At 50.2% G+C, this 67,636-nt stretch overlaps 5 protein-coding genes across 15 annotated transcripts in view; 2 read left to right on the top strand and 3 right to left on the bottom strand.

Moving 5' to 3' along the window:
* Positions 1–5,820, top strand: part of Rabep2 (rabaptin, RAB GTPase binding effector protein 2) — a 16,838-nt gene extending 11,018 nt beyond the window's left edge. The window contains exons 8-13 of the mRNA XM_032892675.1: positions 2,199–2,354; positions 3,746–3,923; positions 4,040–4,051; positions 4,145–4,200; positions 4,445–4,561; positions 5,237–5,820. Of these exons, the coding sequence (XP_032748566.1) occupies positions 2,199–2,354; positions 3,746–3,923; positions 4,040–4,051; positions 4,145–4,200; positions 4,445–4,561; positions 5,237–5,338 (621 nt within the window). The 3' untranslated portion in view covers positions 5,339–5,820. The remainder of the gene's footprint in view (positions 1–2,198; positions 2,355–3,745; positions 3,924–4,039; positions 4,052–4,144; positions 4,201–4,444; positions 4,562–5,236) is intronic.
* Atp2a1 (ATPase sarcoplasmic/endoplasmic reticulum Ca2+ transporting 1) lies at positions 5,775–23,913 on the bottom strand. 2 transcript variants are annotated; one of them, XM_032892674.1, is made up of 23 exons: positions 23,619–23,913; positions 23,302–23,319; positions 22,882–22,964; positions 21,396–21,500; positions 20,220–20,358; positions 18,532–18,612; positions 17,737–17,822; positions 17,300–17,597; positions 16,758–16,924; positions 13,907–13,995; positions 13,576–13,678; positions 13,204–13,335; positions 10,473–10,598; positions 10,152–10,370; positions 8,464–8,799; positions 8,093–8,313; positions 7,793–7,995; positions 7,519–7,604; positions 7,299–7,432; positions 7,037–7,154; positions 6,766–6,883; positions 6,444–6,485; positions 5,777–6,042 (listed from the first exon to the last, which is right to left on the bottom strand). In XM_032892674.1, the coding sequence occupies exons 1-22, from the start codon at positions 23,734–23,736 to the stop codon at positions 6,481–6,483; spliced, it is 2,985 nt and encodes a 994-aa protein (XP_032748565.1). In that variant the 5' UTR covers positions 23,737–23,913; the 3' UTR covers positions 5,777–6,042; positions 6,444–6,480. The 2 variants fall into 2 exon arrangements, with proteins under 2 accessions (XP_032748564.1, XP_032748565.1); XM_032892673.1 differs by lacking the exon at positions 6,444–6,485 and having other exon boundaries at positions 5,775–6,042; positions 23,619–23,736.
* A 3,786-nt stretch (positions 23,914–27,699) lies between these two features.
* On the bottom strand, positions 27,700–36,186 carry Sh2b1 (SH2B adaptor protein 1). 6 transcript variants are annotated; one of them, XM_032892671.1, is made up of 10 exons: positions 35,350–35,882; positions 32,824–33,845; positions 32,461–32,562; positions 32,167–32,258; positions 31,885–32,060; positions 29,837–30,040; positions 29,472–29,683; positions 29,119–29,340; positions 28,656–28,755; positions 28,080–28,479 (listed from the first exon to the last, which is right to left on the bottom strand). In XM_032892671.1, coding segments are annotated over exons 2-10 (2,049 nt in total). In that variant the 5' UTR covers positions 33,763–33,845; positions 35,350–35,882; the 3' UTR covers positions 28,080–28,477. The 6 variants fall into 6 exon arrangements, with proteins under 6 accessions (XP_032748560.1, XP_032748561.1, XP_032748558.1 ...); XM_032892672.1 differs by having other exon boundaries at positions 29,172–29,340; positions 35,350–35,881; XM_032892669.1 differs by lacking the exons at positions 28,656–28,755; positions 35,350–35,882 and adding an exon at positions 35,925–36,186 and having other exon boundaries at positions 27,700–28,479; positions 29,172–29,340.
* Positions 36,187–51,111: 14,925 nt separating this feature from the next.
* On the top strand, positions 51,112–54,769 carry Tufm (Tu translation elongation factor, mitochondrial). Of its 2 annotated transcripts, none has more exons than XM_032892661.1 (10): positions 51,112–51,500; positions 51,606–51,800; positions 52,270–52,436; positions 52,665–52,769; positions 52,853–53,017; positions 53,182–53,314; positions 53,398–53,418; positions 53,614–53,765; positions 53,872–53,991; positions 54,421–54,769. In XM_032892661.1, exons 1-10 carry the CDS (start codon positions 51,458–51,460, stop codon positions 54,592–54,594), a joined length of 1,275 nt encoding a protein of 424 aa, XP_032748552.1. In that variant the 5' UTR covers positions 51,112–51,457; the 3' UTR covers positions 54,595–54,769. The 2 variants fall into 2 exon arrangements, with proteins under 2 accessions (XP_032748552.1, XP_032748551.1); XM_032892660.1 differs by having other exon boundaries at positions 53,398–53,502.
* A 925-nt stretch (positions 54,770–55,694) lies between these two features.
* Positions 55,695–67,313, bottom strand: Atxn2l (ataxin 2 like). 4 transcript variants are annotated; one of them, XM_032892664.1, is made up of 23 exons: positions 66,707–67,313; positions 65,238–65,274; positions 65,070–65,126; positions 64,916–64,987; positions 64,530–64,680; positions 63,940–64,064; positions 62,924–63,015; positions 62,090–62,290; positions 61,486–61,661; positions 61,242–61,352; positions 60,451–60,660; positions 60,303–60,374; positions 60,005–60,075; positions 59,543–59,838; positions 59,376–59,445; positions 58,772–58,918; positions 58,600–58,672; positions 58,316–58,506; positions 57,719–57,848; positions 57,505–57,626; positions 57,118–57,330; positions 56,792–56,981; positions 55,695–56,194 (listed from the first exon to the last, which is right to left on the bottom strand). In XM_032892664.1, the coding sequence occupies exons 1-23, from the start codon at positions 66,997–66,999 to the stop codon at positions 56,145–56,147; spliced, it is 3,150 nt and encodes a 1,049-aa protein (XP_032748555.1). In that variant the 5' UTR covers positions 67,000–67,313; the 3' UTR covers positions 55,695–56,144. The 4 variants fall into 4 exon arrangements, with proteins under 4 accessions (XP_032748555.1, XP_032748554.1, XP_032748556.1 ...); XM_032892663.1 differs by having other exon boundaries at positions 55,695–56,588; positions 56,738–56,981; positions 60,451–60,642; XM_032892665.1 differs by having other exon boundaries at positions 60,451–60,642.
* Between the last annotated feature and the right edge of the window lie 323 nt (positions 67,314–67,636).

Genomic DNA, 67,636 nt, shown 5'->3' with positions numbered 1-67,636 from the left:
GGTGGCCTCATCAGAGCTGTGCAATCTGAATTAACCCCACAACCTTGAAGTGTGCTCCCACCTCTATGAACTGAGCTAATGGAATCTAGTCTGCAGAGTCAGAAGAACTGAAAGCAAAAAGACACTGAGAAACCCCACTCAGAAGTGTGTGAGGGCCCTGTGGTCAGATGACCTGATTTTAAACAGACATCCAAAAGCGCAAGGCCCTGGGTTCAGTCCCCAGCTCCGAAAAAAAGAAAAAAGAAAAAAAAGAGAGAGAGAGACGTCAGAGATCTGGAAATCCATATATTGTCTAAAGTTTTAAAGTTGGTGATTACTTTTTAGCATTTAAAAAAGCATGTTTCAGGGGCTAGAAGGCTGGCTCAGGTGGAGAGCACTTGCCACCAATCCTGATGACCTGAATTTGATCTCCAGGACCCATGTGGAAGGAGAGAACTGACTTGGCAGGTTGTCCTCTGATCTCCACACATCATGCTTGTGTGTGCACACGTGTGCATTTAAAGTCACATATGAGCCCAGTAGGCAGGAGTTTGAGATGGGAGAATCATGAGTGTGAGGTTAGCCTGGACTATAAAGCAAGGTGATACATTAGACAGTACACACACACACACACACACACACACACACACACACACATATACACACACACACACACACACACACAAACACACACACACACCATAGTGCATGGGTACCCACATACATAAACACACGATGTAATAAAAAGTATATTTAAAAACACATTGGGCTGGAGAGATGGCTCAATGGTTAAGAGCACTGACTGCTCTTCCAGAGGACCTGAGTTCAAATCCCAGCAACCACGTGGTAGCTCACAACCATCTGTAATGGGATCTGATGCCCTCTTCTGGTGTGTCTGAAGACAGCAACAATCAACTTATATATAATAAATAAATCTTTTAAAAAAAAAAGTTAAAAAAAAAGAATGGTGACCATTTAAAAAAAAGGGGGGGGGTGAGCTGGAGAGACAGCTCAGCAGTTAAGAGCACTGACTGTTCTTCCAGAGGTCCAGAGTTCAATTCCCAGCAACCACATGGTGGCTCACAACCATCTGTAATGGAATCTGAGGCCCTCTTCTCACATGCAGCCTAAGTCCGTTTCCCAGGGAGTACTTTGGTGGTGACTCACATCTCCCTGTAACTCCAGTTTCAGGATATCCAGTGCCCTCTTGTGGCTTCCTCAGGCACCAGGACACATGTGGTGCACATATGACATGCAGGCAAACGTTCATGCTCATACTCGTGAATTAAAAAAAATATTTTTTAATTTAAAAAATTAAAAGAAGTTTAAAGTCATCCTCGACTACCCAGCGCGTTTCAGGCCTGGGCTTAAAAAACAAAAACAAAAGATGTGTTACTGCCAAGGATAGCATGTACCTGTCCCAGCACTCAGACAGAAGGCTGAGATCGGAGAATCACCAGGCCAACCAGGGCCACACAGTGAGCCTCTGTCTCAAAGCAGGGGATGGAGGTGGGGGTGGGAAGGTGGAGGAGTGCAGCTGGAGAGATGGCCTCGGACCTAAAAGCACTGGCTGCTCTTTTCACAGGACCCAGGTTTCGTTCTCAGCACCCATGTGGCAGCTAGCAACCGTCTGTAACTACAGTTCTAAGATCTGACATCCCCCTCTTGCCTCCATGAGCACCAGACACACACACACACACACACACACACACACACACACACACACACACACTCTCTCTCTCTCTCTCTCTCTCTCTCTCTCTCTCACACACACACACACACACACACACACACAGGCAAACACTCATGAACACAAAACAAGTCTTTAAAAAAACATGCCATCTAAATGCAATACCCACAGGGAGCTAAAGCAGCCAGTGTGTCCCCAGGGACAGAATCCAAACAGCTTAGAGCCAGAAAGGGCAATAAAGAGTTCCTTCTTGAACCAGTCGGTGATGGTACACACCCTAATCCCAGCATTCAGAAGAGGCAGGTGGCTCTCTGAGTTTGAGGCCAGCCTGCTCTACATAGTGAGTTTCAGGATAGCCAGGGCTACACAAAGAAACCCCACCTCAGAACAAGCTGTTTTTCTTCTCTCAGCAGGTCAGAAGGCCAGGGCTCTCTAGATGTCAGTCTAGCTAACCATGGGACTTTGGGGTTAACCTCTGGGACTAGAGACACCCATTGCCTAATCGCCTTGTGCTTTGGACTGCTCCCAGGCAGAACTGGCCACTTCTCACAAGTGCCTGAGCCAAGAGGTTAAAAGACTGAATGAAGAAAATCGAGGACTCCGGGCTGAGCAGCTGCCATCCTCCGCCCTCCAGGGCTCAGAGGAGCGGGAGGACCAGGACGAGGCCCTGCCAAGCTCCATACAGGTAGATCACACTAAAAGCCTAGTGTCAACAGCCTGTAGCTGTCTCCTCTCCAAGGAGACCTGAGGACCGACCCTGGCTCTCTTGTGTTGACTGTATCTAAGACTAACTTTGTCATCTGACGACTAGAGCCACACTGTCTTCCCAGGATCGGCATGAAGAGAAAGAATTAAAAAGTGCTGGCCAAAGTGAAGGGGACAGTGGTTATGTTTGCCATTTTTCTCCTATACCCCTTGCCACCCATACTGTCACCTCTGCTGGGGTTACCCACCGTTCAACGCATGCTGGACAAGCACTGTACACTTGAACCATATTTTGAGCCCTTGGGTTTTTTGAGGCAGGGTCTCTCTCTGTGACAGGCTGGCCTCCTGAGTGTGGGATCACAGGTAGGGCCTACTCACCACATAGCTGTTTGCTGTTTCTCAGTGACATTAGGTCCTGAAGATTGAGTTCCTCAGAGTCTTTGAACCTGTTCTCCATGATGGGTTCTGTTGTTTTACTGTATGAATAATTTGTAAACTAGGAGGTCACCTGGTTCCTCTTCTACCCTGAGGGTTATTGCCGACAGCCACTCCAGTGTGTCCGTGTCTTCGATTGCTCACTTTCCTGTTCTTGTTTGGTTGGTTTGCTGAGGATCTCCTATAGTCCAAGCAGCTTGGAAATGCCCTGTAAAGCCCGGGATACCTTAAACGTCTGATTTCCCTGCTTCCATCTCAGGAGTGCTGGGATCGCAGCCCACATTACCATCTTTCCTCGGGTTTTTGTTTGTTTGTTTGTTTATGGGTTGGTTTTTTTGGTTTTTTGTTTTGGGTTTTTTTTTGCTCATTTGTTTATTTGCTTGTTTTTAAGACAAGAGTTTTCTCTGTGTAGCCCTGGGTGTCCTGGAACTTACTCTAGACCAGACTTGCCTTGAAATCAGATTTCCAATTGCCACTGAACCCTGAATGCTGGGACTGAAAGTGTGCGCCACCACTGCCTGGCACTGTCCTCAGTTTTTACATAGTGCTAGAGATCAAACCTGGGGCCTTATGCCTGCTAGGCAAGCACTCTATCAACTGAGCCACATCCCCAGTCCTCCCTACCCCTTATTGGAGTTTTCATTACATACATAATGGAGACTTTAACTTGAGTTCTTTGGAAGCTTATAAGTATTCTGGAACTTTCTACACTGTTCATGAAAGTTCTCTATATTATGTGGTAGTCATAGTCTCCCAATCCTTCATCCCCCGCCTACCCTGGTAAATCCACAGCTTGCTTTCCTCTCTGGCTGTGGTATTTGGTTTCTTCATGTTTTAACTCCCTTCTCCCTCCCCGTTTCCACACTCTCCACCTGGCCAGTGGTTCCTGCCTTCCTCTTCTGCCCTGCACCCAGCAGGTCCCTGTGTCTCTTGCAGGAGCTACACCAGCTGGTGCGGCACACCCAGCAGCAGGCTCGGGCCAGGCAGCAGGCACAGGAGCATGAGGCTGAGCGCCTGCGCATTGAAATTGTGAAGCTGCGGGAGGCACTAGACGAGGAGACAGCAGCCAAGGCCAGTCTGGAGGGACAGCTGAGGGTGCAGCGAGAAGAGACAGGTAAGGGAAGACGATCAAGCTGCCACAGGGCCTCCTGGATCAGGGAGGGGCAGCAGGCGGAGGCACAGTGGAGACTTGGTCTTGACCTCTCTCTCTCTCTCTCTCACTCCCTACAGATGTGCTGGAGGGTGAGTAGGGGTCAGTGCCTTGTGGAGGGTCACCACAGTGGGCTTGGACCATGCGGGCCTGACTTCTAGTCTCCTTGCACCTTGACTTCCCAGCCTCCCTGTGCAGCCTGAGAATAGAGACAGAGCGGGTCCAACAAGAGCATCACAAGGTGAGTGGCTCCCGGTGGCCTGGCTTGAGTAATACAGTGTGGTGATAGCTCCCCTCACACCCTTGTTGTCTCCCTCAGACCAGGTGGCAGGAAACCCTGCAGCAGCCACCTGGCTGGAGCCAGAGGAGGCCAGAGTCTGGTGGTATTGAAGGGACACCGATGTGGGTCACGTTGTGGCTATGGCCACCCACCCTCTCATCTAGCCTAAGATGAGTCAGGCCCGCTCCACATCTTGTCCTTGCAGGCCCAGCTCACAGATCTCCTCTCTGAACAGAGAGCCAAGGCACTACGGCTGCAGGCTGAGCTGGAGACCAGTGAACAAGTGCAGAGGGACTTCGTACGGCTGTCCCAGGCCCTACAGGTATGACCCGGCCTTTCCTACCTAGCTGGTACAGCTCTGTTGTCCTGGGTCTCACAAGGACAGTCCCTGGGGTCTGGAGAAATGGCTCGGTGGTTAAAGAGCACTGACCGCTCTTCCAGAGGTCCTGAGTTCAGTTCCCAGCAATCACATGGTGGCTCACAACCATCTGTAATGGGATCTAATGCCCTCTTCTGGTGTCTGAAGACAGCAGCAGTGCACTTATATACATAAAATAAATAAATCTTTATTTAAAAAAAAAAAAGGGGGGTTGGGGATTTAGCTCAGTGGTAGAGCACTTGCCTAGCAAGCACAAGGCCCTGGGTTGGTCCCCAGCTCGAAAAAAAAAAAGAAAAAAAAAAAAGACAGTCCCTAATTAGGATGGGTCTTTTTTCTAGGTCTGGCATGGTCTCTACCCCAACCCCTGAGACCAACCCCTGAGATATTCCTCAAAAACACAGATTCTCTCGCATACCCTGCTGTGTGACAGATTCATGCTATCAGCCACAGCAATGGCCAGTAACACTCAGACTTCAAGCCTAGCTCCTGGGACTCAGTCCTTCCCTTGACCCCATCTAAACACAGATTGCCTCTGTGGAGCTGACTGGAGGGGCTGGCCGGTTGGGCAGAGACTGTTTCCTCCACGGGGCTTTCCATATCTCCCACCCAACCACACAGGTACGCCTGGAGCAGATCCGCCAAGCAGACACTCTGGAGCAAGTACGCAGCATTCTGGATGAGGCACCCCTCAGGGACATTAAGGACATTAAGGACTCGTGAGGGGCCGGGCGAGAGGCCTCCCTGCTGGGGAAGCTGCCCCATTCTCTACCAGAACTGTGAGGTGTGGACTGCAGGTCTCAGAATGGAGTCCGTCAGCTGCAAACCTGGACGGTGGTGTCCCGGGCCACTACTTCCACCCAGGGTGGCTGGCCCTGCCCTCAGGGATGATACCTGGGAGAGGGTCCTAGCCTCCTCCCAGAACCAAAGCTTTCAGGCTGCCATGCTCCCTCATGGATCCAGTTCTCCCACCCCGTCACCTCGGGCCAGCAGCCAGTCCCACTCTCTGGCGTACCCAGCTTATGGCTAGAAGCTGTTGGATTCAGTGGGCTCCTCGCACAGAGGCCCTGGGACACACAGCTGCTTTCTGGACTGTATGACACTAAGGTTTTTGTCCATAGGCACCTGAAATAGGCCCCAAGACATAAGGAAGCAAGGCCAGACTTTTCTGTCATTTATTTTCAATAAATAAGCAGTCAGCTAGTCAGTTGCCTTGTCTCTGTAAGCCCCGTGATGTCGGGAAGGGGATTTACAAGGTTCAGAGGGAGAGCAGGTTGCTGAAGGGGACGAGGGTGGGGAACTTTATTTATAAACAGAATCGAGGGGAAGAAGGCTCTGTGCTTCAGCTTTGACTGAAGACGCCTTGCCATTAGGGTGGGGAAGACAGGGCACAAGGGCTGGTTACTTCCTTCTTTCGTCTTCTGGATCTGGAAGAAGAAAGGCAGGGGATGGAGCAGGTGGGCACAGGAGGGAGAGCTGCATCTCCGTGTGCATCTCCCGCACACTCACCTGGAGGGGCCTGTGGGCCCCTTCCCTACTCACCTGTGGTGTGCCAGACCCCAACCCTCCCCCAGCCACCGCAGCCCTAGCAGCAGAGACAGCCAGCGCGACGCAGCGCAGCGCAGCCCAGCAGACTGGACGGCCAGGACACAGCCTCACAGCTGCCAGTGCCCACAGTAACGGCATGGCCCTCATGTGGAAGCGGGCAGTGGCAGCAGCAGCAGTGGCTCCAGGGAGAGCTGCGAGCGCAAGTGACCACAGGGGTGTGCATGGGCTGGTGGGCGAGCGGCAGGGTACAGCAGCTGGGGCAGGGTGGGTAGGGAAATACCTGTGACACGGTTCAAAGACATGGAGGAGGGGGGTGGTTATCCTATGGCCAGAGAGGACAGAGAGAGGCCGTTATCAAGAGGGAAGGAGGCCCTCGGAGCCATAGAGCTGAACGGGTTAGGGGGAAGATCCCACCAGTCATGGCTGGAGTGGGGACAGGGCTTGGGCTGCCCTCCCTGGGGACACTGGTCCCACCAGGGCCAAAAAGAACTTACCTACCTACAAAGGAAGAGGGGGATGACTGGTGGCGCGTGCATGTTCGCGGCGCAGAGGGTAGGGGCTCTGCTCAGGATTGGGTACAAGGAAAAAGGGATGTCCCTTACCCTCCAGATAGTTCCGAGCAATGAACTTGAGAAGCTCATCTAGCCCGATGACTGGAAGTGAGATCTTGAGGACCATGAGCCACTGGGTCAAGTCCAGGGCCCGGAGCTTGAAGATCATCTGGGAAGGGGACACAGCAGGCATCATGAATGACAAGTGCTTCCTCAGGAGGAAAGGGGGACCAGGGTGGCACGAAATACCACACCCTGTGAGCACCCTATGGAAGCATGCTCTGCATGGGCTCCCTGGGGTGGAGGAGGAGTGATAGCTCACCGGCAGGGGGTCAACATAGAGGATGAGGAAGTGGAGGGACATGGACAGGCAGATGGAACCGAGAAGCCAGATGTTCACCCAGGGCGGCATCCGCAGTAGGGACTGGTTCTCAGACAGGCTATGACAAAGGCCAGGCAGATAAAGGGATGGGGAGACAAGAGAAAGATGTGGTAAGGCAGAGTGGAAGGAGGAGAGAGGTAGGGAGAACAAGAAAACGATTCTAGAAGGCAGATCAGAGCCCACCCAAGTGGACAGGACCTACCTGTTGAGGGCGTTGCACATCTCAATGGTCACCAACACAGACAAGGCCATGGTCATGGGCTCGGGGGCCTCAAAGACCTCGCAGTCCAGGCCATCAAATTCAGGGTTATGCTCAGTGCACTGCATGAAATGAGTCTACAAAGGAAGAGACAGAAGCCTGAGGTCCACAGAAGCCTTCAACATTGCCCTCCCAGGACCCACCTCCCCATCCTCCTCCCTACCAGTTGATGGTAGCTGACATGAGGCCCATCCTCTGCATACAAGAACCACCAGGCAGCTGCTCCCACAGTGGCTGCACCCACGTAGCCTGTGGTGGGAAGAAGAGAGGAGCTGGAGTCAGGAATGAGGAGTGGAGTATCAGGAGGGCCTCATATAGTTGGAGACAGCTGGCTAAGGAAGAGGCCCCTTTGGACAACTTGAATTGGGAAAAGCTGGTATCAGGGATGAGGTCAGTCCCAAGGACTGGGAAAGGTGGTTGAGTCCCTTCTTGCTCACCCCCAATTGCCATGTAGCGGAAAAAGAGCCAGCCACTGATAAGAGGCTCCTTGGGACTCCTGGGGGGACGGTCCATGATGTCCAGGTCAGGTGGGTTGAACCCCAGGGCAGTAGCAGGGAGCCCATCAGTCACCAAGTTCACCCATAGCAGCTGCACAGGGATCAAGGCCTCAGGCAGCCCCAAGGCTGCTGTCAAGAAGATACTGCCAGAGGAAGGAGGTCATATATTAATTTGTTTCAAGTCCCATGATCACCCCCCTCAGCCCTGTTTTTTTCTGGATGCCTGCCCTGGCTGCTCACCAAACCACCTCGCCCACATTGGAGGAAATGAGGTAGCGAATGAACTGCTTCATGTTGTTGTAGATGGCACGGCCTTCCTCCACGGCAGCCACAATGGTGGAGAAGTTATCATCAGCCAGTACCATCTCGGAGGCAGTCTTAGCCACAGCAGTACCAGATCCCATGGCAATGCCAATCTCGGCCTTCTTCAGAGCAGGGGCATCATTGACACCATCCCCTGTCTGAAGACGGAAGGAGAAAGTGAGCAAGTCCAGATTCTAGATGCCTTATATTTCCCCTCTCCAGATTCCATGCAGAAAGAGCCCATCCCCTCTGGGCATGCATGAGGACACTCAGAGCCTTGACCCAGGCAGCCCTCTGAGACTTCTCACCATGGCTGTGATCTCATCATAGGACTGCAGGTACTCCACAATCTTGGACTTATGTGAGGGCTCCACACGAGCAAAGCAGCAGGCGCGTCTGCAGGCTTCCCGCTGCTCAGCCAGGGGCAGATCATCAAACTCACGGCCAGTGTAGGCACGGTCTGCCACTTCCTCATTCTCCGAAAAGATGCCAATTCGTCGGCAGATGGCGATGGCGGTACCCTTGTTGTCCCCAGTGATCATGATCACTCGGATCCCGGCATCACGACACAGCTGGATAGAGCCTGTGACCTCCTTACGGGGTGGGTCCAACATGCCCACCACACCAACAAACGTCAGGTCCATCTGGAAAGAGAGTGATGGGGACAGGTCAGGAAGGAATTTGGGACAGACAGGAGGAAGTTCAGAGGAAGATGGCCAGTAATGTTGGTGAAGCTGGGGCCTGCTGCCTTGGGACCTGGTTTTTGGAAAACAGCAGGATCTTGGAAGCACAGGGCCAGGAAATACTTTTCATTCCTTATAATGCCTGCATATACTGGCAATGCCAAGGCCTGCTCAGTCAGAAAGACTGAGCATACCTTTGATCCTAGCACTTAGGAGGCAATAGGCAGGTGGATCTCTGTGAATTCAAGGCCAGCCTGGTCTACAAAGCAAGTTCCCAGGGCTGTTACACTGAGGAAACCCTATCTCACAAAAACAAAAACAAAAAACCAAAAAATCCCTCTTGTTCTCTCTTGCTCTCTTTCTTTTCCCTCCCCCCACTCCCCATTCCCTTCCTCCCTTCTCTCCATGTGCATATGGCCGGCCTCTACTCCTCTACTCCCCCACCCCGTGTGTGTGTGTGTGTGTGTGTGTGTGTGTGTGTGTGTGTGTGTGTGTGTGTGTATGTGTCTTTGCCCCAACTACCCTCTTAACTCCCTCCCAATGCCCTGCATAAACTCTATTCTATACTAAAAAATAAAATAGGTACATAGATACAGACAGATAAACTGACTGACTGATTTTTTTTAAAAAGGCTGGAGCTGGGTGTGGTTCTGGCACTCAGGAGGTAAAGAAAAGTTCATGAGTTCGAGCTCAGGCCCAGCCCTGGCTACCTTATAAAACCCTGTCTCAACAACAACCGCAACCAAGAAAGAAAAGGAAAGGAAAAGCTACATGTTAGTGAGGTAGTTTGTGTCTCCTAGCAGAGCCCTCCCTGGTTTGTCACTGTGAGCACACCCTGTTACCTGGCAGACCACAATCTCCCTCTATAAATGCTGGCAGAGCTCTGGGGCTGTTCAGAGTCCACAGCAGGAAGTGCATCAGTTGCCTCAAAACAAGTTCAGACACTGCACTGGGTGACGATGATTCCCTTCTGGTGCTCAGCGTCACCAGTCCAACTGGGGCAGAGCACACCTGCCTGCACTGGGTTCCAGCCCCCAGCCCCATGGGCAGCACTGGACTAAATGATCCTGTCTTCTTTTCTTGCCTTTTGTTTTCGTGGTAGTTTTTGAAACGGGGTCTTGCTTGTGAAGTTGGCCTATCTCAGCCTATTGGGCTAGATGTTCCATGAAACTGTCTTAATGCCTGGTGATTTGGGGATCCATAGGACACAGCCATTAGTTTGACCCACTAGGGAATGAGAATCCTAGCAGCAGGCAAGAGGGAGCCATCGGGAAAACACAAGCCCTTGGACAAAAAGCCCTTTACTGGCTCACCTCATACTCCATGAACTTGGCTGAGTCATCCAGAACCATTTCCTCCCGTTTGGGGGGTGTGTCCCGGGTGGCCAGTGCCAGGCACCGTAGGGTATCCCGACCAGTACCCCACTCCTTGATCACCGACATGATCTTCTCCTTCACAGGGCCTGTCAGTGGCACACGGGTTGTACCAACACGCACATAGTTACAGCGGTCGATGACGCCCTCAGGGGCACCCTAGAAAACCAGAAGAGCATTCAGAGATCCTTGCCTGCCTTCCAGGGTTCGGAGAGCAGGCATAGGAAAGGGTCCTAGTGTTAGAGAGAAAAGGCTCCTGACCTTGACAAACATCTTGTTGCCTACGGCAGCCCGTGAAGACTTGGCTGGGGAACAGTAGACAGACATAGACTTCCTGTCTCGGGAAAATTCCAGGGTGAATTCCTTCTTCATTAGTTGGCGGATCACCTGGGAGGCAGAGACCAGATCACTTTAAAACAGCCCCAAAGCATCCATGGCAGGGTAAACTCCATGCTGAGGCTGGGCCTAAAGCAAAGTCTGCTACAGACAGGCAAACGTAGAAGTCCTGGACTGGAGCCTACCATTTTTGAAGGTGGGCTGTTTGACTTTCATTTTTGTAGTGCTGAGGCTAGACCTCATGGCTCATCCATGCCAGGCAGGTGCACTACCTCTGAGCCACACCCAAAAATCAAGTGTCCAGTTTAAAGCACATCAGAAACAGAGTGGCCTTGCACGTTGCTGCCCAACAGAACATTCAGTGAGCAAAGAAATGTACAATCTGCTCCGTCGGATATGGTGGCAGTGGGAAATGTGGCCAGTGTGGCCGAGACTCTTGAAACAGGGTCTCCAGGTTGGCATTGAACTAACTTACCATAATTCTCCTGCCTCTGCTTCCCAAGCACCTCTGTTTAATTTGAATTTAAACGACACATGAATTACTAGACAGTGTAGGCTTAGTAGTACCAAGCACATAGTGAAAAACAAGTGAGAGCCAAGGCCCAGCACGGCCCAGCATGACTTACACCTATAAAGCCAGCACCTGCATACTAAAGCTACAGTAGTGATGTGAGTTCAAGACCAATCCGGCCTGTGCAGCCCAGCTTTATCTCAAAACAAAACAAAGTGAAAGAAAATAATGACAGCCTTTATTTACCAACTATATTGCAGATGGGACTAAGGCTCTTGCTCAGTAGTAAAGTGCCAACCTAGCATGTGAGAGGCTTGGGGGCTCAGGCCCAGTATCACATACAGATAGATATATAGATACATAGATGATACATAGATACATAGATAGATACATAGACAATACATAGATGATACATACATAGATACATAGATGATACATAGATGATACATGGATACATAGATGATACATACATAGATACATAGATACATAGATGATACATGGGTGATACATAGATGATACATAGATACATAGATGATACATAGATACATAGATGACACAGGTGATACATAGATGATACATAGATACATATATATAGATAGATACATAGATGATACAAAGATAGATACATAGATACATAAATGATACATAGATACATAGATGATGCATAGATACATAGATGATACATAGATAGATACATAGATACATAGATGATACATAGATAGATACAAAGATGATAGATGATTAGATAGATAGATAGATAGATAGATAGATAGATAGATATACAAACCCTCCACAGAATCAACTAGAAATAACAAGAGCCAAGGAGGTAGCAATGAAAACATTTGCCTATCAGGCATGAAGCCTAATCCTTAACACTGAAAAAAAAAATAGTTTCACTCTTTTGTGATATTAAAGCAGACATGGCTTAGTGGAAAAAGCATTTGGGACACAACCTGATGACTATGAAAGCCTGAGTTGGATTCTAGAACCACAGTGAAAGACAAGAAACAATTCCCAAAAGTTCTCCGACCTCCACATACGCACCACAGTACCTGAGCTCCGCGCTACATATCGTAACCCTCACTGCACACAAATGCAGAACAATAAGCAAAGCAGTGTGTATGTCTCACACATACAAGGGAACTTTTAAATTAATTTAAAAAATGATTTTTGTAAAGGAAAGAAATAAGGCTGGAGATATGGTTCAGTGGTTGAGAGCACTGGCTGCTCTTCCAAAGGACCCCCTCATGGCAGCTCACATCTGTCTGTAACTCCAGTTCATGGTATTTGACACACTCACACAGACATATATGGAGACAGAACACCAATGCAAATAAAATTTAAAAAGAAAAAAGAAAGAAAAGGCAGTGGTGGTGGATGCCTTTAATCCCAGCACTCAGGAGAGGAAGGCTGCCAAATCTCTGAGGTCATGGCCAACCTGATCTACAGAGTGAGTTTCAGGACAGCCAGGCTTCACAGAGAAAACCTTGTCTTGAAAAACCAAAAGGCAAAAAAAAAAAAAAAAAAAAAAGAAGAAGAAAAAAAATATTTGCCTAGCACATGTAAGTTTCTGGCTTCCATCTCCCAGGACCAATGATGAAATGGAGAGATAGAGGGAAGCCAACCATGCAGGTACATACTGTTAATGCCAACTCTTAAAGACTGAGGCAGGAGGATGTCAAGAAAGAGAGGTAGCATTATATTCACAAGACCAGCAAGTGGTCACAGCAAAAGTGCAGTGAGTGAAAGCACTGACCCTTCCCCTGGAGAGGACCTCACTACCCTGTGGGATAGATGGCTGCACAGCCCAGAGCACACACCAAGACCCGAGAGTGGACGAAGACCAAGGTACCATGGCTAAACTTAGGGCCAGCCCAGCAAGTGGCACCATGGCTTCTGTCCAGCTCTGTCCAATCTTGGGTCACAACAGGAGGAAGTGACATCCCAGGGTATTTAACCAGACAGCACTAGCTATATTAATATGGGGAAAGGGTATTTTAACAGAGCTCAGCCTAGATTGGAAAAGCAGTGGGTGAAGCCATTGGGGCCCTACCTAGTTGGGGTCCCAGCACAGACACAAGATTTTATCTGTCTGGGTCAGCATGACTCTTGGGGCTAGGCCTATGGAGGGGTGTCCCAACTCACCGAGTTGCAGGCATTAGCCCGCTCCACTTTGGAGAGGCTTCTCACTTCCGTGTTGAACACATTCATCTTCTCCACCAAGGTGGTGAGGGCTGTCTCGGTGGCCTCGCCCACCTTCTCATAGACACCTTTGGTCTGAAACGGAAGAGGAGAAAGAGGAAGTATGCGCCTGGATTCCCTGTCCCCTGTCCTCAACCAACACACACATCTTTGTCTGGATGAAACAAGAAGAAGCCAGCCACCCACTCCCTTCTTGCATTTACATTTGCTTCCTAAGACGCCTTCCTCTGGATTGCCCAGGAAGGAAGCACGGACTCTGAGCAGTAGGAATAGAAGGGGTAAGCCTTTGGGGGGTGGGATGGGGTGGAAGGTTACCTCATTAAAGTCCAAGGAGGAGTCATTGCAGAGGGCACAGATGGTAGCAAGCTCCACCAGCCCGTCATACTGCCCTGCTCGGACTGGCTTATCATTCTTCAAACTGGCAGCAAGGTAGAGAGGAAGGCAGGAGAGAAACAATGGAGAACAGAGCATGAGATGCAGAGAGAAGCAGACGGGCATCCAGAAGGAGAGGTGGAGGATGAGGTGAGAGAGACCAAGCTTGGAAAAGTAAGGAGAGAAGGAAGGGGAAACTAATAGATCGTTCCGTGGGAGAGACATTGGGGTGGGGGTATGCACACAGTACTAAGGAAACTCCTGGATGACTTACACTTCTCCCTCAGGAGCATAAGTAGAGCCAGTGATGGAGAACTCGTTCAGTGAGCAGATATCCCCGTCCACCTTGTCAATGATGAACATCTACAGGGGAGAGGGACCACACAGATATTCCACATCCCCACCCCTGAGCATAGGCACCCCTAAGTCCAGACTAAGCAACTCTCCAAGCATTTCCCCCCAATTCCCTTCTCCTTGACCTCTCTGTACTGTTCCCTGTCACTTCTTGTATTGCAATAATTCTTCATGCTCTTCATCAGCTGCCTTTAAAAAAACGCTACTGAACTGGCTGGTGGTGGTGCAAGGCTTTAGTCCCAGCTCTTGGGAGACAAAGGTAGGTGGACCTCTGAGTCTAGACCAGCTTGGTCTACAGAGCTAGATCTAGGACATTGAGGGATGCATGGAGAAACATTGTCTCAACAAAATAAAACAACACCACAGTTCCTGGGGCTATGCTAGACCTTCCTCAGGTCAGTCCACAGATGTGCTTAACTGGTGTGGTGGGACTGGGGCCGAGTGCACCTGGGAGCAGCAGCTCAATTTACTGCTCTCGCCACCATCGACACGGGGTCAGGACTTCCTGCAGGAAGAGCTAAAAGTGCAGGTTCTTTTGCTATGACATTGTGCCTTAACTTATTTTTATAGGAGGACAAGAGCCACGTCCCCCAAGCCTGTGTCTGGCCATGAAGCCTGTGTGTTAGAGAAGTGGAGGACATGATGTTCAGGCTAGCAACTCCTTCCGCCCACACTGTCCACTTCACCTCCATCCCACTAGAAACTCTTTGGTCTTCACCTCTTAAATATTTTAACTACTTCCTTATTTTTGTTCATTTACTTTTTGAAACAGGGTCTCTCAACTTACAAGGCTGGCCTTAAACTCCTGGCAATTCTCCTGTGTCAGGTATGATTACTTATACCAGGCATTCATTCATTCATTCATTCGTCCATTCATTTCTGTAATGCTGGGGTTAGAACAAAGGATCTCGTGCATACTAGGCTAGCACTCTACCACTGAACTAAAGCCCCAGCCCTACAGAAAAGCCATTTTATTCCACAGAACTCTGTTTAGGGCAGGGAAAGAGGCATCGATGGACAACACCTAAAAGAGCCCTTGAAGCCCAACATAGTAGCATAGGCCAGCAATCCCAGCTCTTGAGAAATGGAGGCAAGAGAATCAGGAGTTCAATGCCAGCCTCATCCTGGGCTGCATACTACCTTATCATGGGAAGACAGGGAAAGAGGGAGGGAGGATATTCTTGTATGACAAAAAAAAAAGTCAAATTTCTCTCTTTTTTTCCCCTGATGTGTATCATTTCCTTCCCACATGGTGAAAGAAGAGAATGAAGAGAATGGATGCACACACACTCACTCTTAAATAAATAAATAAATAAATAAATAAATAAATAAATAAATAAATAAATACATAAGCAAGCCCAGGCAGTGGTGGCGCACACCTTTAATCCCATCACTTGGGAGTTAAAGGCAGGCAGATCTCTAAGTTCAAGGCTAACCTGGTCTACAGAGTGAGTTCCAGGACAGTCAGGGCTACACAGACAAGCCCTGTCTAGAAAAACAAAAAATAAAGAAAAAACAAGTGAACAAAAAAAATAATAATAAAATAAAATAAATAAAGGTTTTTAAATTTTTTAAAGAAATGCTGTTCAGAACTAGCATGGTCAGACTTGCTGACCCTGTCGTGCGGTGGCCACCGGGGGTAGGGGATGTGCTGGCTGCACAGACAGAAGTTACAAGAAGTTAGAGCCACACATACTTGGGCTTGGAACTCAATTCTGCTGCCCCCCCCACCGAGACAAAAAAAAATCTCACTGTTGCTAAGCAACATTACATTGAACTCATCAATGTAAGTGATCCATGTACCCCAATCTCCCAGATACATGAGGCAAGTTCTGGCTGACCTTTAAATATGCATGCAAGGCAGGCCACAGGCACAATGCTCCTGCTTCACCTCCTGAGAACAGGAATTCCAGGCATGCAATGTGTGGCTCTGCTATTTATAAACTTGATATCTTTTGGTGGACCCCTAAATCTCCCTAAACCTCAGTTTACCTTCCTGAAACTAAGGTTAAAGAGAATATCCCTGAATGGGCTGGTGTGAAGATCAGAGAGACACTTGGCCGAGGGACCATGCTGTGGTGCTTGGGTTTTTTTTTTGGGGGGGGGTTGTTTGTTTGTTTGTTTGTATCAGCCTGACACAAATCAGAGTCACCTGGGAAGAGGAGACTCAACTGAGGAATTGTCTCCATCGGATTGGCCTATAGGGACATTAATGACTGATGTGAAAGGGCTCAGACCACTGTGGGCAGGGCCTCCCCAGGCAGGGTTCCTGGGGTGTATTAAGGACGCAGGCTAAGCAAGCCAGTAAGCCCTGCTCCCTGCCCCTCCACAGTATCTGCTTCGAGCTCTTAGTTTGAGCTCCTGCCTCGACTTTCCTCAATGATAGACCATAAGCTATAAGAAATAAACCCTCTCCTCCCAAAGCTGCTTTAGTCATGGTGTTTATCATAGCCACAAAGAGCAAGTCAGTGGACATCGTTCCTCCATGGTTCCTGTCTCTGCTCCTACCCGAGTTTCTGCCCTGACTTCCCTAAATGACGGTCTGTGATGGGGACTTGTGAGCCAAATAAACCCTCAACTCCCCCAAGTTGGTTTCAGAGTTTTACAAAAGGAACAGAAGACAAACTAATACAGCTCTTCCCCTGATCAAAGGGTGGCACTTAATCTACCCTCTGACATCTCCCGGGTCATGCTAAGAAGCCCATCTTGAGAGGGCACATGTGACCCCCAGGAAGGCTCCAATCTGTCATACGGCCTATGCTTCTCCTGACCTTGCAAACTGACATCTGGTTGGTGGTGAGGGTCCCTGTTTTGTCAGAACAGATGACGGAGGTACAGCCCAGGGTCTCCACAGAGGGCAAACTCCTCACGATGGCGTTCTTCTTTGCCATCCGGCGGGTACCCAAGGCCAAGCAGGTGGTGATGACAGCAGGAAGCCCTATGGGGACAGAGATATCGTGAGTGAACAAAGCAGGAGGAGCAAGGCCTACTATGGCTGCTACGTAACAGCCACCAGAGCTACCAGGTCTTTTTTTTTTTTTTTTTTTTTTTTTTTTTATTTGTTATATGTGGATACACTGTCACTGTATTCAGACACTCCAGAAGAGGGCATTAGATCCCATTACAGATGGCTGTGAGCCACCATGTGGTTGCTGAGAATTGAACTCAGAACCTCTGGAAGAGCAGTGTTCTTAACCGCTGAGCCATCTCTCCAACCGCTATCAAGTTTTTGTTCATGGGCCCCATCATAGTTATTTTACCTGGAAATACTCTTTGTGGTGAAATAGCAGATGAACAAGGAATGACTGCTTACCTTCTGGGATGGCTGCCACAGCCAAGGCTACAGCAATCTTGAAGTAGTAAATGGCCCCCCGGAACCAGGAGCCCCCATGGACAGGGTCGTTGAAGTGACCAATGTTGATAAGCCAGACAGCCACACAGATGAGAGAGATGACCTTGGACAGCTGTTCCCCAAACTCATCAAGCTTCTGCTGAAGCGGGGTCTTGTCCTGCTCAGTGGCAGCCATTTGGTCTCGGATCTTGCCAATCTCAGTACTCACACCAGTGGTGGCCACGATGCCTACGGCCTTGCCGGCTGCAATGTTGGTACCCTGGGAAGGGAAGATAAGGAAGGGTTAAGTCAGGCAAAAGATGGTCCCCATTGCCACAGGTTAGGAGCCTCATTTCCTCTTCCTCTGACATGCCTCCCTCCTACACCCAGGTCCTCTGGCCGAGTATATGACTGCTTACCGAGAAGAGCATGTTCTTCTTGTCCTGGTTGACGGCTCGGGGATCAGGGACAGGGTCTGTGTGCTTGATGACAGATACAGACTCTCCTGTGGAGAAAGGGTCAAAGAGTTTTCGGGTGTTGTTGTGTGCCTCTCCTTAGCATCCTGACCCCTCCCAATCAGCAAGCAAGCTCTCCAGGAGAGGTCTTGCCTCTGGAGGAAGGTGCTTGGGACAAGTAGGAAGTCCATTGCTGTTAGAGTTAAAAGACACTGAGCAAGCCCAGCGCACTGTGGAATTTTGATAACTTGACTTCCATTTGCTCCCCATGGCCTGGTGGGAACCAAATAAGCAGTGTGTGTGGAGTATCTGTCTACTACATAGCACGTTCCTGGGAAACAGAAGTCCTTACTACCGTTGTGCTCTCCCCACCAAGGACGAGGGCTCAGATCCTCTCGCTGTGGGCTCAGTTTGCACTGTTTTCCTCCCAGAGTTTAAAGTGTATCCAAAGTCCACACTGTATCCCAGAATCCCTCATTCGAGGGCTTTTCTCTAGGACATTGGAGAAGATAAGGCAATTTGTGGCAGGGTTGCATTCCTAGGTCAGTATACAAGGTGTAGGGCAAAGGCTACATGGAGTGTAGTCAAACCTCCTCTCCCCATGCCCCTGTGACAGAATGAAGCCCACGCCACATTGATAATGCTACCATAGAACCAGAAAGCAGTCCTACTGCAGGGTGCCCTCTTTCATCCAACCAAGATCTGTTCTCTGTCTACCTAGCTCCTCCCTCATTATGCTCTCCCACCAAGCCAGCCTACCTGTCAGGATGGACTGGTCGACTCGGAGGGTGGTGGATTTGATGGAGAGGATTCGGATGTCTGCAGGGACTTTGTCCCCAACTGGAGAGAGAGGAGTGAGTTCAGCTGGGAGCAGAGCCTACTTTCACCACAATCTCTGTCTCCTCCCCATCATCCACCCTTTCGTTTCTACAGCAAGCATCCAGCCCTGCCTTCCACAGGCCTCCAGCCCAAGATTTCCCATCCTGCTCTACCCCTGCCCTAGATGATACTATCCCATGGTCCGCCATTAAACGCCTGTCTCCCCACCATCTGTGAGCCTGTGAAGGAAGCCCCAGAATTCCTGTTGTGTCGTGTGTGCTCACTAAATGTAATCTCATTAGCCAAAAGGGCCATTAGGGACAAGTCAGCTCAAACTGGGAAAGAGAAGCCAGAGAAAGGTAAAGAAGGAAACACAATGATGAGGGTAACTCAGAGGATCAGAGAGTGAGGCTGAGAAAATCCAGGCCAAGTGAGGATGAGCGGTGCCTGAAGCTGCAGAGCGCACAGAGGGAGGGGCGAGTGGAGGTAGCATTCCTGACAGCAATGCAGGGCTTCACAGACAGGGACTGGGAAGCCAGACTCTGAAAGCCCCACCTTGGGAGGTGCTTGAGGAGGACACTCTGACAGATTAGAGACCTTTTGGGGGACACGCACCCCTCCTCGGGTCTCTGCCTAAAGCCACCTTAGTCCCATGGGTGGAATTGGGGCAAAGTTCACTTGCTTTCCTTTCTCTTGGTTTCTAAGGTCCCTCCTCCAGTGCCAAAGGAAGCAGGAGGAAGGGGGAGGTCAGCAATGGAGTCAGACGGACACACTCGTCACTGAAGCCCAGGTGGTATTTATAGACATTCATGGCACTGACCCCAAACTGTCACCACAGCAGAACTGCCCTGTAATGGAGCTGAGGGGTCTTCAGCCCACCAGCTTTCCACCCTCTGCTTCTCCTGGTGTTGACATGGTATAGAAGGTGACACAGCATGAGGGACAGAAGCTTAGAAATACACATTCACTAAGCTAGGGACCAAGAGAGGTGGAAAGTCCTACTCAGGGCAAATATAAAAAGCGCTGAGGGGGGCAGAATCCTAGTAATCTTAGCTACCCAGCCTCACCCCTCCCTGAGCGGCATTAAGTGTCCCTGAGGGGGCAGGGCCCTCCTTGAGCGCCCTCCTCATAGGTCCCGTGCTCCTAGCCCGGAGAGAACTAGGAGTTACCCTTACATGGTGGTTGGGGTAGTCATCCACCCCCACCCCCACCTCACTCCCTTCTACTCTCATTCCTTCCCCTTTGAGAGGCCTCAAGGACACCAGGGGTCAAGACTGAAAGCTGACCACTGGTGGGTGGAAGGAGAGGAGAGCCAGGCCCGGGAAGGGGTGGAGATGGGGACATTGGCAGGGACTGGCTTCCACCTGTTGCTTGCAAGTGTTGGTTGAGGGGAGGGGGGACAGGGGTCTGTCTGCTGCCTTAGGGAAAGGACTAGCTGTTCCTATTGAGACTCTAGTGGGGAGGGGTGCTGTGGCCTGCGTGTCCTGGAGTGACCCCTGAGGAGTCTGGGAAGGAGAAGCAAAGCACCATCCTCATAGACAGCAAGAGCAGGGCTGACAGGTCCTCTGACAGGGCTGACAGGTCCCCTGACAGGTCTGCCTTTCTGGGCCATCCATACCAGCACTCACCAGCCACCTCCACAATGTCCCCAGGGACGATGTCCCGAGCCTTGATCCTTTGCACTGACTTTCGGTCAGCCCGATAGACCTTCCCCATCTCGGGTTCATATTCCTTCAGCGCCTCGATGGCATTCTCTGCATTCCGTTCCTGAGGAGGAGAGCAGACAAGATCAGAGTCAGAAAGAAGGTCCTGAAATAGCAGGAGGCTGGTCTGCGTACATGCAGGAAAGGTGAGGGACAGACAGATGGAGGAAGAAGGATTGGGGTCCTAGCAGAAACAGGGATATTGGAGAAAAGACCGGCTTAGGCAGGTCCAGTTACAGGAGGGGTGGACAGAACCCCACAGAGAGCAGGAGTGTGTTTGTTGTAGGACACGTCATGGTGGCTAAAAACAAGTGAGAGGGGTTTGGGCTGAGAAGAATGGAACTTTAAAAAGAAAAACACAACAAACAAAACAGAAAGCAAGAGACAAGCAAAGTGGTCATGTGAGTGGAAATGGAAATCAACCAGTAATTTACAGAGTGCCTACCATGGGCCATGAACTTCCAGTTCTTTTTTAATTGCATCGGTTTTATGAGTCCTGTTTCTTCCTTTTCTCTTTCTTCCTTTCTTCCTTCCTTCCTTCCTTCCCTTCCTTCCTCCCCCTTCCCTTCCTTCCTTCCTTCCTTCCTTCCTTCCTTCCTTCCTTTTAAATCAGGGGCTCATTATGCAGCCCTGCCTGACCTGGCACCCTCTATGTAGACCAGGTGAGCCTCAGATTCGCAGAGATCTGCCCGCCTCTGCCCCTGCAGTTGTGGGACTGAGGGTGTGTACCGCCACACCTGACTTTGCCCTTTCCCTTCTCCTTGTTATAAGTGTGTGCCCACCTTGCCTAGCTTCACACTGTAGTCCCCGCTAGCCTGGAACGAAAGAGACTCCTGCCTCTGCCTCTGGGGTGCTGCAGGGCAGTGCCACTACCCCTAGCTTACTAGCCTTGTTTTCCAAGTGAGGAAACAGGCTTAGGGACGCGGTCACATGGTAAGCAAATGATTCCCTCGGCGCTTTCCAACACCCTCTACCATTCCCAAGAGGACAAGAGGACCAGAAGAGTGGGCAAGGCCAGGGGAATATTGGAGGAGGCTGGAAGGAAATGTGGCCCCTTGCTCAGTGCTGAGACAGGAGGTGGGAGGAGGGGTCAAAACTAACCTGCCAGACCCCCACAATGGCGTTGGCGATGAGGATCAAGAGAATGACAAAAGGCTCCACAAAGGCAGTGACAGTTTCCTCACCTTCCTCAAACCAGGCCAGCACCTACGAGGGGGATGGAGAATAAACGGATGATAACAAAGCCCCTAAATGACAAAAGGAATTGGAAGGGTTTTGAAGGTGGCTAGGGAGGTCAGATGGTCAGCTAAGGGGCCTGTGGCATGCGGAAGCCCCACTTAAACATGAGGCTCTTCCCTTCGCCACAGGGCCCCAAGCACACAGACCCAGCCATCCTTGTGGTTTTGTGCAGATTGGTGATGCAGCCACGCACACTTGGGGATTACCTGGGACAGCTTTCGGGTTTCCCTGAGCAAATTGTTGGCTTGTAAGCAAACCTCTGGGGACACCCAGGGTCAGTCAACCCTACAGCCACAACCATCCCACAGGACCCAAGCCCAATAGGAAAATCCCTATGGTTCTGGAAGGGCCCAGCCCACCCACAGCCCTCCCTTACCACCAAGGCATGGAAGCTCCGATTTCATGAGAGAACAGGAGGGAGGTAGGGTTACAGGCCTCCTGCACCCACCCCACCCCAGCTGTTACGACTGCCAGACAGCAGCCACAGGCAAATGTCAAGGAGCAAATCTGAGGAGAGAGAAGGGAGCTCTGCCAGCTTAGGCCCAGGAGCGCACGGGGCCTACACAGTATTGGTTTTGTTTGGTTGGTTGGTTTTTGTTTTTGTTTTCTCTCCTAGGTCTTATTTTCCAACTAGGATGCTAAGGAAATTCTAAAATGCAAGATGGACTGCTGGAATGGAGGGTGACAAGCAGCCAGCAGCATGGGCTATGAATACTGGAGCTGTAACAAGGGGATGGGGTAGCCTAAGGCTCTGAGGGAACGGGAGACACCAAGAGGTAAGGATGAATCAGGCTGGATAAAGAGAAGTAGGCACGAAGCTCCAGGCCTAATGGAAGCAGGATGTGGTAGAGCCTGGAGACAGTTGAGGGGTGGGGTGTGGAAGGTTAGAAGGTCTGGAGAGCACACTGGCAGTCGCCCTTGTACCAAAGCACATTCTCCACTCCTCTAAGCAAGTCTTTCTTTTTTTAGTCAATCAGCATCACAAGCTGGAGAGGGCAGGGCAGGATTGATGAAGCAGAGTAGGGAGCAAACAGGACAGGCAGGGAGTGATGATGGCCCCACAGTAGACATGGCAGCCCTTATTGAAGCCGGAGCCCTATGCTTAGGGGGGGTAACCTGAGCTCTTGAAGCCCTTGAAGCTGGGAGGGTGGCTTAGCTTCAGTGTTTTGGCTGAGAACACTCTCAAGGCTTAAAATAAAACCTCTCTGCTGGGGAGGAAGCAAATCAGCACCCCACCCCCAGCTCCAGCATGGAAAACAGGGCATTTAGGGTTTGGACCAGGGCATCCAGGATGGTAAGAGCCACAGGCAGACCCCAAGCCTCCTGTCATTCTTCAGACAGTACTCACAAAGGAAATGCAGGCAGCCAGGAGGAGAATCCGCACCAGCAGGTCTTCAAACTGCTCTACCACCAACTCCCACAGAGACTTGCCTGGGAGAGGCAAGAAGAGGAGTTCCAGGGGTTAAGATCCAAACGATGAGTGTCTGCAGCTCTGGATGGGCTGGGGCCCAGAGTCTAGAGTGCCCTGGTCCTCTAAGTTGATGGGCAGCCCAGCTTGGCATGAGAGAAAGGGATGAAACAGCCAAAAAGGCTCTTCAAATCTGTGGCAACTGTTCCAGGGCAGGAGGCCTCAGGGAAAGTGTCTGGAGACTTTTGACACTAAATTTTGAGAAAGGGTCTCTGTCTTTTGGGTAAAGGCTATGGGTCTCAGTAAGGAGAAGGCAGGGAGTTGGGAATGAGGCACACAGGAGGGCCCCGGGTAACTTACCTTCCTCAGCAGGGAGCTCTACCCAGGGAAAAAAGAAGAAAAGAACAAATTCAGTGGGGGCCCAGCCTCATGTCCCCCAGCACCCCAAACTCTGTGGTTAACATAAGGGAATCAAAAGGGCATCCCATAAGGCTCAAGGTCACCCTATTGAACCTCCCCAAACTCCAGATTTTAAAACTTTTCTTTAGTATCCTCCTCCTCCTCCTACAGGAAAACAGACCACTGCCCTACTTGATCTTACACACCCAGAAGAAGCCGCTCCCACTGGTAGGGGTAGGAGGGCAGCCATACCAGCTTTTCCTCTGAGGGATACTTACCATTGGGGCCGTATTTTTCCAGATGCCGCTTAACTTGGTCTGGGGTAAGGCCTGTGGTCTCGCTCACCCCAAAATAGGACAAACATTCCTCTGTGGACTTGGAGTGTGCGGCCTCCATTCTGCTCCCTTCTTGGGGGCCAGGGGGTGATGTATTCCTTCTTAGGGGCCTCTCACTTGTGGGGGGACTTCTTCAGTGTATCCACCTGCCTGTTAATCTGGGCTCCTTCCTTTTTCTTGCTTGCCCCCCCAGGTTCTTCTCCTTTCCACGAAGTTCTGACCCCAGTCCTACTTGTGCAGCCGGCCACCCCCCCAGCCCCCAGCTGGTCCTTATGAGGGAGTGGGGGGGGCAGGCTCCCCCTTCCCCCAGGTCAGGGATTGGCTGGCTGAGACCCCAGCAGGAGGGGTCAAGAGAGAGAGAGGTTTCTGCTGACAGAGAGGAACAGTGGGGCTGCAGCCTGAGGTGTCACTCATAAAGGGACGCAAAGGTGGCCCCTGGCCCCAAAGGGGAGGGGGGAGTAAAGTCACTTTCTATTATCTGTTGCTGACCCCACCCCCAGTTGCCTCAACTTCCCCAATTACACTAAATGCTCCATTCCAAGCTCACCCTGAGCAGATCTTTCCATAAGCCCTCTTGGCCCTTAGGCCTCATCACTCCTTATCTTGACATCCTGAACCCCTTTCCACTGTCACAGTCTCCTCCCCTGCCTAGTATGTTTGGTTAACAGAAGAGGTATTCCAAGCCTTTGGGGGGTCAAAGTAAAGGGGAGAGCATCTTTGGGGGACAGAGGAAGTAGCTCTAGAGAGACATAGGGAATTAGGGAAGGGAGCCGGTCAAGGGGACAGTGCAGATGGTAACCTTACCCTAGGGAGGGGCTGCTGCAGCCATCAACAAGGGATTTAGTGTCCAGGCCCTGGTAAGCAAAGCCAGGACTGTCTGTCTCTCCTGAACTCCCCCCACCACTACCGCTTTAGCTCAGCCTCTGGGAACACAGCCTTTAGCTCCCCCATGAAACTGGCAGGGAATCCCCCCCGAAGAAAATGGGACACTCAGGCAGCCAGGTAACCCAAGAGGCTACAGAATGTGCTGATGGCAGAGGGGGAGGGATGAGTGTTTCAGGGTGGGGCAGGGGAGTAAGGATCTCCTCACCCTACACTGGCCTTCAACCCCAGGGCTTCATGGTGACCCCTCAGAGGTGTGGGGTTCTCTGAAGCTCTGGCCCTGATGCAACAGCCCACAGAGGGAGTGGGGATCAGGACTGGTAGGAGTGCTCTGAAGCTGGGCCAGCCCCATGTGAGGGACCAAGGGCAGGACCCCTGAAGCTAGATGAAGCAGAGGCTCCAGAGAGAGGGAGGTGGAGATAGGTATAAAGAAAGAGGACAGAACAGAGTTAGCAGCAAAGACAGCACAGACTTCCTAAGCCTGAGGAGAAGAGGGAAAAGAAACAGCAGGGTTCGGGCAGTGGCAGTCATGTGGGCGGGGCCCCAGAGGCTGGGTGCAAAGCCACAAGTTGTTGCTGAAGGCCTGGCCTGGGTGTCAGCTTCCTCCGAAGAGCAGCTGCTCTGAGCCACCCTTCCCCACCCGTTTCACCATTGGGGTATCTTTTGATTTCCACCAAGGCAGCTGCTGGAGGAGCAGACGTGGAGAGTATGTGGGCCAGGATACAAGCAGGGAGGAAACTGAGGCAGAGAAGTTTCTGTGGGACTAGAGATTGAAAGGTCAGTGAAGGCCAGCAGCACTGCACCCCTGGAACACAGGTCTCACCTTTACCCAGGCCTCGGTTTCCCTGAAAAGTCCCACACAAGGGCTCAGCACACAGACAGAATGATAAAGCAGCAGAGCCCTCAGAATAAAACGAAGCCCCGCTTGTCAGAGTGAGGGCTGGCCAATGGGTGGCAGATAGAAGTGAAAGGCTGAACCTCAGATTCATCCTGCCTTCTGCCCAGACTTGGGGGAGGGGTGAAGTGAGGACAAGGTGTTCCTTCCCACCCTCTTTTCACAGTTCCCACAAACCCCTCCCTTGAGGTAGAGTCCTGCTGTGACCCGAGGTGGAGGGGCTTAGACAATGAGTGAGAAAGTAGGGGTCACATAAACAGGCATCTCTGCCTGGCCGGGGACCCTCCATCTGGGGCCAGAGGCAGGCTCAGCAGCCATGGTGGCTCAGGCCCTAGCTGGCCTCTCCCCAGCAGCACCTGGAGGAGTGACAGGGGCACAGTCTTCCAGCAGCAGGAATGCCCAAACATGGAGAGGGGGAGTAGGGACACAGCTTCAAAGCAGTTGAGTGAGGAAAGGACGCAGGCTTTACAGGACACTCCTGCCAAAGAGGCTCTTTGAGGTTACCTCTCCCAGCTTCCCAGAGAGATAAATGAAGGCTGGAGAGAGAAAGCTACCAGCTCAGAGCTGCAGGAGGACACCTTCTGACCTGTGGTGGGAAAGGGCAGATGGGACAGTTTTACAGACCACTCCCCACTCCACCAAGGTTAAAGGTGTTCTTGCTCCTGAGTTCTGAGACTGAGGAAAGGCCTGTGAAAGGTGTGAGAGCAAAGCCTGGCCCATTCCTGAGTTTCACAAAGACTCAGGCACCAGGTATCTCATTGTCTCTTTCCTGGGCTCTTCTAGCCAGGACAGGGTAGTCTAGGGGTATCTTTCTGCCCACCTCAGGATGGCAAGTCCCTGAAGGTGGCAAGGCATGGGGGGAGGGGAGCCTTTGAGCACAGTTGCCATGAGATTAGAAGAGGATCAGGCCTTCCCACTGAGATGCTACAGCCCTCACTGGCCATTGGCTGTCTCTAACAATCTCACTTGGAGAACGCAGCACCCAGGTCTCCAGCTGCCTTCCACCCAACCTCCACAACAGGGCCAACTCTATCCCTAGTCAAGGCCAAGATTTAGGGAGCCCCAGGGATAATGTAAAGTAAGAGCCAGCAGGCTTCCCCCAGCCAACCCCCATCCTAGGTAGCCTGTGAGCTCAGCTGTCTCCTGTCCATCTCCCCACAGAACTGACACAGGCCCAGAATAGCAAGGTCATGAGCGTGGGTAGGGCCTCCTGGAGGTGGGGCAGAAGCTGAGGGACGGATCGGCTGTTCCACTTTCCCAGGGGAGGAGAGTGACGCTGGAAGGTGGAGGGGGGTAACACAGTAGGTGGGAGTCTTCAGATCCTGCTTGCTTCACACACACCTCCCACCCCTGAGCCACGAAGCCAGGGCACTCCCGTTGGAGAACATAGATGCAGTGCAGAAAGATGTGTTCAGGACAGGATCTGTATTTAAAAATGGGAGTTTGGTGGTAGTGGTAGTGATTGGTCACTTCGTGCCAACCAATAGCTCATACCTCAGAGAATGGAGGTAGTAGGGATGGGTAATGTGTGGGAGCTGGACCAAGGCACCTGGAACTTGTGACTTTCAAGGGAAGCCTTGAAACACGTGTATGAAACTCAGACGGAAACATTTAGGCCAAACCGCATCAGCAGCACCAACTAAGATGAAACTTCACGTTTCAGAGGATGAAGGCCTTGCCTTAGGGCCATATGCTAATGAGGCAGCACCAGGACCCAACAGCCAGTGCAGTCAGTCGGCTGTCCAGTCTCCAGCTTGTCTCTGACAAAGGGTCAATTAGCCTGGTCTCAGGCCCTCTGCAGACTGCACTGCTACAGCTAATCTCCCCAGCCCCATGCTCTCAGCAGCTCCTTCTGCCTGCTTTATTCCCAGGGTAAGAGTGTCACTCAAAACAATTCAGTGAAGCAAAAACCTTTGGTGACCATAAACCCCATCTTTCACTGTCCTGTCCCAATTAAAGAACAGACTGGCAGGGCATGGCAGTGTAATCCCTTCAGCACACAGGCAGCTGAAGCAGGAGGATCGTAAGTTTTGGTTACATAAGACACTGTTTTAAAAGATACCATCACCCTGAAAACAGAACATGCTGGAATCCACAAAAGTACTGCTGAGCTCTGCATGGCAGCACTCAGCAAACCAAGGGGACTACAGATGCAAAGGATGGGACCCAGGCCAGCTCTTTGGCCTGAGCTCAGGAGACAGCTCTACCCGTCTGTCCCAGGTCTACTCCAAACATCAGCCACAGCCATCGTGATGGAACTGAGATAAACCCTTTATTTATTTATGCTTTTCCATTTTGTTTAAAACAACAACAACAACCTTAATATAACTGACAGCCCTTCCCCCTCACCCTTGCTTGGGTTGGGGGTTATTAGTGGGGGAAACAGCCCCCAGGGATGGGGCTGACCATAAGAGCCCCTCAGGGAGGTAATAGAGCCCAAGTCCTTGGCTCGGGGCAAGGGCACCTGTAGTGTAGTAACTGGGGACTTAACAGGGCTCTTGAACCTCTACTTGTACCAACATACACACCCTTGGCTGACAAGGGTCAGGAAGCATGTAGGGAGGGGACTCCCACTTTCCTCTGTGTTCTTACCCAGCCCAGTCTCACAACTTAAGGCTGGGAGCAGGAAAATGGAGGGTGGGCAGGTATCTCAGACAAATGAGTACTGGTTATTAATGGCTCGGGGGTGACCCCCTTCTTCTCCGTTGCCCCCTAGTGGTAACTGCTGGAGCTGTACCATTAGGGACACCTCCAAGTCCCCACTAGAGCCAGCACCACCCTGAGCCTCAGTGCCTGGTGCTATGGCCTCTTCCAATTCAGCCATGGGGACCAGCTCAGCCATGGGGACCAGCTCTTCCTGGACCCCTCCGCCGCCCGCTTTCTCCTTCTCTTGCCTCTCTTTGGCTGCTGCGGCTGTGGCTGCCGCCACTTCTGGCGCCCCCGACGCCTCTTCTGCCCCAGGATGTGGGGGATCTGTCCATGGAGGGGGTTCAGAGGGCTGGGTTGGATCACGGGAGGTGCTCCGTTCTGGATAGGAATGGTAAGGAGATATTGATTGTGGAAGGAAGTGAGTTCTTATGGTGGCCTCCCCTTTGCTTCTCCTCCCCAAGGAGCCATGTGCTATCTCCCCCATGTCCCATATCCTGAGTAACCCCCCTCCATGGAAGATGAATCATGGGCGGTGGTGAGAGGACCACACTTACACACAGTCACTCGCTCCGAAGGGCAGGAGGGTGGAGGAGGCATCGGGGTAGCATCGGTCGCCCTCGCACACCCCTGCATGGCTCCCAGCCTGCTCCCGGCCTGGGGGGGAGGGGCAACGTGGGGATAGATGGGATGGTGGGGTGGGGGAAAGTGAGAGATCAGACAGGGACATCAGACATCAAGGGAGGAAGGAGGGGATCAGACCATGAATCCCCCAAAAGGCCAAAGACAAGGCCGAGGAGGATGGGTCCAGGAGACAGACAATGATGGAGCGGAGGGTCCGATGGAATGGGAATGCAGCACCCAGCTCTCCACTGCCCCTGCCCCAAGAGGAGCCTCTGCCTGCATCCTGTCAGCCTTCTGCTTCCCTTCTAGGTCTCTGCCCAGGTACCTTGACTGCTCTGCTCCCCACTAACAGGGCCTTTCCTCCAACCCCCCACCCCGTCTTCCTGGCACACACACCTCACTTCTTGGGTGCACGGGCACCTCCTCCCCTGGAGACCTGCTCTGCTCACCCTGCTGCCGCTGGGAGGGCACATAGCTGACAAGGACAACATCACTGGAGCCTCCAGACTCCAGAGGGATGGGGTGCACCCGGAAGTGCTCAAGCATATCGAAAATGGACTGGAACCACAGATGTTGGACCCGGCACTGACCCTCCTCATTTAGTGACAAACGCAGGTGCTGAGGGCAGGATGACAAGTGAGGTAGAAGTTAAGGTTCCCGTCAGTTATAAGACCCTCCTTCCCTGCACAAAGGTATTCCCAGATCCAACCAAGCAGTGCCGAATAGAGCTCTCCTTCAGGGTCACTCACCTTAGCCTTGCCCTGGAAGTTGAAAGTGAGGACATATTCACCACGTCTTGTCTCACTCTGGCGTACCAAGAAGACACCATGGGAGCTGGTACCTCCTTCTAACACTAACTGGGCAGCTTTGAGCCGAGAGAGCATGCCGTGGAACCAAGGGTAGCCTGAGAGGGGCTGGTCCCCCTCACCCCCCTCTGCCTCCCCTTGAAAGAGGAATGACCCTTCAGGAAGGAGAGAGGGGAAAACCAGGTCAGAGGCTTCTCCCTAGCCCAGTTTCCCCTTGAGTCACCAGGTCACTGGCTCTTTCCCCGTCTGATCCCTCCAGCTCCAGTACAGGACCACAAAGCAGAGACAAATAGGCATGCACCCAATACCTGTGGCTGCTTCAGGAGTATCCAGGGGAGGGTACGGGGTAGAGAGGGGATGAACTGTCCCTGCTGGAGGCCCCTCCTCAATGGGAATTCGAGGGGGCAACTCTGGAGGAAGCAGTTCCATTGAGTCAAAATGGGAAGCAGCAATGGAGGCAGAACTAGGGGAGAAGGACGCTGACGGCCGGTCTGAGAGGCCTCCATAAGCTCCTGAAAGAAATCAGAGGGGCCAAACTTGAGAATGCCACAGGTTCCGCTCCTGCAGGCCTGGGCTCCTGCCGTCTCCCCGTTGGCTGTCCACGTGTGTGCCCAGCCCCCGCGCCTCTGGAGGATTTTCACGATGGTTCTGACTTACACTGCTTGTACTGCTGAGGGACCATGGTTATTTCGAGGAGGTCCTAGAATCCAAATGTGCCTATGTCTTTTCTGAATCAACAGCTGAAAGATTATTGCAATGGTTGGTGGGGTGAGGGATAGAAGCCCTGAAAAATGTCCACATTAGAAAGGAGCCCTGTTCCATTTAGACTAGAAGGAAAAACTACCGACTTGAAGCACATCGAAAACTTGTCAGGAGGTACATTCCTGTACCAAGGCCTCCGAAGGCTGAGGCTGAGGCTAGCAGGTCAGCCTACAGCACCAGGCGAGTCGGGGACATGCTCCAGTGACTATGCTCTTATGCTTGTCTCGCTGGAACAAGGCCCTGGGTTCAATCAGCAGTGACAAAAGGAAAAACCAAACCTTCCCCTTTAGGCCAGGGCCATGTGACTGGTACTCATACGACAGTCTGAGTTCTTCACTTTACTCACTCTAGCTTACTTTCCAAGCATCCTGGTGCTCACCCCTGTGTCTGTCTCAGCCATGGCCCGATGCTCACCCCATGTCAGCTCTCAGTCAGGGCCCTGTGCTCACCCCATGTCAGCTCTCAGCCAGGGCCCTGTGCTCACCCCATGTCAGCTCTCAGCCAGGGCCCTGTGCTCACCCCTGTGTCAGCTCTCAGCCAGGGTCTTGGCCCTTGAAGCTACTCTTGTCTCTCCCCTCAGCACAGCAGTCTGTCAGTTCCATCTCCCATCTCCCTAGTGCTCTTCCTCCTGAGCTCCCAGGATGCTCCCTGCTACGACTGCTCAGAAGACACTAGCAGACTCCCATTTTAGACCTGCTTTTTTTTAGGAATAACGTCTTACCCATTCAGTTAGAGTGAACTCATGGAGACGAAGGCCACTTGAAATACCTGAGTTCCCCATCCACCCCAGAGCCTAGCATGCAGCCAGTGATATACTAGGGCCTGACTGAGTATCTGTCAAACCTCAGGCCTAGGCCAGCAGACATATCACCATACTGCTTAGAAAACAGCCATGTCAAAAGCTAGATTAGCACAGCATATCTTTGTCGGCAAACTCAGGAAACCCATTTCCTCCCTGCGGTCTTGGTTACTTGCAGTCTGATGTAAGGTCTGTGCGAGCTCTAACCATCCTAGTCTATAATAACTGTTTTTTTTTGTTGACTGAATGCAGTCCGTGTGCCAGGCACAATGAAGCTGAAACTCAAGAGCCACGCATGGGTCAGGAGAAAGGGTAGAATAGAAGCAGTCTACAAGGTGAACTGGGCCAGACAGATACGTATGTATGTATGTATGTATGTATGTATGTATGTATGTATGTATGTAGGTATGTATGTATATCTTTTTGCATGTGTGACCGTTTGATCAGGATGAAAGAGAAGGTATGAAGGCCATTGATATAGGCTGAGATACATGACAAGACTAAAACAAAAATGTCTACAAAGTACTCTGGAAGCTTGCAGAAGAGAACCATTCTAGACAGAGTGGGGGCCTACTGGAAAAGGCTTATGAAAAAAGTAGCAGAGCTGAGTATGAAAGGTTGGATAGGAATTTTATGGGGCCATGCAGGGTGTCCATAGTAATGATTTTAAATGACAAACTGTGACCTAAAAGTACATGGTATGCTCAGAGACAAAATGCAAGCGATCAGTAGGTCACAGGTAGAGCAGCTAGGGAGCAGGAGCTGGCCCAGCAGCTCACATGGGCTCTACCTTACCCTGCGACAGGCGGTCGTTACTCTCGCTGGGTCCCAGAAGAAGATCCTGGCTAGGCAGACTCTCTGAATGATTCAGGCAGGGCAACTCCAGGCTCTCTGTGTTATCCTTTGTGAGGAAGGAGGTCCCAGGGGCCAGGGGAAGGGTCATGGGACGGGGGCTGATAGCAGGGCAGGGTCTATAAAAACAGGGAAAATGGTGCTGGGGAAAGTCATCAGGAGAGAGATACAAGGTTGCCCCCTACCCACGTCCAGATCCCTCAGGAACAGAGGCAGGCTTCTTACCCTGGGCTTAGGCACTCTTGGATGTCAGACACCCAGGCCTTCACATGAAGTGCATCAGTTGTCTCCAGGATGTACTCTGAAGGGCCTTCTACCTATAGGGCCAAGAGGTGGAGCTTTAGCAAGGGCAGGAGGTAGGAGGCCTATAGGTCATATCCAACCCTGAAGAAAACAAGAAGCTACAGCCCCAGGAAGACTCAAAGCCTCTCCTGACATATATTCATCCTGTTGCCTAAGCCTATCAAGAACATTTTCTCAAGCACAGGTACTCTTGAGGACAGAGCTTGGGGCTCCTACCTTAACCACAAACGTGTTCTCCCTGTCCGGCATCTCCAGGGCTGTGGCTGTGCGGACATCAGTAATAGTAGAACAGGGAATGCTAAGACGGGGCCGGGATGCCTAGGTGGGAAAGGGAAGAAGAATCAGAATTTTGGTGGGTCAAGGCCCACTGTACCTCCCTCCGTTCATCCAGCTTTCCTTCCTAGGTAACGTAAAAAAGTAATAGCTCTTTAGTTTCAGATCCTCCCAACCCCCATAGCATCTGAGAGCCTACAGTTAGCACTGAACCCAGGACAGCAACACGGTTATCTGCAGAGCTGAGCCAATCTCTAGCCACTGTCACTTCCAGCTACCCACCTACCCACCTTCCTGTGGGCTCACCTTGGGTGGTACAAAGAACTCCAAGCGACTTCCTCCTCCTCCTTCTCCTTCACTCCGGAGCAGTAAGCGACATTTCTGCCACTGAGGCTGCCCTCCTCCTCCCGAGGTCAGCCCAGCTGCCCCTCCTCCACGACCTACTCCTGCTGGGTCAGGGGCAGCCTCTTCAGCCCCCATGAAACTCAGCAGCTCTTCTCTCTGTATCACTCCTGCTCCGTCTCTCAAGGTTCCCCCTCCACGACTTAGCCTCAGCCTCTCAAAGCGATGAGTCCATCTCTCCCCAGGGGATGTGCCATCGTTGGCCAGTGCCCTACCAACTGTCCCAGCACCACCAGAGGAGTTGGAGTTGCTGTTTCCACCTAGAACTGGAGGACCTGATGTGGTCTCCAGAGGCCCAGCTTGGGAGGGAGAGTCAACGGCCCCCCGCCACTGCAGGATGCCTCGGACAGAACCTCTGACTGAACGACCCACTGAGCGGAGGGAGAAGCGTTTCTTGAGCTTCGGCTTTGAGGACGTTGTAGAGGAAGAGACTGAGGAAGGAAGGGGGCCAGCCAGGTCCTCAGAAGATCGAGACGGGCCCAACACTGCCAGGGGCCCACCCACCCTGCAGCTCTCAAGGGACAGGTCATGTGGTGGTGGGATTTCCACACCAGGGCTCAATGGAGCCAAGACAGGTGGGGAGAGTGAGCCCGAGGCCCGAGCCACCTCAGCTTCGAAGTGCTGCAGGAAGAGCTCAGCAAAACGGCCAGAAAAGGCAGCCTCTGCTCCTGGCTCTGCATATTGTGGGTGGGAGGCCAGATAGAGGCGAAAACGGCGAGCAAGATCCAGGGCAGCAGCCCTCGCATGGGACTCACAGAACTCCTGCCAACTTGGGGGAGGGGGTGGTGGCAGCGCTGGTGGAGAAGGGAAGACCCCATCCTCCGGGGAAGGGGCACCATTCATGATGTGCCCCAGGAGGAGGACAGGGGGAGCCTGCAGGGAGCAAATAGGAAAGCAGCCAGAAGACTCGAGGTGAGCGCCAACAGCTGTAGAAAGAAGAGGCATAGACACTGAGTTACGGCAGAAGTGAGATTGAGTTATGTCCTGGCCCAAGCCAGGGACTCCCCTCCAGACTCCTCAGAGGGCAATGGGGGAAGAGAATTAAACTGTTTTGCCCTCTTCAAGATCAACAGCCCACATATACCCCAGGGACGAGGGATGCTAACTAAGCCCAACGTCCATCCTGCATCCTTTGCCACCACTCCCCCTGCTGTGGGATCCAGGAAAGGGTCTTGAAGCATCTAACACCACAGAGGACTCTTACAGATCAGCAGCGTCCCTTCTCTAAGACAAAGTCTTCCCTAACCATCACACTTTAAATAGGCCATTCCAGAGGGTTCCACAAGGTCATTTTACCTTTCCTTAGAAAGCTTAATAACCTCTTACAGATGAGGAAACAGAGATTCAAACAAGTTCCAGAACTCAGAGTCTACTGCATTTCCCACTGTATAGTTCTAGTCTCTAGGGACATGCTAGACCAGCCTCAACCACGGCTCCTACTGCTCTGTTCTCAGGGGGCCAAAGGGTGCAGGGATTACAAAGTTTAGAGACCTGGCATCATAGGTCCAATGAGTGGAAGATGGACCGAAGGATCAGCTGTCTGCGAAGCTGATCTGACAACCCAGCACTTAAGCCCCGTGTGGAGACTCGGATTGGCTGATGGCCAATCTCTCCGGGTTGCCCCCTGTAGTCTAGGGCTGACTGAAAGCAGCGCTAGAGAAAAGGAGATGGTATGTTGGGCCAGGACAAGTCTCTACTAGCCACGTAAGACTTCACAAGGAGCCGGGACTCAAGATTTTTCTCTCCCTGGGGGGTGTGCCTGTGAGACCGGGACTAAAGCCCCAGCTCAGCCCACCTGTTAGCTGTGTGAACCCAGCTTTTGTATCTGTGGAACACAGCTCATAACGTCTACCTGCTATACTTGTCAGGAGAAATTAAATGGCAATGAACATGTCTGTGCTTGACACAAAATAAGCACACAAGACATCACTGCCACCCTCACTATTTTTATGGGTCCCATTTACTCTAAGAGAAACTCAAGAAAGGAAGAGCTTCTAAGGGTGTCCCAACTCTTAAGTCACAACAAAAGGACAGAGCTTGGTGTGTAATTTACAACCAGTGGCTCTTTGAGGAGTGGTCCTGCCCTATGATATATTGAAAGAAGACACCTCTGGACAGTTCAGGAAAGTCTACCCAAACTATCAGTGATGTCTGCCTCTTCACCAAACCTACAACCAGGCTGCAAGTCAGAGACCCCTCCCCTTCCTCCTTGGCCTCAGTCCTACATACTCGGATGGCTCCAACCACAGGGACAACTCCAAACCATGGAGAAGCAGCCAGGAGATGCGGGAGTCACAGAGCACAGGGGAACAGGGCCAAGAGGTGCAGGCACAGCAGAGACAGTTCCCAGCTAGAGGCAACCTCGGCTCACACAGGCCCACCCAGCCCTCAGCACTACTGGCCGACCCAGCCCCCTTCAAGCCCGCTGACCCTGCGGTTCCTGGACTGGTGACTCAGTTTCTCTTCTGCCAAGAAGGCTCAGTCACAATTTTCCGGTGCACCTGCCTCTTGGCTTAGTTCTGACATTCCAGAAGGGCGGGTGGTGGAGGGTGCAGGCTGCGCTCCAGGTTCGGACCCTCCGGGCCCCGTGGTCAATCACTCGGACCCGATCCTAATCGTTGGACACCCTCCACATGCCCCTGGGCCGGAGCCTCCGAGGGACTAACTATCTGCTACCCTCTCGGGAGCCAAGCACCCCTCCAACACCGATCCCCCACGCCCACCCCCGCCCAAGCTTCTCAGACGACAGGGTCGAGTCCGGAGAGGAAAGAGGCACTTGAAGAGGGGGATTCCGGTTCCGGTCCCACCTGCATCTCGGTCCCCGCGCTTAGCTCCGGCGGTGGCAGCGGCGGCGGCGGCGACGGCCGCAGCTCCCGCTCCCTGTGCCCCCCGCCTCCGCGACGAGCTCCCAGCACGCGCTTCTGCGCAGGCGCTAGGACGGGTTCCCCGACGCGGAAGGAAACGACCATAGAGAAGTGCAGTAAGGAGGGCACCTTCGTACTCACTTCCGCCATCGTTCTCAGCGCCGAGCTTTCAGGACCTAGGCCAACGAAGGTCTCACTGAGCTTCCTGTGGCTTCTGCAGTTGTACCTAAAAGGAACCACTGAGGCAGCTGAGGGAAGGCGTTGGGTCCCAGCCGAGCGTCATCCGAAGCAAATTCGAGACAAAGGCGAGAAGTTAACCATAGAGAAGCCACATGAGCGGAGAGAGTAGCCGCCCACTAAGAGAAATCAGCGAGATGATAAAGCTCTTTGAAGAGCTGGCTGCAGCCTAGAGCGCCTGGCCCTGCATCGAGGGGTACACGGACACCGCCCCCAGGGAGCTGGCGAGTGATGTAGCGGTGACCTTGGGAGGCCGAGTGAGCGGGCGGAGCCTGAACTTACGACCTTGGGTTTTTCAGAGGAAAGGGCCAAGGTGGTCCTGGAGGGCTCCACCTTAGATGGAAACTAAAATTGGGGCAACAATAATAAGGTTAATTTTGAGCATGCTTAAGGGGCATCAGAAGGTACGTGGACATAGAGTTTGGAATTCAAGAGAGGCTTCAGGGCAAGTTAGAGGGATGAAGAACTGAATGTACAAAAAGTGCTGCTGAGACCTTGCACACAAATATCCTCTAGCAATCCAGGCTCGCATCGATCCAGCTTCACTACAGCTTAAATAATTGAAAAGGCCAGAGTAGATTGGTATCGTTGGCAGGAGCCAAAAGATACCACCTGTCTGCACTTCGTCATCTGTGATTGTACTCTGCTCTGCGGTTGCCTTCACCCACAGAGGGGCTGTAGTCTCTTGGTGCGGCAAGAAGGTTTCCCATAGATTCAAATTTAAGTCCTAATGGTTTAGAAACTCAGTTTAAGGAGTATCCCTTTTTCTGAGAGCTTCAACAGAATTCCCAGAACTAGCCTAGTGAGATGCCTCTTGAGTAAAAGTGCATGTGTTTGCTATGCAAGCCTGATCACCAGAAATCGCTCCCCGGAACCCACTGTGGAAAGAGAAGGATGTTGGAAAGTTGTCTTCTTACTTCCAACATGGTACACACACTTGTGACACACACACCGCTCAAATCATATACACGTATACAAAATGGTAATAAAATTTAAATAAGTTACACATCTGGAAAGAAAACTAAGTGATTAAGAGCCCTGGCAGCTCTTGCAGAGGACCAGGTTCAACTCCCAGCAACCACATGGTGGTTCAGAACTGACTGTAACTCCAGTTCCAGGGGATCTGATGCTTTCTTATGACCTTAACAGGGACACATACATAACGCACATAAGCTAAAATAACATTAATTTTTAAAAATTTAAGCCAGCACTGGTGACCCATGCCTTTAATCCCAGCACTTGGGAGGCTGAGGCAGGTGGATATTTGAGTTTGAGGCCCCCTGGTATATAAAGAAAGTTCCAGGATGGCCAGGGCTATACAAAGAAAACCATGTCTCAAAATTAAAAATTTCCAGAGTTGGGTTGGGGATTTAGCTCAGTGGTAGAGCGCTTGCCTAGCAAGCTCGAGGCCCTGAGTTTGGTCCCCAGCTCCGGGAAAAAAAAAAAATTTCCAGAGCCAACTAACTGACTGGATCAAGTACCATCCTGGAACCCAGAGGTGAGTGACTGGAAGATGGATATAGATAAATAACTTGTTGCACATAACGATGTTTGCCATCCTGATCCCATGGAGTTAGAAAGTCTCAGGAAAAAATAAACAAAACAAGTTCTGGTGTACTCAGTCTTTTGTTTTTAAAAGATTTTTTTTTCCCTACGTGTGGTTTATCTGCATGCAAATGGTCCTCTGCAAAGTGCTCTCTACTACCGAGCTGTCTCTCCAGACTGTGGCTTAACCAGTTTTAAATTGCCCAGGATGTAACAGAACAATAGCATCAGCTCAGGTTCACCTTTGATTAGGGCTTCATCGCCAGTTCTATCCACACCCTTACCATTTTTTTTTAAGATTTATTTTTTTCATTTATTATAGATAAGTGCACTGTAGCTGTCTTCAGACACAGCAGAAGAGAGCATTGGATCCCATCACAGATGGTTGTGAGTCACCATGTGGTTGCTGGGAATTGAACTCAGGACCTCTGGAAGAGTGGTCAGTGCTCTTAACCACTGAGCCATCTCTCCAGCCCCCTCTTACCATTTTAAAGGAAGAGGCAAACGTAGGCGATGCCTTTCCTGTGGTCTGCCTGCCTCCCCCCACCCTCCCTCTGGCTTACCTATTCATCGACCAGGATAGACAGGTTCAAGAATGCAGAAGGGCAAATGGGTTTGGGTATGTTCAGCTCTTTTTTTTTTTTCTTTTCTTTTCTTTTTCTTTTTTTGAAGCGGGGCAGGGTTGGAGTTGAAGATCAAACCCAGGGCCTGGAACATACTAGATATTTTGCCACTGAGTGACTTCCCAGCACTCAATCAAGTTTTTTGGGTTTTTTTTTTAAAAAATGATTGAAATGGTCTGATATTGTAGTCACTTAGTCACAGGCTTGGTTGGTGTGCTCAGTGAACTGAAGTTTTTAATTAAAATACCTGTCTAAGCCTGGTGTGGTGACCCATGCAGGCGATCTCATCTGTATGGGTTCTGCATAGTAAGTTTGAGGACAGCCAGAGCTATATGGTGAGACCTTGATTCAGAAAGAAATAAAGCAAGCTCAGTTACCTGTAGTTAGTAGCTGCTGTACAGACAGGAGGTGTCCTTGTTAGAGATGGAGTCATAGTTTGAACTGCACAAAGTTTGGTGATCAGACATTGGACATGTAAGGGCTGGGCCTAGGGCGTCAGTAGAACAGTAAACATTTAACAGGCAGTCGACGAAGGATTAGGAAGAGCCAGGTTGTAGTTTCCCAGGAGCATTAGAAGTGAGATTTGTATTCTAGCAATTCGTTGAAAGAGAGGAAGAGGGGCAAAGAAGACCCCCCGAAAAGTGCTACTAAAAGAAACCACCAGGGAGGGAGGGCTAAGCATGTGGTACCAGTGAGGGAGCAGTTGATTTGCATCCAGGATATAAATCATTCCTCAGATTTGTCCAGCCATAGGAGAGCTAGGTCTTTGACAAACCAACCTTCCTGAGCCACTGATCTAAGGCTACCCTGGAAGGTGAGACTTTCTGAGCGCTTATGACAGAAGCCTCCAGTAGCATGAGTGTGTCCCTCAACATACATGCGAGATGACTCCTGCCTGTTATCCTTGAACCGAGGAGGCTGATGGAGAAAGTGAAGTGAGTTTGAAGCCAGTCTGGGCTACATAGTAACTTTTAGGCCAGTTTGGACTTTGGAGTGAGACCCTGTCTTTAGGAAGTAGAGCCAGGCGTGGTGGCACACAGCTTTAATCCCAGCGTTCTGGAAGCAGAGGCAGTCAGATCTCTGTGGGTTGAAGACCAACCTGATCTGCACAGAAATGTCTGGGCCAACCAGGCCTGCAAAGTAAGACTCTGTCTTGGAAATAAATAAACAGGGCTGGAGATAGCTCAGAAATTGAGAGGAGTAGTCTTTCTTGCAGAAGACCTGAGTTCAGTTCCTGGCACATACAAGGTGGCTCATAATCAACTATAATTCTAGTTCAGCATACAAGCACACAGGCACACACATAAAATAAATATTAAAAAATGAATAGCCAGATGTGGTGGTACACATATTTAACGCCAGCAGAGGCACAGGCAGTCAGATGGCTGTGAGTGTTTTTGAGACAAGGTCTCACTGTGTAGTCCTAGCTGACCTACAATTCACTTTGTAGACTGGAACTCACAAAGATCTGTCTCTGCCTTCTGAGTGCTTTGATTAAAGGTGTTCAACATCATGTCTGAACAAAACTAAAAAACAAAAGGCCAAGTAAATGAGGTTTGCTTTTTTTTGTTTTTTTCCAGAGCTGAGGAACGAACCCAGGGCCTTGCCCTTGCTAAGCAAGCGCTCTACCACTGAGGTAAATCCCCAACCCTGAGATTTAATTTTTTAAAGTTTTATTTGTTTAGAGTGTGTGAGCACAAGATTCCATAGTCATCAGAGGACAACTTTCAGGAGTCAGTTCTCTCCCTCCACCACGTGGGCCCTAAGGATTGAACTCAGGTTGTCAGGCTTGGCAGTTGGTACCTTTACTGGCTGAGCCATCTTGCCAGCTCAATTTTTGGTAATTAGGTGTCGATTCCTGGATCCCTGTTTTATGGCATAGGCCTCCAATAGCATGAATTATAATATTTGAGCCAGGTATAATGGCTCACAGCTATAATGCCAGCACTTTGGGAGGCTCGTACAGAAAGATCAAGGTAAGTTTAAGGCCAGCCTCAAACTACATAGTGACTTTTAGGCCAGTTCAGATTGTATAGTGAGACCCTCTCTCTAAAATAAATAAAATGAGGGTCAGAGAAGTGGCTCAGTGGTTGACAGCACTTGGTGCTCTTCCGGAAGAGCTGGGTTCAATTCCCAGCACCCGTGTAGCAGCTCTGGTTTCTGTAAATCAGTTCCAGAGAATCTGACATCCTCTTCTGTCCTCTTTGAGCATGGGGCACACACGTAGGACAGAGTGGCATACAGGCAAAACCCATACACACAAAGATAAATAATCCAGGCAGGTATGATGCACACAGCTTTAATCCCAGCACTTGGGAGGCAGAGGAACGTGAATTTCTATGAGTTTGAGGCCAGCCAGGTCCAAATTAAAAGTTAACCCCAGGCTAACAGCAAGACCCTGTCTCAAATAAATAAATAGCCACCACCCACGTTGAGCAGTTCATAACCAAGTGTGACTTTAGTTCTGTGAGATCTGGTCCTCCACTAGACTCTTCGGTACCTGCACACAGATGCACATAGCATATGCATGCACCTACCCCTCACATTTATGCATGATTAAAAATAAAATAAATTTTTACAAAATAAAAACAGATCTAACGGGCTGGAGAGATGGCTCAGTGGTTAAGAGCACTGACTGCTCTTCCAGAGGTCCTGAGTTCAATTCCCAGCAACCACATGGTGGCTCACAACCATCTGTAATGGGATCTGATGCCCTCTTCTGGTGTGTCTGAAGACAGCTACAGTGTACTTATCATACATGAAATAAATAAATCTCAAAAAATTTTTATTTTATTTATAAGAGTGCACTGTAATTATTTTCAGACACACCAGAAGAGGGCATCAAATCCCATTGCAGATGGTTGTGAGCCACCATGCGGTTGTTGGGAATTGAACACAGGACCTCTTAACCACTGAGCCATCTCTCCAGCCCATAAATAGATATTTTTAAAAAGAGAAGAAAAAACATCCTTGTAAACCCTATACCATATACTATACAACAAATGTATCCCTGTCTGGCATTATAGAACACACCTTACTCCTAGCAATTTAGAGGCAAAGACAGAACTCTGTGAGGGTTTTTTTTTGGGGGGGGGAGGGGTGTTCCTAGTGTTTTTTGTTTGTTTAGTTGTTTTTCTGTTGTTTTTTGGTTGGTTGGGTTTTTTGTTTGCTTGCTTGTTTGTTTACTTGTTTTTGTTTTGAGACAACTTTTCTCTGCGTAGCCCTGGCTGGCCTGGAACTCAAAGATCGTCCTGCCTGTGCCAGTGCTAGAACTAAAGGTGCATGCCACTAACTCCCAGCGTGAGGTCTGTGGGTTTGAGGCCAACCTGGGCTACATAATAAGACCCTAACTTGACAGAATTATAAAACAATAAGATAGGATTTTAGACTTTATTCGAAATGAAATGAAATGAATAAAAATCTGTTGATCATTGAAGGAGGGTCAGTTTCTAGTGTGAGTTACACACACACACACACACACACACACACACACAGAGAGAGAGAGAGAGAGAGAGAGAGAGAGAGCTACACACTTTTTTTACAGAGCTGAAGATGAAACCCAAGGTCCATGTACACTAAACATGTAACGTGTATCCATCAATGAGCTACCTGTCCCATGCCCATTCCCTTTTTTTCCTAGCAAGACAAGATCTCATTGTAGCTCAGGCTGCCCTAGAATTCACAAGTAGCTCAGGCTGGCCTCAAACTCACAAAAGCCGCTGCCTCTTGCATGCTGGGGTCAAAGCCACATGTCACCATGCCTGCCCCCAGTCCACTTCTAAAGGAGGCTCAAATAAGCAAGATGGTAGTAGCACATGCTTCTAATCCCAGCATTTAGGAGGCAGAGGCAAGAGGATCTCTAGTTAAAATCCAGTGTATGTAATCAACAAAGTGAGTTCTAGGACAGCCAGGGCTAACAGAGAAACCCTATCTCAAAAACTCAAGGAAAAAAGTTTTGATAATTTGGGGTTGGAGAGATGGCTCTGTGGTAAAGAGCACTTGGTGTCTTCCCAGAGGACCTGGCTTTGATTCCCAGCACCTACTGTTGCCAACACCCATTTGTAACTATAGTCGCAGAGGATCCAATGCTCTCTTCTGGCCTTCTCAGACATCAGGCATGCATGTGGTACACAAATATACATACAGTTTAAACCCATACACATTTTTAAAAAAACTCAAGTAACTCATCAGAATGATTCATAGAATGAACTTAACAGGTCCTGGGAATTTATGAGGCCCAGAGGAGAGCTCTTGGGGGTGACGTAATTGAGAGTAACCACATGCTGAATGGTGCTCCTAGCAGTGGAGATAGTAAGAATCTGGGAAAGGACCCCGCAGAATCGGGCAACGGGTTAGATGTAGATGTAGGGTAAGGGGATGAGAAATGGGGATATCAGTTATTCTAATGTATAAAAATGTGAGAAAAGGAATCCTGTTCTGTATGTGTCAATTCTGTAAGATCAAGATACTGGGCCCTTCAGTGGGGTGGACTCATTAACAGCTCTGGTGTGAACTCCTCAGAGGCCTCCTACAGCCCAGTGCCGAGGCCAGAGATGTGAAGAGATGAAGCCTAATCAAGTCAGCCTCGAAACAGGGGCAGAAACAGAAACTAGAAATAAGTTTCCAGGGCCGGAGAGATGGCTCAACGGTTAAGAGCACTGACCTCTCTTCCAGAGGTCCTGAGTTCAAATCCCAGCAACCACATGGTGGCTCACAACCATCTATAATGGGAACCAACGTCCTCTTCTGCTGTGTCTGAAGACAGCGACAGTGTACTCACACACATATAAAATAAATAAATCTTAAAAAGAAAGAGAAGTAAGCTCCGGTATCCAGAGTTCCAGAGTATATGTTATGATACACTTGGCTGTGAAGAACAGCCAGCCAGTCCCAGCTCAAACCATCATCCTCTTCCACTGTAAGAAGTCTGCCCTGAGGGGTTAGGGAGATGTTTGCCTGGAAACCCGGAAAGGTAATAACAATTGATATGTAAATAAGAAATACCCAATTTAATAAAGATGGAGAGAAAAAAAAAAAAAAAGAAGTCTGCTCTGACTACGACTTTGCTTTTGCCTCCTGGAGACAAGGTCTCATTCTCTAGTCCTGGCTGTCTCAAGCCAGTGATCCTCTTTGTCTGGTCCCTGTCATTATGGGCTTACAGATCTTTACCACCAAATTTAGTTGAACCATAAGAATTGAACCAGGCTTCTTAGGACTTCTTTCCGGATGTAGGGAAAGGGCCAACTTGAGCAAAATTGGGCCCATGGCTATTAAGCAGGAGCTCTACCACACATGTGTGTCATCACTGAAGACTAGAAAGGCAGAGCAAATCGAAACAACGCTTGAGCTCCCACTGTCTGTGGGGCCATATTTATATTCTTCCTAAACACGCACATGTCCTTCTACGTGTCTGCTACAGCAAAACATCCTTTCACCTGCCTGCCCCAGAAACACATCTTTTGGCATAACTGACTTTCCAAAGAAACCAGAAGTTTCCACTTCAATATACAAAATCCATACCAATGTAAAATATCTGAGACTAGTAGTTGCTTTTTAGTTTAAAAGTAGATTCAACAATCTACCCTTTTATCTGTCATCCCTATCTCAGACCTTTTTCTTTTTTTCCCTCCTCCCCACTCCCCACCAACACTAGATAGGAAAGAAAGAAGAATAGAGGAAAGAAAAAGAGAGAAAGAGATCCCTAAATCTAACCCCCTTTACTTTGTTTCCTCCCAGGACCAGGAACAATTTGTGACCAACCCACCTTAAATGACAACGAACATCCGTCATCCATCCATTGACCAAAACCTACCCATCCTGTGTCTCAAGAGTGAGGGCATCATTCTCTTCAGATTGCTTCCTGATGTCTGGGGGCAATGGTATCTTTGGGGGGCCCTAAGAAAATTGGGATATTGGCCAACTCCTTTCATTGGCCAATGAAAGCTAGCTGTCACGTGCTGTCCAGTCTCAGTGTGACGGGAAGGGTAGGGATTAACTGAAGTCCTGGCTGGGACAGCCTGTGAGGCTGGGTCACCTGGGCTACTTGTCTTGTCATCATCGGGGTCTGGTCCTTTTCTTCTGTCTTGTTCTTCTTCTTGGTTTCTTCATGTCTACAGCTAAGCTTTTCAGGATGTCTCCCCTGATCTAATCTTTATCAGTTTTGAGGGAATCACAGCTTTTCATTTCCTGTGGAAACAAAAGCATAACCTCTCCCTCAATGCAACACATTTCCTGACTTACAGACTGAGGTTATCACATATGCAGGCTGATTTAACTCACCAGTCCTTTCTAAAATCCAGTGTTTTTCAGCAGCTGTACAACCTGTCTCAAGAATTGGCATTTTAAAAAAATGTAGAGTCAATAAAGCATTATTTTTTTCAATATATAAGTCTTTTATTGTTCCCATAGAGCCCAAATTGTACTTGTTTTTTTTTTAAAGATTTTATTTATTTACTTCATGTATGTGAGTACACTATTGCTCTCTTCAGACACACCAGAAGAGGGGATCAGATCCCCATTACAGATGGTTGTGAGCCACCATGTGGTTGCTGGGAATTGAACTCAGGATCTCTGGAAGAGCAGTCAGTGCTCTTAACCGCTGAGCCCCCAAATTGTACTTGTGATCTGAATCTTCTTTCTGGAGCTAGGAAACTGAGGTCTCATTTGTCAGGCTGCTGCACGATTCCCTTCTCAGAAACATAGATGCCATCCAAAAACTTCCTGATATCCTTGTCTTTAACTGTCGTGGCTTGCTGAATCAGAGCCGCTGAATTTGAAACAAGTTCAATATCATTTCCTTCAAGGATTAACTCATCCCTCTGGGCTTGAGAGACGAAACAAGCAACACCTGTCCTCATCCGAACCCTCTAGATGTATTTTTCACCCAAGAAATGTCAGATTTCAAACAAAGACCCATTCTCCTGGGTCGTTGATAGGGAAGTGAGCATACACAGACCTCATCTTGTAACGGAAGCCCAGTGTCACACCCTTGATCATGTTCTGAACATGACTGCAGATGGTTCTGACAGTGGCCAGTTCTTCCTGTTACCCCACCACTTGTCAACACGGATCCTTTTCTTTTTCTTTCCAAGAAGACTCAGCTCTACATTGATGTGACTGAAGTCCCTCCTCAGAGCTTCCCTGGGGCCCTCCAATGACTGTGCACCCCTTCAGAGTGAGGTCGACATTTTCTGGATGTCGACAGTCTGATGGCTGAGAATGGTCTTCATTCTTGCAGTAGATGGGGCAAAGTCAATAAAGCATTATTAAGCCATCTCCAGGAGCTCCCACATCCCCCTTCTGTTTAATGAGCATTTCCTTTAAAGTTCATGGCTGAAGTATGTTTTATGTCACAATGCCTAAAAATTGTGTTGTATTCTACTGGATGCATATGCCTGTGGGTGCATCATCAGCTTCAGTCTGCAAAAGCCTCTCCAAGATAGCTACTATCTCTAATAAATATGTAATTTCAGAATCATCCTTTTCTGAACTTAAGGCAGAAGCCTCTTGAAATCCTGAATAGAAATCAATTGCATGATGTGTCAACACGTGTACATACTTTAATTTTACAAATTCTACAAAATGAAACATATAATCTAATGATATTTCTCTTAGGTGGCATTATCAAATATAATCTGTATTCTTCACTCAGCGTAAGTTTATCCAGCATTTCTATGGGCTGCCATTCTGCATCCTTGTCACAAGGTGGTGCTGTAGGCTTTAGACTGGACTCTGAAGTGGCGTGTTGTTTGGGTTCATCCAGATCTCTCCGTTCTATCATCTCCAATCTAGCATTTAATATTCCAGTCCTCTCTTTATCTAGGTCTATTTTATTCTGATTTTTCTTAAAGAGGATATTTAAAATTGCAAGATTACCGACAATATAATTATTTCTATGCTGAAAATCGAAACAAAATTATATGGGATCCAAATGCCCTTTACCATTGTGATCTCCATTTTAAACAGAAAATATTTTCTTCTTAATCTCTAACTTTCTCCTTCCTTCGGAGACTTTACCTTTTATGCACATTCACAAAATGTCTTTATTTATATCCCCTTTGCTCTCCTTTCTTTGAAGACTATGCACATTTACAGAACTTTTTTTTAAATTTCCCTTTCTTCATCTTTTAGAGACTTTATGCAGATTTACAAAGCTTCTCTCTCTCTCTCTCTCTCTCTCTCTCTCTCTCTCTCTCTCTTTCTCTCTCTCCCCTTCCTTCGGAGACTTTATTATCTCGTTCTCTCTCTTCATAGACTTTACTTTTTATATTCAAACTCAGTATTTCTTTTTGTGACTGTCTATGTACAGTTTCTTTTCCCTTTTACTGTTTTCAAATTTAATTTACTACCCTTTCAGAAGTTCGGGATTTCAGCCTTTTAGTCTGGGCTTGTATTTCTGCTTGCTGTCCCTGGTGCTCCTTCTGCCGCTCTGCTAGCACCTGGCACGGGCTGCTGGCTCCGCCTCTCTGCTCGGTCTAGCGGGCTACCCTACTTGTTCCGCCTAGTGCCAGCCCTGGCCAAGCCTCTGCAACCACAGTGCTTCTTCGTGGCTGCAGGCTTTTCCTAAGGGCGCCCGCCCCGCCCCGCCCCAGCTCCAGGAAGGTGGTGCCAGCAGCTGCACCGGGATGCGGCAGACCTGAGTTAGGCTGCGGTCTCTGGGAAGTTATAGCTGGACTGTGGCTCAGTCCGTCCCTCCGCTTCTGGGAAATGCCCTGTTCCCTGCCTGGCAGCCCTTTGCTGGTCAGCAGGGGCTCTTAGGGGAGCCACCCTCAGCACGCGGCCTCTCTGGGCTTTCCACTCCCATTGTGTGCCTGCCTCAGAGACTGTGTCACTGAGAAGCTGCGTTGCATCTGGCTCTACGAAGTACTTGTTCCTAGCCTTCCATCCAGGTCTTTTCTCAGACTCTAAGCTTTGATTTCTAAATCCATGTTCGATGCGACAATTATCGCCAGACTGCTCGAACTGCCAGCAACCCAATAATGACAGAGACCATTTATTATTATAAAAGCATGGCTTTAGCTGGCTTGTTCCCAACCAGATCATATATCTTTTTTTTTTTTTTTTTTTTTTTTTTTGGAGCTGGGGACCAACCCAGGGCCTTGCGCTTCCTAGGCAAGGCGCTCTACCACTGAGCTAAAGCCCCAACCCCCAGATCATATATCTTAAATTAACCCGTTTATACTAATTACGTTTTGCCACGTGCCCTTACCTCTCCTCAATACCAAGCACCTGCTTCTTCCTCCACATCTGGGTGATGAAACTGACTAGCAAATCTGCCTCAGACTCTTTCCCAGAGTTCCTAACTCTGCCCAGACGTCTGGTCTATCTCTCCTGCTTTGCTTTAGACCTTTCAGGTCTTTATTAAATCAGTGAGAAGGTAAAGGAGATGTTTACGAAACACTGAGAATACCTTTCCACAATGCACATGAGATTATCCCAGGTGCCTGACACATAGCTAAATAAATAGATTGCTTGGGGTGGAGGATGGATGGCCATTCCATTTCAAAAATGTTAATGATTCTGCACAAAAAAACTTCTGTTGATGTCTCTCTCTCTCTCTCTCTCTCTCTCTCTCTCTCTCTCTTTCTTTTTTTCAGATCTGGGGACCGAACCCAGGGTCTTGTGCTTGCTAGGCAAGCCCTCTACCACTGAGCTAAATCCCCAACCCCCTTTTTTAAAAAGTTTTATTCTATTTACTTACATATATATTTATGTATTTATTTACACGTGTGTGTGCGCGCGCGTGCATGCGTGCATGCATTAGCATGCCCACAATAGTGCTTGCCCACAATAGTGCTCCTGTGAAAATCAGAACAATTTTGGGAGTTGGTTCTCTCCATCCTACCATGTGGGGGCCTCAGGAATTGAACCCAGGTCATCAGGCTTGGTGGAATCATCTTTACTCACTGAGCTATCTCACCAGGCCCTCACCTTTTTATTGGCTTTTCTGAGACAGGATTTCCTGCATCCCAGGTTAGTCTCAAATTCCCTGTATAACAGAGGGTGGCCTTAAACTTTCAACCCTCTTGTCCCTGCCTATCAAGTGTGTTCTTGTCCATCAGTGCTGTGCCAAGTGCTGGGATTTCAGGCATTGGCCCAGCACCAAATTGCTCTAAGCCTAGAGCAAAATCAGTGCAAACCCAATCTAGAGTTCTATCTTGTATTAAAGCTGCAAATGTGAGATTCAGGCAACCTGAGGCACTGACAAACCAGTCTGTTCTGTGTATTCCTTCCTTGGACCTTTTGTACTTGTTTGTGGTTTTTTTCTTTGTTTTTGTTTATTTGTTTCTGTGTGGCCCTGGTTGTCTTGGAACTCACGGTTTAAACCAGGTTGACCTCAGAATCCAGAAATCTGCCTGCCTGTGCCTCTGCCTCCCAAGTGTTGGGATTAAAGACATGTGCCATGACTACCTAGCTTCCTTGGGCCTTTTTGAGGCAGAGTCTCATATATTTTAAACTGGAGGTGATTTTACAAAAGGTGGAGGATGAGCTTGAACTTCTGATCCACTTCCCAAGTGCTGGGATTACAAGTGTGCCCACCATACTGGGTTTAGGCCTAGTCCTGGAAGTGTCTAGCCTCTGCACAATCCTATCTAGGCCTAGAATATCTTCAACCTCTGAGACTTACTGCTGAATAAACTTACCCCTTCCTAGATCTCTCTGAACTCTGGCTAACTGTTCAACTTAGCAATTCTGACTCAAACCCCTTATCGAGCTGATCGATCCACTCTGGCTTCTCTCAGTTTCTCCTTGCTTGGCCTCAAACTAACTCTGGCAATCTGTTCTGAACTTCCGGCTCCTTCTGTCTTCACCTGTGTCTAGCTTGGCCTCTTTCTACAACCTGCTTCTGTACAACTCTCCCTGTAAAACTGCCTCTTTTTTTTCTCTCCTTTCTCCCTCTGTGCTCTCTTAAGTAGCTTCCCCTTCCTCTCCCTTCTCATGAGAGTTGGGCATATCCTATTCTGTTGGATCTTTCTCTGATTCGTCACTTTGCCTCCCACTCAACTAGATATCACTTTCAAACATGGCTGCTTCCTTCTACAAATTAACTTTACTTTCATTGTTTGGGATTAAAGATGTATAAAGGCCATATCTGTATTCCAGCCAGAGCTATTAAGAGTGTGCTAAGGGCTAAGCCACACCACAACTAGAAACAGTTTCCTCCTCCTCCTCCTCCTCCTCCTCTCTCCTCCTCCTCCTCCTCCTCTTCCTCCTCCTCCTCCTCCTCCCCCCTCCTCCTCCTCCTTCCTCTTCCTCTTCTCTTCTTCCTCCTCCTCCTCTTCTTCCTCATTGTCACCACCACCACCACCATCATCATCGCCATCATCATCATCATCATCATCATCAGTAGTAGTAGCAGCAGCAGCAGCAGTAGTAGATAACACAATCTCAGGGTTCATAGTGTGATCAAATATCCTGCAACACCTTTCCCCTCTGTCCTTTTTTCTCTCCTATCTAGTGTTAGGGAATTGAAGGGGTGAAAAAGAGGGTGGAGAAGGGTGGAAGAAAGAAGAACCTAGAAGGTAGCCAAAGTCCAGCTACAGAAAAGTTAAATGGTATCTTGCTGCAAGATGAAATCTCAGCAAGAAGTGGAGGATTAGACCCACAAAATCCATCAAAGGATTAACCTCATCTGATCAGAACACACAAGACTAATGACCTCTGGAAGCACGGACGTGAGACTTACAAATTGGACATTGTCCACTCTCACCTCTTGAAATGCTTCCCTTCACTGTGCGAATGAACCCATTCCATAATCACACTTTGCAGGTCTCTTCTGAAAATTTTTAAATGTTTACTTTATGCGTATGAGTGTTTTGTCTGCGTGTACTTAAGTGCACTGTGTGCATGTCTAGAGTCTACAGCCAGCCAGAAGAAGGTGCCAGATTCTCTGGGAACTGGAGTTACAGGTGGTTATAAGCTGCCACGTAGGTGCTGAGAACTGAACCCAGGTCCCCTGCAAGGGCAACCATCTCTCTTAACTGCTGAGCTGTCTCTTCAGCCCCTCATCTGGACTCTTTAGATAAAAAGATAACCAAGACTGAGAGGAGTCTAGCACAGGATTCTAGTAACACCTCACTGTCCTTTTATCTTTGCCTTTTCAGAGTTTCAGTCTGTGCTCAGGACTTATGACTGGATTTCCTGCCGCCGTGTCTAAAGTGCTGGGATCATAAGTGTGTACCTGTATCTCGATCCACTTGATTTTTAGAGGAGATGTAATGTAAGTTGTTTGTGCTTAGACATTTCTCTAGGGATGGAATTGGGGAATCTACAGCATTTAGAACAAACGCTGTCAACTAAGCTTTGATAGGGTAAGTTTCAGAAAGAAAGTCAGAGTTAAGTAGCTTCTCTTACCAATTCCTGAGAGTTGAAGGAGCTGTGGGAAAAGATGAACGTGACAGCTAAAAGTCACTACTACACATTTGCTGGGTATCCACCACGCGCTCCGCTGTGGAGACAAAAGACTCGGATTATTAGAAACTTCCAAAGCTGGTCCACTTCCTCAATGTCACATGAACAAAATAAGGCGGGAGTAATTACCACTAAGAAAATTTCTGTGGGCCAGGCTGTGCACTGAGACAGGAGATCTTTCTAGAATTGGGAGGCCAGCCTGGTCTACATAGAGAGTTCCAAGGCAGCCAAGGATATGTAGTGAGACTCTGTCACGGAAGGAAGAAGAAGGAAGAAAGAAAAAGGGGGGGGGGGGACCCTGTTTCTCAAGCGGCCAAAGAACTATTGGAGGGGAGAGTTTAACTTAGGAACGTTAGAAAGCACAGGATTCCTGCAAGAGATATGGGGACTGTATTTAATGGTCAAGGACTGGAACTCCCTGGACTCTATCCCTGACTCTAGTTAATTTTGTCTCTCACAGGCTGGGAGATCTTAACCTATGGACCGAACTCAGCCGGAGCTAATGCCTATAGCAAACTAACCCTAAGCCCGCTGCCCTGGAAACTACAACACCCATAAGCCTTCGGGAGCGCTCGTGCATTGTGGGGCGCTCCGCATTTTCCTCCTAAAGTGGCCCCTCAGGTTGAACTGTGAAAATTCTCCATCATCCCCCGCGAGACACCAGAAACCTCCTTTTCCGCTCCATGCCCGGATATAAGTGGCCGTGGCCATAGAAACTGTCTGCTAGAGGCTCCCAAAGTCGCTTTCCCGACCCTCATTTCCGCCGGAAGTGATCTGCTGTTCCAAGTGCCCGTCCTTCCCTACACGCGCGGGCTCCGGGTCCCTAGTTCTCGGTCCCGGTCGCCGAGTACTACCACAATGGCGGCAGCGACTCTATTACGAGCGACGCCCCGCTTCAGCGGTGAGGGGGCGGGTTGGACGTAGGCAGCCTGGAGACGTGAGGGGCGTGGAGGGTAGCTGGGTTCGGGTCCACTCCCTGATTCCAAGCGCCTTCCTTTCCTCTCAGGTCTCTGCGCCAGCCCGACCCCATTTCTGCAAGGTCGGCTGCGGCCGCTGAAGGCCCCGGCATCGCCCTTCTTGTGTCGCGGCCTAGCAGTGGAGGCCAAGAAGACTTACGTACGCGACAAACCCCATGTGAATGTGGGTACTATCGGGCATGTGGACCATGGCAAGACCACCCTGACCGCAGCCATCACGAAAAGTGAGTAGAGTTGTGTTGGGTTTGGTTGGGGGCGACCGGCAATGCCCCGTCAGCTGGAAGGGCCAGAACTAGGGAGTAGGGTGGGTATCTTGTAGTCTGCTGAAGTTTAGCCTGGCGCCAAAAGACACTTCCGACGAGGGGTGGTTTGGAAGATGCAGGAGACAGGTTTCCCTGTACAAGAAGAGCTCTGTGAGGCACAAATTGCAACAGTTTGAATGGTTTCTATCCTGTGTGGAGTGTTCTGTAAGGAGACGCTGTCAGTGAAGAAGTTGAAGCGTCTGTGATGGGCAGACACCCTGGAAAATTCTTTCTGTTGCTCACTCTCTTCCAAAGTTATCTCTCCTAGTAGAATTTGAGATTTTAGATTTATCCATCTAGATTGTTTATGTATGAGGGATCCAGGCTTGTGCCCGAGCCTCGTCTGTAGCTCTGAACCTGAGTTGAGAGGTGTGTTCTCTTCCTCCGGTAGTTCTAGCCGAGGGAGGTGGAGCTAAGTTCAAGAAGTACGAGGAGATAGACAATGCCCCAGAGGAGCGAGCTCGGGGTATCACCATCAATGCAGCTCATGTGGAGTATAGCACTGCTGCCCGACACTATGCCCACACAGACTGCCCTGGTCATGCAGATTATGTTAAGGTGAGGGTTGCTGGGGACAGCCAAAACCTGCTTCCGGTCAGTGGCGGTCTGAGGGGAGGTTATAAGATAGTGGCGGTGTTTGGACGCAAGAACTAAGATTTGTGGCCATGGCTGTGGGTGGTGAGGCAGAGATGGGGATCTTCACAGCTACCTCTAGTTAGTGATGCACGGTGAAGCACGGGTGAAGAGGTCCTTGAACTAAGCTGACCTTCTTCCTCTTCCACCCAGAATATGATCACAGGCACCGCCCCTCTGGATGGCTGCATCCTGGTGGTGGCAGCTAATGATGGCCCCATGCCCCAGACCCGAGAGCACTTACTGCTAGCTAAACAGGTACTGGGGTCTGAGTGGGATGGAAATTAAGTGAGAAGTTAGATGACTCAGGATAGTTTCTCAGTTTCTTCTCTCGCTTGCAGATTGGGGTAGAGCATGTTGTGGTGTATGTGAACAAGGCAGATGCTGTCCAGGACTCGGAGATGGTGGAGTTGGTAGAGCTGGAGATCCGGGAGCTGCTCACTGAGTTTGGCTATAAAGGAGAGGAAACCCCAGTCATCGTAGGCTCGGCCCTCTGTGCCCTTGAGGTGAAGGCGCATGCTCCTGTTGGTGGAGGATGGGGTAGAGCTTTGCTCTGTACCTGGAGACTTAGCATCCTGTGAAAGCAGAAGTTTCAGGGTCTTATTCATTCTCTCTCTCTCTCTCTCTCTCTCTCTCTCTCTCTCTCTCTCTCTCTCTCTCTCTCCAACAGCAACGTGATCCTGAGCTAGGTGTGAAGTCAGTGCAGAAGCTTCTGGATGCTGTGGACACTTACATCCCAGTACCCACCCGGGACCTGGAGAAGCCCTTTCTGCTCCCTGTAGAGTCAGTTTACTCTATTCCTGGTGAGGCCCATGCTCACTTACACCCCTCCCCATAGGGGCCATCTAACCCTAGGTCCCCGATAACCTGTCCTGTTTCTTTCCAGGCCGAGGCACAGTGGTGACAGGTACACTAGAGCGTGGCATTTTGAAGAAAGGAGATGAGTGTGAGTTGCTGGGACATAACAAGAACATTCGCACTGTGGTGACAGGTATAAGATGATTTCAGATCCAAGGACGCAGTCAGAGTGATCCTTTCCCAGGTAGATCTTGTACCTTCATTCTACCTGAGACTACTTTCTCTCCTGTCTTCTTCCTTGTAGGCATTGAGATGTTCCACAAGAGCCTGGAGAGGGCTGAGGCAGGGGATAACCTTGGTGCTCTGGTCCGAGGCTTAAAGCGAGAGGATTTGAGGCGTGGTTTGGTCATGGTCAAGCCAGGATCCATCCAACCCCACCAGAAGGTGGAGGCCCAGGTGAGGGCTCCAAGTGATAAGTTTGGCAGGGCTGAGCCAAGTTTCCCTTGCATAGAAGCAGGACTTGTAGCCAGGCCATTCCATCCTTATTGCTCCTCTCCTCTAGGTTTATATCCTCAGCAAGGAGGAGGGTGGCCGCCACAAACCCTTTGTATCTCATTTCATGCCCGTCATGTTCTCCCTGACCTGGGACATGGCCTGTCGCGTCATCTTGCCTCCAGGGAAGGTATGCTGGGGCTAGGGGGATATAAAAGGAATAGAACTGGGTTGTGATGGCCTGTGACTGTAATCCCAGCAGTTGGGAGGCAGAGGCATGTGAATCTGGGTTCAAGGCCAGTCTGGCCTACAGAGCTAAATCCAGGCCAGTCAGATATACAGAGAAATCCTGTCTCAAACAAGCAGATGTGCTTTGTTTAGATTCATGAAGCATGAAGGGCTCAGAAAAATCCTGTCAACTAAAACTTCATGATGCCAACTCCTCAATTATGATCCCTTTTGCTCTTTCTATGCTGTTTGCACGTACCTGGCAACTAGATGAAACTTCCCAGATTCTTCATCTGTTGCATCTTTCCACAATCTTTATCCCCATGGCAAGCCCGCTTTGAAGGTACACAATGCCGGTGTCCTGATGGTTGCCCTGTGCTCCTCCTACTAGGAACTTGCCATGCCTGGAGAGGACTTGAAGCTTAGCCTAATCTTGCGGCAGCCCATGATCTTAGAGAAAGGCCAACGTTTCACTTTGAGGGATGGCAACAAGACCATTGGCACAGGCCTTGTCACTGATGTACCAGCCATGACCGAGGAGGACAAGAACATCAAATGGAGCTGAGTCTGGACTTCTGCTCAGGTTGTTGAGCTTAAAGCTGCCCTGGTCAGCATTCCCACTGGTGGACACAAGCTGCATCCAAGCAGAGTACACCTATGGACATTTCTAATCCTGCTCACAAGGAGTGAGTGGCCCGCCAAGAGAGGTTGGCAAATAAAACTGTCCCGTGAATAATGCAGCCTGTGTCTTGTGCCTTCTGTGTAGGAGGAGATGTGGGGGAGCACTGGATTTGGAGCACTGCAGAGCCATCAGAGTTTCTCCAGCATCACATCCATGTCTGGCATACGGGCCAGACAAACTCAGACTCAAAGCCATTGTCAGTGCTGAGACAACTTAAGAAAAAGTACCCAATTCAATGAGCTTTGTGTGACTTGCCAGCAAAATACAACTGTTGTTTTCCTAGATTGGGAAAAGGTTTGGTTATCATCAGGAGCCACCATGGGCTCAGCTCAGATGCTAATCATTTATTTCTTTGTTCTTCTACTTGATTAATATATGGCTTTTTATAGTTAATCTGTAGATCTTGTACTTCAGTACCTAAGTACAGACTTAACCTTAGCAAACTGACATCGCTTATATTCCAAGCCAAGACTTTTAAGGGCTAAAGAGTTCATCTCCGTGGCAGAGCATTCGCCTAACTTGTATACCTCCTGGGTTCAATTCCTGGCACCAAATATACAAAACAGCTGCCTCCCACCAAACCACAGCTAGCTAGGCACTGTGGCCTATAAGGACACGGAAAATCACGTATTACCCAGGGCAATTACTGAGGTCATAAACTGCCTTCATGGCTAGCAGTACCTCCAGTTCTATGCATACTGAACCTCATGGCTTTGCAGCTTCCCTGTATCATTTGTCCTGAGTACAGTTTAGTGTTATCAACCTTACTAGTTACCTTGTCCCTTTCTCTCACCCAGTAGAGCCATGCCCAGATTCTGGGGGCTTTTTATGCCGTTCCAAAGCATGTATTATAGCCCAAAGGTCCTGCAGGTCACCAAAGACTATTCCAGTCCTTGGCGGGCTCAGGTTACAAAACTCCAAACTACCTCCTTCTGGAGAAGGGAAAAGTACTTTTGTTTTTAAGAATCAAACCTATAGGCAGGTTAAGTTAGTTTAAAATTTTATTTTTTTATTTTTTTTAAATTTTTTATGTAATAAAAAGTAAAAGTCCTTGAGGCATCTGTCTGTCGGTCTCTCACACAGGACACTCAAGTTAATGGAGAAGAACAGGGGGCCCAAGTCTGAGGTTATAAATAATAGAAAATAAAAGATCTTCCGTCTCCAGCGGGGTGGGGAATAGATGAGAGGATGGGAGGACAAGACTGGGTGGGACCCAGCAGGGACAGAGCAGGAACCTCCCCCACCCCCGCTGGACCCCAGCCCGGCCCACTTGAAGGACCCCTCCCGTTCAAGGTGCTTGGCAGGAATTCCCCAACTCCCCAAGGGAAAGGGGTTGGGGGCGGGGCTAGGACTGGTCCCAGCTGCTGGGGGAAGAGACATAGATCACTCTTCCCTCCACTCATGGAGGTCTCAGGTCGCGGCCAGGACAATCTTCAGTTCCCCGGGGGGTGGAAGGGGAGCTGCTGGGAGGGATGAGATTGAACTGGTTGGAGGGGAAAGAGAGAGAGCAGGAGCATTAGAACCCGAGCAGCTGTCCCTCTGTCAATGCGTCCAGGGGGTGTGGGGGTGTGGGGAGGAGCGGCCTCCTCGAGGAGTCTCAGGGGGCTGTCAGAAGCACAGGTCAATCGCTGTTTCCCAGTAGGCCAGAGCCCTTACTCAGTTGCCCAGCTCAGCCCCCCACGCCCCAGTCTGGCCCTGTCTGCTGCGCTGACCTTACCTCGGCTAAGTCAGGAGACAGTCGGGGTCACTGAGAGCTGGGGAGGCAGTGGGGAGGGGGGCTGCTGGATCACAACTGAGCGAGGACGGAGGGAAGCAAAGGACAGAGCCAGGAGCAAGCCCCTGGCGGCGGCGACTGTGGCTTCTGCCCACCCTACATACTTCACAGACAGGTGTGGGTCGGCGGGCGCCCTCTGGGACAGCCCTGCCTCCAAGACCCCTCAATCCCCACCCAGAACCCGTGCATCCTGCCCCACCTGCAGCCCCTCAGCTCTTCCATGCCAAATTCCCCCAGCTAACGAGAACTCACGAATCCTGTCATCGGCTCCTCCTGGAAATCCAGGCGCCTGGCCAGGCTGCTCACCTTGGGGGTGTCCGATGTAGGGGTAGGGTGAGGGTGTGGAAGCTGAGAGTGCAGGCACCCCACTCGGGGGCACCGCGCCTTGGGGGGGCCCCCCATGGCCCTGGGGGGGGTGCAGCAGCATCACCTGGGGCGGGTGGGGAGCCCCAGGGTGTGGGGGCGGGGCTGCTGTGACTCCAGTTTGGACATGGGCCTGTAAAGAGAATTCGCTTCAGTGCCCAGCTTGATGAGAGGCTCTGAGATTCCTTATCAAAGCGGCACTGCACAGCCTGTGCTGATCCAACTACCCTCCAACAGGTCTCCTCTGGCACACACCTCTGGGTTCTTACCTGGGTAACATGGGCCATGTTGGTGAAGCCGTGGGGCAGCTGCTGGTGGGGATGGATGGCATACACAGCAGCTGGCTGGGGGAAGCTGCTTTGAGGGGACTGGGCAGAAGGTCCCGGTGGTAGAGAAGGTGGCGTGCCTGTTAGGGCCCCTGGATGGTACAGATTCTGCTGTGGTTGTCCACTGCCCAGGTGTGGGGCCTGCCCCGCCTGGTGCTGCCAGAGTAGAAGTGAGGTATGAATGCCACCCATTCTGCTATGCAGGCAAACCATAGGCTCATACTGTTTCTCTGTTGAAGAATGACCCAGCTCTTCTGAAGCCCTCTTCCAGCCACCCAATTCCTGGTTCGACCATTCAGACCTTCCAACCCACTCCCACATTACAGGCACCTGAACGGGACTGGGGGCCGCATGCTGGGATTGTGGTTGGCTCCCAGTAGGAGTGGTGGCCGGCTGAGGCTGGTGGCCATGGAGCTGCGTGGCATGGTGTGGATAGGACTGGTGAACAGTGGCTGCAGCGGGAAAGAAGGGAGACCTAGTGCTGAGCACACCAAATGGATAGTGGGTCAAACATCCCAGTGACAAAGTAGGCACCAGAACTCACCATAAAGGGCTTGGGGGGTAGGCTGCTCTGCAGAAGGGTACTGAGGAGTGGAGGATGACACGATGGCCTGGGGATGGCTTCCCGATGTCAACATTCGTGGATTACTTTGAAGCATAGGGGCGAACACCGGCTGGTGAAGAAACAAAGCAATATGCTAAGTAGACCTGCCTGGAATGTCCTGTCAGCCTCTCTGTGCATAGCAACACGAGTCTCAATAGTTATCTTAAAGACAGTAACCACCTTAATTCAAAAGGAAAAACTGAGAGCAGAAGTTCAATGTCTTGTTACAGGAACTACATCTTTTTTTTTTTTTTTTTTTTTTTTTTTTTTTTTTTTTTTTTTGTGGGGCTCCGAACCCGGGGCCTTTCTCTTCTTGGTAATCGCTTTCCCCCCAAGCCCAAATCCCCCCCCCCCCCCCCCTTTTTTTTTTTTTTTTTTCTTTTTTTCGGAGCTGGGGACTGAACCCAGGGCCTTGCGCTTGCTAGGCAAGTGCTCTACCACTGAGCCAAATCCCCAACCCCAGGAACTACATCTTAACCAAGTCAGACATTGCCAATCCCACAGCTATTCAGTGGATTTCAGAGGTGTGTTCTGTACCTGTGAAGGGTAGTGTGCCATGGGCTGCATCATGGCAGGCTGGCCTGGGAACTGCTGTGGGTTGTAAGGGATGTAGGAGGAGTAAGGTGTGGCAGCCACCAAGGGTGGGCCAGCAGCAGCAGCAGCAGCCTGCATCATTGGAGGGGCTGAGGCTGGTTGGTGTTGGTCAGAGCGCTGGGGGGGCAGTGAGCCTGCGGGTGGAGGGTAGACAGTGCAAAGCTCAGGTGTCTTCGCTTGCCAAGAGGCACTAGGCAGCCCCAACTGCCCTTCCCAACCCTGCTCACCTTTTGCACCCCGGTACTTGCCCTGCTGCCCAGGCACCGAATTGGATACAGGATATGGATACATCTGAGGTGCCTAAGGAGAAGAACTAGGGCTCAGCAGGTGCTCATCAACACTGGAACAGCCTGACCTGGACAGTGGGCACTTTCCCTGGGCTCACTCAGTCTCTCCTACCTGTACAGCTGGTCCCATGTGGATCTGAGGTATATATGAGATGTACTGGGGACTGTAGAGCCCACTCTGGCCTGCTGTCAGCACCGGTATGGAAGGTGTTGAATGAGTACGGGGCCCTGGTGAAGTTGGAGTACTGGTAGATTTGTTCTGTAAGGGACAAGGGGAGACATTATATTTCTGCAATCCCACTTCAGCCTTTTCAAATCCATGGACTGATATGTGCCAAATATATCCTACACTTTTTCCTAAGAGCTTTATAGCAAATCACAAGATGGGCATTCACAGAGCTCTAAGTGGTTGTCTGAAATCTAGAAGCCCCACGAGCACACATTAAAGTCATGTCAGTAGATTCCTTCAAGCTCATAGTCCTAACCCTCCTCATACACTCGACATGCCAAATAGTAAGAACCAAAGTAATCAATAAACAGCTTTGATCACTCAACACTGGAGATAATCATTGCTTTTCCAAAGCAGTCCAACTGCTCCTATCCAGACTGAAGTGCCATCTCACACTATGGGACAGCATGCTATCCTGACAGTCAAGAGATCTTCTCTACTGTCCCCTCAAAAAGACCCAAGTCTGCATGCAATAGCCCCAGCTCACCACAGACAGCAGAGGCTTTGTTGGATTGAACTCCTTGGCATTGGGGTTCAAAGTAGACTTCTTTACTTGTCTGTAAGAGAAAGTAAAGTGAGCTCTTAAGTCATGTCCTGCAACAGCTGATAAGCACCAAAGACCCCTCCCTCACACCATCCATCACCACCACCTACTCGGTAACAGGGCCCTCCTCTTTGTCATCTCCCTTGATGAGGCCCACTGGAGGACTGCCAGTTTGGCTGGGGCAAGGTGGTGGGAGCTGTTCTGACCCCTCAGACCCCGCTACTGCTGCCAGGGGCACTTTGTCTTCCTTATCCAATATGGATTCTGCCTTGGAGGAGACTGGGGATCCCATAGGATCTGAAGTCAATAGACCATCCACTTCTTTCTCCTTTCCTTTGGCCTCTTCTTTCAAGATCCGGGAAGGAAATGGATCCAGGCCCGTCTCAGAGGAGCTACTAGGTTGAAGCTGGGAGGAGAAATAGTTCACAGTATGATTACTGTCCACTCCAGACCCCAGCCTTTACCTCCTACCTTCACTCTTGCTCAATCTCATCTTTCCCATCCGCTTGGCCTTTGTCCCTACATACCCCACAGCCTGCATAAATCCTAGCTCCTTTTCATGCTTCACTTACCTTAAACTGGGCCCCAAATTTCCTCAGTTCTTCCAACTGAAAGCGTTTTTGTTCATTCTGAAGGCCAGGGACTGAGGAAACAGTGAAATGAGAAAAGACACATTTTTTTCCCCCTGAAAGATCACACAGGGCTAGTTAGTAGTCCAGAACAAGAAACCAAAGAGTGAGCTCTTGAGAATATTGAAAGATAAATGATATCCAAGGACAGATAGATGGGCACTGCTTTCAAATCCTAATGCACTTCTTAAGGGAAACACTCCTGAAACTAAATGGGATTACAGAGTAAAATTGCCCTCACCTTTCCCAGCTATGCGGGCCAGCTCTTGGGCTTCCAAACTCCTACTGGGCTCCTTGGTTGGGAGTTCTTTTACTGAGGAAAGAGAGACAATAAGTTCCTGCTCTTAAGTCACACCCACAGTTCTGAAGCATTTACAACTGGTTCTTACCATCTGTAGGGGCCAGGGAGAGTTTTGGAGATGCTGGGGAAATAGAGCCTGCTCCAGGATCCACAACTGATGATGTCACAGGGATGGAGGCAGAGGATGCTACTGCTGAACCAATGGGAGGCTCAGGACAGGAAGCTGAGACTGGGGCAGGGGCAGCAGACTTGGGAGACCGTGGAGGGTACATCCGGCCCACTGGAAGAAAAGGGAGAGCTATACAATGGTTACTGCTGGCCAGGAAGTAGTGCATATAGGGGGAAAACCCAAAGAAAATTTAAAAGCATTTTTTACACCTAGGGCCACAATTTCCTGTGTTAAGACCAGGGCAGGCAAATGGTTTCATTGGGTATTACAAAAAGACTGGAAATGCTATAGCTTCTCCTGTCCTAAAATATTGGTTAAAAAAACAAGTCTCAACAGAACACCTGACAACCCATGAACTGACAGGTTAAAACCCAGGAAAACTAAAAAAGTTCTTTCTTAAAAAGATTAAATTAAATCCATCTGAACGCCTTTAATCCCACCACTTGGGAGGCAGAGGCAGTTGTTATTTCTAAGTTTGAGACTAGCCTGGTCTATGGAGTTCCAGGCCAGCCAGGGAAACAGAGAGACCCTAACTGGAAAAAGACGAGACAGAAACAGAAAATGGAAAGATAAAATCCAAGACCGTACCCTCACACACCAAGCATCTACAAACTATTATTTCCCAGTATTTCAACGACTTTAGACTCACTTACTACCGCCTACCCCCAAACTACCCAAGCCTGCAGCCAAGCCTCACTGAAGCTCTCTACCTGCAGATGTTGGAGGAACAGAAGCTTCTCCAGAAGGCCTATTATTGGGTGAAGATAAGGTCTTGCCACCTCTCAGAGGCCGCTGTGCCTTGGGGGACATGCGGGAAGGACCTGTTTTTTTAATGTGAAGAAAAAGAAACATGTGCTCATTACAAGAACACAATACTTCATCCTGCTAATCACTTAAAATCCTACTAATCACCCTCCCCACTTTCTTCTGTCACAAGTATAGGTTATAACCCACCTCCATTGATACCACGTGCCTCAGACCCAGGACCAGGACTGCTGTTGTCAAGATGGTGAGGGCCACGAGGTGGCAAAGAGCTAAGGCCAGGCCGCCCTCCTCGAGAACTGCTGCATCGAACTCCTCCCCGGGGACCTTCCCGAACTCGTTGAGGCAGAGGGATATACTTCCCTTCCCTGGGGAAAGACTTGAGTAAGGACAGGAGACACCCCCCCCACCACCACCACCAAGTCCACAAACTTAATAACATCAACCCCACAGTCGCAACTCCAGTGTTCACTATCAGTCTTGACTGTCACAGTCTAACACATCTATGTGTTTATGACATTACTTCTCTACCCACACTCAAGAGGGCAAGGGTGTCTGTCAGTTTTTCCACTCTTCGCCTCTCAGAAAGGCCAAGGGGACACTTGAGATGCCGAGCACATACAACTTCATTTTAAAAACCCAATAAGCTGCAAATTACCAACTTTCTAGGGTTCAGTCTAAACCTCAAAACTGGGAACCACTAGGTATTAACCCACACTAGCATGGTGAAGCTTAATAATTGTGCACCAAAGCTCCCAGCCAGGCCAAGACCCTACTGTAAGCCCCAAATAGTCACCTGGACACCAAGCTGGGGCTCTCCCGCCCAGACCCCTGCCGCTGAACTGCACTGTGCTTCTCCTCCTCGGTTCGCCCGTCGTCATTTTCCATGGCAATCCGTAGACGGTACTGGGGACTAGACTCAATCTCCCGAGCCAACTGGGCCGCGCGAAGCTCCCGCTGCCGAAACTCTTCAGAGTTGTCCTTTTCTAAGGGAACCCTGAGAGTGCCCAAATAGGTCACCATCCAAGGGCAAGGAAATGATGAAAGGACACAGTGCTCTAACTACATGACCAGTTCAAGCCTGTGACATTCCACCTAATAATACTTCAGGGTTCTTGTTTTTTGGTAGCATTAGAGGCTGAACCCGGGGCCTTACAAGTGTCAGGCAAGTGTTCCACTATTGAACTTAACCCCCAGTTCAGTCAGTATATATTCAACAAACAGCTGCCAAACCCTAGGCAAAACCCCAGGACATGTTCTGAATCTGATACTTTGGGGGTTCAGATTAGGTCAGGCTGGCTGGCAGCAAGCACTCCTGACCCCCATCCCTAGCTTGATTTTGCTTTTCCAGAAGTAAAACGACAAGGTTGACCATCATACTCATCTTTTTAAAGGGCTGCTGGGGAGAGAACTCAGGTCCTTATGTTTGTATAGCACATACTTACAACTGAGCTACATTCCCAGATTAACAAGTACTGTTATCCACAAGAAATTGAATAGGCAAATCAGGTGGGAAACCAAAAACACTATACAACAACGGTTTCATTTAGAGGTCTGCCTTGCTAAATCAACAGTAAGCTCTACATACCAGACACCCAACGTCACCACCACAAACTCCCAAAATGCTTACGTGTAAGAAGATAGACTGCTGTCATAGGTGGTCTTCACTCCATAGTTCTCCTCATTAAATTTGAACATCTCATTAGGATCCCATCCATTAGACTACGAGAACAAGGATGTTTAGAACTCAGTAAAAAAAGGGAAGATAGCATGCCATTTCGCCTTCACCAAGTTAAAAACTCCCGTGGAAACTGAACACACTGACATGCATCCATTAACAAGATGTTTTTGAGAAATGGTCTTGTGTTCTAATTGCAAGGACTGCCTCGAGTCCTTGGTCCTCTTGTTTTCACATTCTAAACTCTGGAATTACAGGGGCTATCATGGCTTTTTCAAAAAAAGAAACTCAAAAACTCTTTTTTTCCTTTACTTCTGTAGGTTTGTTCCTGTGGTGTAGTAGGCACGTGAGTCAAAGTCCGGGGACGATCTACAGGAGCCTGTTCCTTTCCACCACTTGGCATGGTGGCGGCATCGTTTCGTTAGCTGCTGACCCACCTTATCAGCTTAATGTATACCTAAGCTCAGAGGTAGCAGTGTGAAGCAGCACAGTCCTACACAGCACCACTTCTCTCCTCGGCTTTTATAGACTTTTGTTATATAGTCCAGACTGTCTGGGAACTCACAATTCTTCTGCCTCAACTTCCCCAAGGCTGGATTAGAGGGTATGGGTTATACCATGCTCAACTTAAGACTTTTTTACTACAATAACAAGTGCTGCCATACAGAAAGGTTAACAGTTTTCAATGCAGAGGATGGGAAAACTGACCCATCCTCTTCTACCCTTCTTTCCAAAACAGACCCTAAAACAAAAATGAACAACACTCTCCTCCAAACACGAACACCCCACAAAAAATAATGACTGTCCACATCAACAACCTATGCCAACCACAACTCAGCCCGCCTGCTCTCAGGAGCAGAGAACAGGGGTTGGGGATTTAGCTCAGTGGTAGAGCGCTTGCCTAGGAAGCGCAAGGCCCTGGATTCGGTCCCCAGCTCCAAAAAAAAGAAAAGGAGCAGAGAACATACCATATCGGATTCCAGATCGTAGTCATCACTGTTGCTGTCACCGCCCTCCCAACGCTGAAGCACCTTCTCTTTGTGTTCTCCATTCACCTTAGAGTTCATGGCAATGGCTGAGTCAGTGAACTTGTCTGTTGGCAGAGGTGAGAAAGAGGGTTAGGTGATGCACCCCCTTCTCATCCTCATTCCCAGCCCCAAGTGGTTTAACACAAAGTAAGAAACACCAGAAACATGGGAGCAGGTAAGAAGAGTGAAACAGATCTAGATGGGATGGTGAATGCTGGTAATTCCAGCACTCAGGAAGCAGAGGCAATCCAAGCCTAAGGAGGCTAGCCATATATACAAAGACCCTCAAAACAAACAAAAAAGGCCCAATCTAATAATCCAAATGCTAAAGTTGAAAGCATGAAACATGAAAACAGGAGTATCTACACCACTAGTCACATTCATTGGACTCTATTAGGTATCAAGCTATGTTTTCAAGAACTCAAGTCATCGCTACTGAAAAACGTACTGAAAAAGATAAATCAAGCCAATCTGTCCAACCCATGGGCTTCCTCTACTCAGTTTCTTGGCACAACAGTATAGAACAATACCTTTAGTAGCATAATTGAAGTCAACATTTCGGAAGTGGACAAGCAGAACATCACTTGGTTTAAACACCATGGTGTCCACAATGTCTTCCCGACGAGGCCCACCTGCTGGCTCAGAGGCTTTCCGATGTACCGCGTCTACTGCCAGTTCAAACTACAAAAGCCCCATTCCCAACATTCCAGGGTCAGTATCAAAGGGAGGAAAAGATGGCTTCTCTCTTAAAGCTTTCTAGTCTTTCAACATTAAATTCTCATGTTGTTCTGCATTTCTCAACATCAGCCAGAGAACTTAGCAAAAGCCTCAAAACTGCCTGCTCTCAACTCTACACAAACCCTCAATTTCATTCTCATACACAGCTTCAGAAACTCCACGATTTGAGTACACTGACCTTTGAGCTCAGCGTCTTGAAAATGCCCTCATAAGTGGTGCCATTTTTCACTTTTACATCACAGGTAGAACCCTAGCAAGGTGAAAGATTAAGTCACTTTAAGAAACTGAAACAGCATATTCCTCAGACACCCAACATTAAAGCTCTCACTTACCACTACAGCTGTCAGGAAATGCAGCATCCTGGAATTGTTATAGACACCTTCAAACACCTGTCACACAAGAAAAAAGCAAAGGGCAGCAGGTGAATACTCTTTCTTCCCAGACTGTCCCACACTGTGTCTTTCTTCTGAGTCTTTACAAGAGGAAAAAAAGGCACTCACTGGTGACTGTGGGGGTCCCTTTCCGGTGGTCTGTCCCCTGTTAAAGAGAGAAACTAGTTTTAATTAACAGTGAACCCTAGAACAATGTACCATGTCAACTTGCTGATTTAGGCTACGGACTGATTAACAAATGCTCACATTAAAGAGGAAAGCAGGAATTACTTGCTAAAACATTTTCTCCAAATTCAAGATTTTAAAATGCCAACAAAAAATTCAATAAACAATAGCTGTCAAATGCGGCTAACAGCCAATGCAATACAACCTGACTTCCTCCAAGGGGACTTCACTCTTCCCATAAAACACTGCTGTATTTGTAAACCAACAGCCCAATTCAGTTGTGAAGGTGAAAGCTCGGGCACCCCAAATGCAGCACTACTGAGCTTAGACACATTACCTCCCAAAGGAAAAAAGCACTTTCAGCAGCCTTGGATTCCAAATCCCAGGAGGGGTATACTCTCCACACCCCACCCTTTCGCCCTCATTATTTTCATTCAGCCTGTTACCCACTCTGAAACGATCCCCAATCGCCAGGTAACACAGCTCCTCGACGGCTGATGTAACCGGCAGTTGAGGAGGGCGAGGAGGGGGCCGTTGGCGGGGCTGGGGGACCGCGCAGCCGCAAAAACCATCCACCGGGATGCCTCGCCCGGTCTGCGCCTGCGCACTAAAGCCCATAGCCCTCCACCCGCTCTAGAACAGAAGCCACTGCGCCTGCGTCTAGTGGCTGCTTCTAATCGCATTGACACACCAAGAAAACCGAGGGCACCCACTCCTCACTCACCAACACCAGGCGCCCCTAAACCCTCCAACCAACCCCCACCTCCTCCGTCTTTGCTCTACGTGTTACCGGGACAAGCCAATGCCCGAGTCATAAGACAGCATCCGCGCGCACGTACGGGCAGGGAGCGCGCGCGCAGGAGCTTCCCAGTCTGCAGTCTTCCCAGTAGCCGCTGCTTCCGCGCCCCCGCCCACTCCGTTCCCCTCTTACTGGCTACACCGGGAAGAGGAGGGAACAATCTGCTCCCAAGTCCCTCCCTTCCCATTGGTCAAACTGTGGGCCGCGCGCCCCCCCTCTATTGGCTACAGCCGGGGACCCCTTCATGCAGCTGACTCCCCATTGGCTGAAACCGGGGACCGCGAGATCCTCCGTGGTAATGGAGCTGGGGACCCCATCACCTCCTCAACCCCCCCAACACCCTTTTCCGACGGAGCTGGCGGGACGCGCCCCGCCTCCCCTCAGGGCCCAGACCCCAAGCGGTGACTAGGCCCAGAGAGCCGAGCACTGCCCCCAGGCTCCTGGAGACCGCCCGGAGATCTTTCTCTCCGACCTGTTGGCACGAGGGTCTACCCCCTCCTTCACGGGGTTCTGGGCCCCAAGAGCCCCTCAACAGCGCCAAGCCCGGGCGCGCCTCCGCCAAAGCCGAGTCGCTGCCACCTGGGCTCTCCCCAGCCAGGAGTCCCGTTCTCACCTGACGCTGCCGATAGCCACTGCCCCTGGCCGTTCTTGATGCTGCGGCGGCGCTGGCGCCGCCAAGATGCTTTCGGCTCCGCGGCGGAGCCCGCTGCCGGCAGCGGCTGCAGGCCCCAGGCACGGAGAGACCGCTGTGGGAGGCCCCGGGGGAGCCGCGGTAGCGGGCAGCGGTCCCGGGAGGCCGCCGTTGGGAGGGCTAGTCCCGCCGGGAGGCCGGCGAGCCACGGCCTGTTGCGTGGGGGGCGGCTGCTGGGGCTGGGAGGTCTGTTGTGGCGGCTGAGGCTTCAACATGATGGCAGCGTCCGGAAGAGAAATTAGAGGGAAGGGAAAGAGGGCCTGGGGCTGGGCCCCTGCTGGAGAGCGCGGGAAGCGAGAGAGATCGCCAAGCAGGGGACCTGCCGTTGGCGGGCGGGGGAGCCCCGCGGTGTCAGGGGTGGATTGAGAAGACGGCGGCGCGAGGAAGCGCCGCGAGGCGGAAGGGGAGGGGGGGATGTCGCGGGCCGGTGGATAGCGAGAGGGCGCGAGCCGGCTTGGCGCGCGTGCGCGTCGCTGGAGAAGGAGAGAGGGAGGAGCGCGGGCGGAAGCGCCGGCGGGGGAGGGGCGCGGGGAGCGCCGCCAGGCGGTTAGTTCCGGAAAGCAGAAGAGGCTCGAGTTGTGGCTCAGACAGGTCTAGCCCTTAGGGCGGAAAAAGGAGCCGCGCAGGCGCTTAGAGCACCTCTAGGTTCCGAGCCACCTTAAATACTGGCGGCCGCGGTTGCTTCACAACGAGTGTGGGAGGGGCCAAAGCCAGGAAGGGGAAGTGCCGGTGGACCCGCCCCTCCCACGCCACAAGCGTAACGTCAGAAAGTCTCCGCGGTGGTGTGAGGTATCACGTCGTAGCGTGAGGTTCTTCCGCCACTGGGTGAGCGGTGGGCGGAGTCTCGTGGGC

This window comes from Rattus rattus, chromosome 2 (genome assembly GCF_011064425.1).
Source record: "Rattus rattus isolate New Zealand chromosome 2, Rrattus_CSIRO_v1, whole genome shotgun sequence".
Taxonomy (NCBI): Eukaryota; Metazoa; Chordata; class Mammalia; order Rodentia; family Muridae; genus Rattus; species Rattus rattus.
This window is presented reverse-complemented; position numbering and strand designations above follow the sequence as displayed.

Coding starts and splice junctions, on each gene's coding strand:
- Atp2a1 (XM_032892673.1), bottom strand. CDS start 23,736: ATGGAGGCCGCACACTCCAAGTCCACAGAGGAATGTTTGTCCTATTTT. Junction 10,371..10,472: donor GCAACAAGATGTTTGTCAAG/GTCAGGAGCCTT, acceptor CTGGTTTTCTAG/GGTGCCCCTGAGGGCGTCAT. Junction 8,314..8,463: donor ATGATGAGATCACAGCCATG/GTGAGAAGTCTC, acceptor TTCCGTCTTCAG/ACAGGGGATGGTGTCAATGA.
- Sh2b1 (XM_032892669.1), bottom strand. CDS start 33,762: ATGAATGGTGCCCCTTCCCCGGAGGATGGGGTCTTCCCTTCTCCACCA. Junction 30,041..31,884: donor TAACGACCGCCTGTCGCAGG/GTAAGGTAGAGC, acceptor GATTTCTTTCAG/GAGCTTATGGAGGCCTCTCA. Junction 29,341..29,471: donor ACTTCCAGGGCAAGGCTAAG/GTGAGTGACCCT, acceptor TCCTGCCCTCAG/CACCTGCGTTTGTCACTAAA.
- Tufm (XM_032892660.1), top strand. CDS start 51,458: ATGGCGGCAGCGACTCTATTACGAGCGACGCCCCGCTTCAGCG. Junction 51,801..52,269: donor GACCGCAGCCATCACGAAAA/GTGAGTAGAGTT, acceptor TTCCTCCGGTAG/TTCTAGCCGAGGGAGGTGGA. Junction 53,503..53,613: donor CATTCGCACTGTGGTGACAG/GTATAAGATGAT, acceptor TCTTCCTTGTAG/GCATTGAGATGTTCCACAAG.
- Atxn2l (XM_032892663.1), bottom strand. CDS start 66,999: ATGTTGAAGCCTCAGCCGCCACAACAGACCTCCCAGCCCCAGCAGCCG. Junction 61,662..62,089: donor AGCCCCAGCTTGGTGTCCAG/GTGACTATTTGG, acceptor GTCTTTCCCCAG/GGAAGGGAAGTATATCCCTC. Junction 57,331..57,504: donor CGGCCCCCAGTCCCGTTCAG/GTGCCTGTAATG, acceptor CTACTCTGGCAG/CACCAGGCGGGGCAGGCCCC.